Source organism: Ananas comosus, linkage group 13 (assembly GCF_001540865.1).
Source record: "Ananas comosus cultivar F153 linkage group 13, ASM154086v1, whole genome shotgun sequence".
In the NCBI taxonomy this organism is placed as follows: domain Eukaryota; kingdom Viridiplantae; phylum Streptophyta; class Magnoliopsida; order Poales; family Bromeliaceae; genus Ananas; species Ananas comosus.
The window spans coordinates 2107412-2177111 of NC_033633.1; the positions used below are offsets into that span (position 1 = coordinate 2107412).

Consider the following 69700-nt stretch of genomic DNA (forward strand, 5'->3'; position numbering starts at 1 on the left):
GAAATTTAAAAAAAAGAAAAAGAAAATCTAATAAACCATTCAAAACTTTAAAAAAAAATCTAATTTATCTCTCGTTTTTAAAATTAGTCTTTTTGTTTTCAAATTTGTTCTACTGCTGTCCTTGAGAATTTATTGAAGAGATTTGAATTCTCACAGGGTATTTTTAAAAAATTAAAGAATAAATGTATAAGAAATTGTCTAAAACTTTTATATTTTTGCTAAAAATTTAGAAGCTTTTTTTTTTGTATTTAGTACCCTCTCAAAAAAATTTCACAAATACTTTCATAAAACTTATAATTACAAAACTGGCCCTATCCCCGCCATGCAAATACCATGTAAGCGACTGTGGAGAGTTAAGTTGAACATGGTAAATGATTTACTGTATTTAAATACGGTGAATCATGCACAGTATTTGGGCGGGCTGAATAATACCCAAATCCCGTAATGCAGAAAAACTGAAACAGTCCGGCAGTGTAGTTTAGCTTAAATATGATAAATCATTCACCGGATCTAAATACAGTGAATGATTCACCGTATTCAATTTATTCCAAACTACTCTAGCCAATCGTTGACGTGACGTTTATTTATGAAAAAAAATTGTGAGAGAATAAATGCAAAAAAAACCCAAAATTTAGAACAGGGGGACCGATTTTTTTGGTATCCAATTTTTTGGGCCTCATATATTTTTACTCCCCAAAAAAAGACAAAAAAAACCAAGAATTTCCCAACTGTAACAGTATTCCGGATACGGACCGTTGGGTATGACGTCATCGGTGTGGGGGATTTAAATTAAATTAATCGGAACGGAGCATTAATTCCTTGGTCGTCGACATGCACCAACTCCGAGAGAGTACGACCCGGGCGCGGCGCATTAAATGTTCCCGCGGTTTGGTTGGCGCGGTCCACACGCCACGTGGTACACCCGGTCTCTTCCAAACAATTCTGCCTCGGAAGTCGTGCGCCCAATTTTTCCCGTTTCTCCCCCCCGGTGTTCGTAGCTTGTGGGCCGCATTAGGCCCAATAGAATGGGTTTTTTACATTACAGCCCATTTAGAGGAAAGTGTGCACACCTATGTGGGTCGGGCACAAAGGGCGTGTTTGTTTGGATCGAACTTCGGGTCGCACCGGAGATCGCCGGCATTTGGATGGAATCGCGGAGCTCGACTTCCGTGAGGCTTACACGTTCTGAGAGAGCAAATCCGTCTCTCAGGGCCACGAGTTTGCGTATCGTACGAACTCTCGACAAGCACGAAGTCGAGTCTCGCCGTACGGACAGAACCCTAAACCCCAGACCCAAAACATCTCTCAGAGTTCCTTCTCTGGATTCCTACACTAGTCTCCGTTTGGGATTGCAGAAGTAATACATTATGCGTGGTCAAAAAAAATGTGATAGATAACATGTCACGTAGTTTTCACTTGTTCAATGAACGTACAATTTTTATAGTGTCACCAAAAAAAGAAAAAGGAGAAATTTTCTTCTTAACCATTAAATATCCATGCCCTAGGTCATAAGTGGAAACTGCTAATCGCACTTTCACTTATGATGTGAAGAAAATTATGTGCGTTTTCTGCTAGTCTTACGTAAACTTATTTACTTTCGGAAGTAATACTCGGAGAAGCAGCAGCTGAGTATTTTTGATAAACATTTGAGAGTTTTGATCTTCGGCGGTTGACGATTGTAGAAATTCAAAATGAATTTATAGTCTTAAAACAAATGCTATTATTTAAATCTTTAATTATTATTTATTATTATAGTTGAAAGCATATAGATACATTGATATGATTCTTGTGAACCAACTATGTATGGATCTCGAGCCCAACTCGGCCCAAATGTTCGAACTCGGACCAAAGATTGAGCTTGGCTAACAAATTTCAGCCCAAAATGAATGCCCAAAATTTAAACTTTTAGGAGTGTTTGGTTTCTCGAAAAACTGTGAAAATCATTCTCGAGAACATAATTTTCATGAAAAATATTGTTTTTTACAAATTTTATTTTATAGAGAGATAAAAAATCTAAACATTAAAAATATGACTTTTTTTTATAAAATCTAAATCTTTTTAGAAATCTTTTTTTTTTCTAAGAATTAAACTAATAAAAAAAAATCTTTTCGGCCAGCAAACTATTTTCTGAAATATTTTTTTAGAAATCAAACGGCCCTTGAGCAAGTTTAATGATAACGTACTTGAGCGTCGACGATGAGTTTATAGATAGATTGAAGTCCATATAATTTTGTTGGATTGTTATTACAATTGCTTAAGAAAACATAATTTGTAGAGCTTAAAAAATCTACATATATAAATTTAACAACAATTTCATTTTAAGAACCTTTATAAATTGAGTTTTGAATATCTCGGTCTATAGACCCGGTCCACGCAGTAACGTAGTTCTACTTCCTCTCTTAGCATTGCCCACACCACGCGTGTTTAGGGTTTCAATCCAAAGCATCAAGCGAAGACGAAGTAAGAGAGAGAGAGAGAGAGAGAGAGAGAGAGAGAGAGAGGAGACGCGAGAGCGTTAATGGCGTCGGTGTCTTCGGCGAACGGAGGCGTCGCCGCCGATCGGAACAAAGCCATCGTCTTCGCCCTATGCAAACGACTCTCGCTCGATCCAGTGAGTTCCTATAAAAATTGGAAGAAAAAGAGAGTTGTAAACTGAATCCCTCAAATTACTGCTTTGGCTTTGGAGAAATCTCAACTCACTTCTGTTTAATTACGCATTCTGGTCTCAAATTTTGGTTTTCGATGGTAATTGGTTGCATATTGCTGTTTAAAAATGAGAACTTTGTGTTGGGGTGATTCAAATTCGTTGTGTTTTGAGCTCAATTTGGTTGGAATCGATAGTTGAGAGTCATTAATTAGTTAAATAGTATTCTGGTAGATGATAGAGTGCTTCATGTTTGGATAGTTTCTCTCAGAGTTTTTCTTTCGTTTCGTATTATTATTTTTTCAGTATCCCTCATGCTTCGAGGATATGGGCACATGTTTACTTCTTGCTTCAGACCAGTTCTTCTAAGATTCTGCAATTACCATTCTATTCAGCTTAAAGTGCACATTTTGATCCCAAAATTTGGTTTTTGATGGTAATTAGCTACCTCTTCCGGTAAAAATTAGATCTTTGTATTGAGATGATTCAAATTCGTTATAATTTGAGCTCAATCCAGTTGGAATTGATGCTTGGAAGTCGTTGATTGCTTAAATTAGATACTGGGTGATGATAGGGTGCATCTTATTTGGATAGCTTCATTCAGAGTTTTCCCTTTGTTCCATATGATTATTTTTCAGTATATCTCATGCTTCGAGAATAAGGGCATCTTGTTCCAAAGCTTTTCTTCTTAGATTAATCTTAAGGAGTGCATTTTAATCCTAAATTTGGTTTTTGTGAGCTATTCGGTGCTCCTTCTGAACGAAAAATGAGAACTTTATGATGGGGTGTTTAATTTTGTTGTGATTTGTGCTCAATCTGGTTGGAATGTGATGGTGTGCTTCTTGTTTGGATAGCTTCCCTCAGAGCTTTCCCTTCATTTCGTGTCATTATTATTATTTTTTATTTCAGTGATATGGGCACATTTTTACTGGCAATATTCTTCAAACTTTTCTAACTAACTGAACTTTCCTATTCATTCCAGTTTTTAAACTTTGCGCATTAGCATATTTAGTTGGAGAATCTGGTATGAAAACTTTATTTCATATTTCATTTACACCATTATGTAATGCAAGATGGTTGCTTTATTGGATTCAAATAGAAATCTGATTACTAATATGTTAAACTGGTTTTAGCAGAAGAAAATTTTCAGTGAGAGCATCGAAGAGTATGATGTTGCAACTCTCTTCACTAACATTTTGCAGCTATCAGCGACTGAGGCTCCTCTCCCCAATAAAGATGAGGTTAAGAATAGCATGCCGCAACCATTTCTTTGTATCATTTTCTTATTTATTTTCATTGCACACACCTGATACAGATCATTTTTTGTCCTCTTCAGATAATGAAATGGGTAGCTTTTGCAAATAGTTTTCCTGGCAAAGATGACACGTCACTCAAAGCTCTGAATGAAGATTTGGCCCAGAAGGCTGTTTTGCTTGGTGGTGGTCTCAAACCCTCAGTGGCTGACATTGTTGTGTTCGCGGCGCTACATTCTTTTGTGGTATGGATCTATTCCCTTTTGTGAGTATCTTCTGTTTAGTTTTCTGCATATATTGCATGTCTTCTGATGCATGAGTTGCTATTGGGAATTCATAATTTGGTACTTGGCTGTGGTTAAAAATCAGAAATTCATATAGGAAAGCTTGCTAGTGTTAGTTTTCAAGGACAAGTGTTAATTACAAATCAGTATTTGAACAAATCCGAGGATTATATGCTGTACTCTTCTAACTTGTTTGCTGTTGAATTCAAGGATTTAAGTGCCGTGGCACTGGGTCGTGCCAAAAACTTGCCGGCACAGTACGGCACGGTGCATGCCGATGCGTGCCGGTCAAAAAAATTCTTGTGTGCCGACACATAATAGCATGAAATATTTATTTTTCATTAGCAACAAAATATTCTAACTATTTATTATATCTTTTTATCACATCTTTTGAACTTTATTGAGAAAATTACTTACTAATTTAAAGAATAGAGGGTTTTGAGCTGTGCCATCGGCACGGGGTCTGTATCGTGCCGGTATCTTGTTGGCACGGTACGGCACGGTGGATACGGCCCGTGCCGACGGGCACTTAAAACCTTGGTTGAATTGGTTCTTTTCTTTCAAGTACATCACTAATTAATATATCAAAAATTCAATCAAGCTTCGGAGCTACCTTTCTTCGTTACACTTTATCAGTCCTTCAGAACTAAGAAATTACAAACTAAATCTTTCCACTTTTCATTCTAATCATGTACACTGGTGTTTTGCATCAGAGTCATCTTAATGACACAGAAGTGCAAAATTTCCCAAATGTGATGAGGTGGATGGACTACATTCAGGTATTGATTTAATCTTATTATCATTTTCCTTGGCCTCACTTATGTGCTTCTTCTTTTGTCAATATTGCACAACTACTTTGTTCTTTTGATGAGAAAGTCATACAGAGATTGCGGCTTGAAACTTATTTGTCTTTGTAAAGTGAAAATTAACAAAAACATAAGGTATTGATAATGTAGTGTGCCAATTTTTTTTATCTCCAAATATGTAGCAATCAGTACCCTTATTTAAGTATACAGATGCTAATGTAATTCATTTCAATTGCACAGAGAATGCCTTTGTACGTCATTCTATATAACAAATTTTGTAACCAACCTTTTATATATAGCCTTGTTTCATTCTATAATAAATGCTAACACGTATTGTCTTTGTTGGCCTTTTTTTCCCCCCTTTTTTGAAGCATTTTTCATGCTCCACGTGGATATCTGATCTAGCAACTGATTGGATAATGGTTGAGTGTATAAGTAAGAGTTTTCATTGTCATTAAGGTTTAAGAGAAATTAGCTTATTTAGATGGAGGTTGTTTTTATAATTTTGAGTCACTTTTAGCATTGAGCCGTGAATCTACTTCCTATTCTTTAGAATCTATTCATTGCATTAGGTGCTATGTTTTTGACACAGTAGTCAAGGAAAACCAAAATCTTAAATTATGTCCGAGTGGTTCTGTTGAATGGTAGTAAGAAGCTTCAAAAGTTGGTCCAAGCCATATATGTGATTCTATCAATGTTCAATGTTTTCCTACGGGTTTTCACTGTCATACTTCATCTTTTAAGGTGATTTACCTATATAAAGCCAGTAAGCCTGAGCACATTTGAGATGTTTTCTGTTGGTTTGTTTATTTTTCTTAATTATCTTTTAGACTATGTTGCCTATAAACTTCTGAGATCATGTCTTGTGGTGGATGCTCAATCAAACAGCTTAATTTCTTTCAATTACCTAACCGCAATATCTGAAATTCCCAATATTGCTTTGCTTTCAGCACATATGTCATTTCAGTTATTGCTACAATGCCTCCTGTTTATCTTTTATTCCGTTGCTGTACGCTGATTCTCTTTTCATTTGGTGTATCAGTTGAATTATCAGGTTAATTAAATGATGATCTAATTAAGATTTTAGTGGCTACTTGTTATAATTACCATTATCGTTTGATGTAGAATATTGAAGATTTTGGTGGACTGTTAGCAAAGATTCATATCAAGAAGCCTCAACTCGAACCCTATGTGAGCAATCTCCTTAGGATGGTGTTCTGTAGCGTTGCTTTCTTTCAATTGAAGTTGATAGAGGCAACTCCATTTTGTTGCTTTATTCTCTTTGATGGAATGCCATAATTAGTTTCCTGTTGAACTTGCTTCACTCTACAGTGTGCAAAGAAAGTAGATAAGGTAGATGCGACACCAAGTTCAAAAAAGGAAGCTCAAGGCCCGAAGAGTGGTGAAAAGTCAGAAGGAAATGCTGAAGTGAAGAAAGCTTCTGATGAGGTAATTTATTCCTAAAATTATGTTTATGTACCTTGTGTTGACCTTCTTTGCATTCGGAATACTCCTGGAAAATGTACTTGTGGTAATAACTATTAATCATCTAGGTGATCGAGCAGTAAGCAGGTCACCAATTATAAACTATCATTATTATGGGTATAAGACCAAGCTGTTAATAATCAATGTGTTTTCTCACGAAATGAATTATAAGGGGGTTCTGAAATTTTCTTAAGCTAAGCTGAATTTCTACAATTGTCGAAGTTGAGTTTGGTGACAATTGCTTTGTTGGCTGAATTGTTGAAGAAAAAGGCTTCTGCTGGTGATAAAGCAAAAAAGGCACCGGTAAAAGATAATAAAGCCACTGAGGATAAAAAGAAAGCAGCGGAAACGGAGTCTGCGGAGAAGGATGCAGAGTGCAGTGTTTCCATCCTTAATATACAGGTCGGCCTAATTCGCAAGGCATGGAAGCATCCATCTGCTGACAGGTACTTAGCTACTTTAATCGCTCTAATTTTTATATTGGGCGATGTGTAATAGCCTTCTATCTATTTTAATAGTTTATTGGTCGAGGAGATTGATGTGGGAGAGGGCAACATACGGCAGGTCGTTAGTGGTCTCGCAAAGTTTTGCAGCCCTGAGGAACTCACAGTAAGTATTTTACCTCAAATTCGAGAAAACCATGACTGCTTAAATATTAGATTTAAATGCTTGAAATTTTTTTTTAATAACTCAGAATCGCCGCGTTGTGCTGATTACAAACGTGAAGCCTGGAAAGCTGCGAGATGTAATGTCTGCTGGGTTGGTATGTTTCAGCTGTTAATCTTATTCGTTCAAAACTCGACGAATATTTGATGCTTTCGCTTCCAGAAAATATGTGGTAGAAAAATATCTACGTAAATCCGCTGCCATTTAAACTTTTGCAGCGTATTACGGTTTCCATTCTTTTGTACCAATAAAGAGATTTGATGCTTAGTGTTCAGATCACATGCTTTTAGGTCTTATGTGCCTCTAATCAAGACCATTCAGTTGTCGAGCCTTTGATTCCTCCGGAAGGAGCCACCATTGGAGAACGTGTTTCATTTGCAGGGTAAGCCCAGAAAATGCAAATTGCTGAACTCGATTATCTGTCCTTTCTTGGTTACAATTTAGTTGCAACAATTTTCCGAATACTTCTTTCAATGTTGGTGAATGTTTTTATGCTTCTTCCATTATGGAGATCTTCGGTGTTGGTAAAATCAATGTAAAAATACTTGTTATACTTAGATTGTTTTCTAACAAGATGTGTTTTTATATCTGGTATAGAAACTCTTCTTGGGCATTGCTGTTTTATCTTCATTTGTAAATACCACTACTTGATATGCTCATTTTCCAATTTAGGTATGAAGGCAAGCCAGAAGACGTTCTAAACCCGAAGAAAAAGCAGTTGGAGAAGATCACTCCGGTATGCCTAGTTTGCTACTGACATATCCATGGTTATTGTTTAAGTTTTATTATTTTCTTAATCTCTCTCATTATCCAGTATCGAAAGCATATTCGCTTATTTTGTTTAATGCTTCAATTAAGATTTCATCGAAGTACTTGTCTTTTAAAATTTAAAGTCTTTTATGTGAATAGTTTTCATCATCTAGAATGTGTATTAATGATTGACATCTGAATTCGGTTTCTGATAATGTTATCCAGCATCTCTACACTGATGACAAAAGTGTGGCAACATACAAGGGAGTGCCATTCATGACATCTGCTGGGCCATGCATGTCATCCATCCCCAATGGAAGCATAAAGTAATAGGTCTATTTTTTTTATTTTTTTTTTTAAAAGTGAGAGGTCTATTATTACGGCGTGGTGTATTATGCATTGATATGTTATAAATGGCCGCCTGTTGTGGAATGATTCTGTTCTGAGGATGAGCTCTAGATCGAATTTTGCAAGACATGTGCTCCTCTTTTCTAGAGAAAACAGAGTAAAAACCTTGTACTTTTTAGTAATTGTTACTAGCTGTGTCTCATGTACTTATCCATTAATTTTTTAGCTTATTTGGGATTGCTCCTCTAATTTATGAGAAGGAACAGTTAGTTGAAGTTTGTGTGTTTCGCAAAAACTTGTGATTCTGGTAGAGCCTCAAGTGTTAGATGTACATAAAGGTAGAGCCTCAAGTGTTAGGTGTACATAAAGAAGCATTTAAGATGAGCTTTCATTTTGTATTGTTATAAATGCAAATCTCTCAAAGATTATCTTCTTATGAGAAGCTTTAATGTATGAAAAGAACATCTGCTCTCTTCTGTACAGAAGAATCTGGATCTAATGTAACACTGTCACTACACATCTGTTCAACCCTCTTTTAAGTTTCCCTCTCTATGGATAATTAAAAGTTTCTTTTCACTTTTCCTTTCTTACTATGCTAATAAGCATATAATCAAAGCTGTTTAAACTTGAAAAGTCATTAAATCTCTACAACCTATACTAGCAGGTCTTGCAGTTCTTGCAAGTCGGCAAAAATAAAAGCAAATATGCCCATAATATAATCAAATGCTGTTTGGTTAACTCGCAATGGTTAAAAAAACAAACAAATTTACTCCAATAAGCTTAAAAAACACCTTTCATCTCACAACCCTAGCAAAGAAAATTAGTCATATATAGCCGCGGTGCGCATACATATAAATACACAGTAAGATGAACAACACTTAGTATGCTACCACTATCAGAAGGAAGACTCACATTATTATTATTATCTAAAACTCCAAACATAAATCCAGAGCACTAAAAGCACTATACCAGTTCAACTCTTCCCAAAATAGTGGCATAGATAAACTTTGAAATTTACAGGCAAGCTAGCTATATAATTTCCTGAAATACAACAGTCGACGCCCAATGAACATATCTCTGCTGATGCAAATATTAATTCAGCAACCGATAGTTTCAGCAAATTTAGCTACTCGGGGAGTTTTCGCTGCTCAGATATCCCCATGATGAACATGATTAGGAACTTCAGATTGATTGTCCAATGGCATGTACTGAGCCATAATGGCGCGAATCTCCGAATCCATATAGCTCTGTAAGGAAAAAAAAAAACATTATAAAAACAAAAATGTAACAAGGAGTTAGATTACAAGTTGGGAAGCTGAAACTTCTTGACACTTTTACGCTGCGGCAGAAGCAGATGCTTCAAATTGAAGCTTCCGCATTTAGGCCCAAAAGCTCATTTAAGCTTCACGGGGCATGGTTTGTCAAATGCTTGGTTTCAGAAGCTTCTGCTTTTTGGTGAAAAGACACTGCTCGAGAAGCCAGTAAACATGCACTAATATTTGTTAACACAAAATCAAACAGAATAGTGGCTTTACCCGAATCCTGTACTTGTACACCGCATAGCCTCCAATTCCAGCTGCTGCAAGGCCGAGGAATATTACCCATATGAAGCTCCAGCCGACCTCCGTGGTTGGTTTCTTACCTGGATATGTTTCATTACCAAGTATAAAAGTTAGCCTAACTTCATCTAGCTGCCTTTAGGGACATTTACTCGTCAAGCAATTTATAGAAGGCATGTGAAAAATCAAAGAGTATTTATTTGAAAAAAAGAAAAAGAAAAAAACATCTGGAAATAAGAGGCAAGGCATACAGAGATATAAAATATACTCACTTATGCATGTATCATGCTCCTTCATGTACAACAAATCTCCACGACAATTGCACTCGTAGCTTCCCCAAGTGTTTTTGCATTTGCATCCTGAACACTGACATGCAGTTCTCTCTTTGCATTCGTCAATATCTGAAACAAAAAGAAGTCACACAGAATTACAAGTTTTCAAGGGAAAATCTCAACAATCTCAAAGAGTATATAAGATGAAGCCCGTGAGAGTAAATACCTTCACATTTTTTGTTTCCGTCACCTTTAAAGCCAGGAGGGCATTTACATCCCCCATCCTGGATGATCAATATGAAGTCGCTTAGATTTCAGCCAACAAAAATTTCGACGAAAAGAAAAGGTCACTCACCACACAGGCAGAGTAGGTTTGACCATTTCTAGTTTCTTTCCAACATCCTCCATTGTTAATTTCACACCTACCAGATCCTGAAGCTGAAATAAGAAGAAAATATTGTTGAAAAATACAATAGTACTAGTTGAGAAAATAATGATTTAGAACCTATATCCCCAGGCCAGTCCCAAAAAAATGTAGCCACTATTCGAACAAAAAACTGACAAAAAAAGATGATTCGTTATTTAAGCGATATCAAAGTGCTAATCACATTATTTACACGAAGGAATGAAGAGCATTAAAAAATAAAAATAAAAAAAAAAATCAGAATTCAGATTCTGTACGAACATATCATGCAACAACACAACGCAATCTTCAGCCTCACTCATTCGAGATTATTGACTAAGGTACATAATCTGCTTAGACTGGTTAAAATCAAAAGAAATATAAGCTTTATGGATTTACGGTATACCTTCACAATGGGTGTATCCATCTCCTACAAACTTCACACCTTTCACAATTGGGCACTCACAAACTCTCCCACGAAAAGTATCCTACATTAAGATAAGAACAATTCAAAACCAACAGGGAAACCAATACTTTTCTGATAACCGAAAGCATAAAATTGATGAACAAAATCACAAATACCTTGCACGCTGTGACATTAGCGGCCTTATCGTGCCAGCATCCACCATTATTTTCCAAGCACTCATTTGTTTCTATGCCTGAAAAATTAAGATATATAGGAATATAAGCTAGCTCATCCGTAAAGATTCTCAGGACATTAAAAGGTCAGAACATAGCAATATACACTCGTATAAATCAAACCACCTTCACTTAAACAAACAGCTGGCTCAGTAGTCTCCTGAAAACCAGCACAAATTGCTTTGAGCACCGCACCCTTATCAAGCTTCCCTGTAAAAATAACAAGATACGGGGCTCAATAAAATCATAAACCATTTCCCGCTAATCATTATATTCAAAAGCATTTACCTCTGTATTGTCTGTTGTTAATGACAAGAGTCGGTAAGATGGTTACGTCCCCACGCGAGCCCTTGCCAATCTAAGGTAACAAACAAAATAATATAAATCAAAGTTTTCTGAAAGTTCTGAATACGGTCCTGGGCATGATGCAAAAAACTTCTCTACTGAATTAATTATGTTATTAACCTGTGCATCCTGTTCAGCTTTAAGCACAGGGTTTTCTTCATCAGCATCAGGATTCCCAACACATTTATTTATCTTCTTAAGATCGAGACCTGCCAAGGCATAACTCACAACCTAACCATTATTTCACATGTTTCGATAACACAAATTTTGTATAGAGAACCTTCTAGAAAGCATAAATAACACATGCAAGTACAAAATTTACCTAATGACTTGATCACCTCTTCAGCACACTCCTTCGTATATTTTTTCTCCTTCATAGGGCACCTAATCGCGAAATCGGTCACGTAATCCCACCACAACCACGGCTTTCTACTCTCGTTTGCGACTTTAAACACGCAAACCTGGCGCAAGTTTTGAACCACAACATCTTTCCCGTCATACCCCTTACTAAAATCCTGTTCTGGGTCAGGTGCACAGTACCGTCCGTGGTTAATACACTGCGACTTGCACTGCTTGCTTAATATGAAAGCTTCGGGACAATACCACGTAATATAATGCGGAGTGAACTGGGTATAACCCTTCTTCTCAAGTATCTGCGCCGCTCCTTTGAAGCTCTTCACAAATTCAATTTGGCTCTCACATTTGGCGCCGCATTCATCATTACTATTAGTCCAAAACTCATACTCGACACGCTCGTCTGGGTGGGGAAGGGACTCCCTCCAATCCAAGTTTACATTCACCATATCGCCATTGTCCAGAGCTTTCTTAAGGCTGTCACCAAAGCTTTTGCTAACAAGTGCTGAAGGGACGGTAATGTTCTGGAAATAGTCGGCCACGCTACTGTCTTCTTCGGGTGTATCCATGGTTATCAAGGGTTCGACCTTGTTATCGGCGACAAGAATAGCAGCGGCACCCGCATTCTGCGCATTCCATGCCTTTGTCGTGAAGTAACAATCTGTTCATATTAGAAAAAGTGCTGATACCAAGTTACTTGTATAGTTGTATGGATTTAATGTAACATTATTAAATTTGGGTCATGAACTATAATTGATACATAAAAACTATCAATCATCCATTGAAGAGTAAACACCAAAGAAAGAAAAGTAAGTTCTTCATGTCAAGTCGCATCTGATTTATCTTTTTTTCTTCTTTTTTTTTTCCTTTTTCTGGTAAGATATTTCCTTAAATCCTCAAATGAACATTTGGAACATGTGATGTTAGACACTTCCCAGATCCAATAATTAGTATCATAAAAATCTAAGGATGGCACATCTGGTAGTTCGCACCTAACTAAGGGCCCATTATATTGCCTACCAAGTCAATCCCACATAATTAATTTCTTCTCAACTGTCACTCTCTGATCCTTTTGGGTAAGGTATTATTTATGAGAAATTAAGCAGATAATATCTCAAAGAAGTGAACTCTCTTGTAAATAAGAACTTCAACATCAGATATCATTCACAAAGATAATAGATAATGCTATAAGCCAAAAAAAAAAAAAAGGAGAAAGAGAGGGAGAGAAAACCATAATACTAAGTGATCATCTGAGCGAATATTTGTTGCACTTCGAAGTAATAATTGATCATTAGAGCAAATATTTGTAGCACTTCCAAGCGACTCCACTATAGTTAATCATATTAAGTATCCAAAGAAGTATGAAAAGTTTGGTAAAGAATCAAAATTTGGCAAAGAATCACATGTATAAGATGCACAAAATTTTACTCTAATAAGTTCCTTTTTGCAGATTGAGTAACCAAGAGCCATATCAAAACATTATACTAAGTAACTTTTTTGCAAATATATGTAACTTTTTTTTTTATTTAAACAAAACATACGAAAAGATATTTAAAAAAAACAAAAAATGTAAGGGGAAAAAACTGATCTCACCTCCTCTGTCAACAAGAAGAAAGGTGGGGAACGCTCCGGGCTTGGATTTGAAAGAGATATCAAACTCATCAAAGCTCTTACAAGCCTTTCGATTAGATTTTGGGTACACCACAAACCCTAGCATGGTTCCACCATACTGAGGAATCCCAAAATTCCCAATTGCGCACTCATAAATCCCCTTCAAATCCTCAGGGGAAGTCACCTTCAAGCTATTCTTCTCCACAACGAATCTCCCCCAACAGGATCCCCACAGAAACAAAACCCAAATCGAAAACCACAATTTCCCCCTCATTTTAAATCCCAAAACGAAAATTTCCACAAAAGGTAAGCTAATCCAAGGGCATTTAGAGGGAAAAACCCCAAATCCTCCCCCCCCCTCCCCCGTTAAGAACCCCAATTTGGAAAGAGAACTTAACAACTTAATCTTTATCACAAGCCTCAAAACACAAAGATCAAATTTTTCCCCGGATATCTCAAAACTCTAGCACAAATCTCACAAGGTGCGAATTTTTACCCAAATATCTCAAATTTCTCACCGAATGATCAAATTTTGAAGAGAACCCAGATCAAAATGCGCCTCGAAAACCCCAAATTCGAAGCAAATTCGAAGTAATAAGCACCGAAAACACCCAATCTCTCTCTCTCTCTCTCCCTCCACCTCTCCCACTCCAATTTAGGGTTTCAGTGTACGATTTGAGAAGCGTCGTGTTCACAGCGTGGCGTTCTCGGCGCATAGAAACCGACTTCGGGAGCATCCGAACCTCAATCATGCGTTTGCGTGAAATCTCAGCCGTTGGATTTAGTCGATCTATCCCTCTCTCTCCCTCTCTCTCACGTGTTACACGATGGGGGGGCTTCTTCGGTGTAACCGTGATATGTCACGCTTCCTCGTTGATAATGTATTATTGGTGATTTGGTGTCGCGCTTGTGAGTGTGACATGCGGTGACTCCACCGTGACATCCAAAGCATTTTTGTTCTATTATTATTATTGGGAAAACTTCAAAAAAAACCCAGTGGTTTCATACTTTTTTATTTTAGTACTCTATAATTTGAAGTGTATCAAGTTAGTACCCTGTGGTTTCGCACTTTCTCACTTCAGTACCCTGTGGTTTAAAGTGTATCGAGTTAGTACTATATGATTTTATTTTTGTATCATGTTAGTACCCTATGATTTTATTTTTGTATCAAGTTAGTACCATATGATTTTATTTTTCTCTTAATGAAATATTAAACCACAGGGTACTAAAGTGAGAAAGTGCGAAACCACAGATACTAACTTGATACACTTTAAACCACAGAGTACTAAAGTGAAAAAGTGCGAAACTACAAGGTACTAACTTGATACACTTTAAATCACAGAGTACTAAAGTGAAAAAGAGTAAAACCACAAGGTGGGTATTTGAAGTTTCCGCTATTATTATTATTATTATTATTGTCAAAAAAACCCCTTCATGCTTTATCCTCTTTTTAATTATCGGTTTGCTTAAATTACCAAAATACCCCTCATACTTTGTCCTCTATTTCAGTTATTTTCGTACACAACAATTTAGCGGTAAAATTTTTATTAGTTTAATAAGAAAATCAGTGTGGGTAATAATTAAATTTTTAAAGAAAAAAATAACATTTTACTCCTTTTATTTATTTATATTTTAATAAATTTATCTAAAAATGTAAAGTAACTCGATTTTAAATTTGAAATCTTAAATATCAACTAATTCACAAATAGATGATAAAAAATTAATTATATTAAAAATGAACGTATGTAGCAAATCCTATGCACGGTGTTGTAGGAAATTTGCTTTCATGAAAATCACATGCAATAATTTGCTACAGGGCAGTGGTCCAACTGTGCATTAATTATTGTCGACAAAAAATTAATTTATCAAAGATCTGTGACGCAACATTATAAAATTGGGGTAAATTATTTTATTCAGGATTTTTAGAGTACCAGAGTACTTTTAAATGTATTATTTTGGAATTCAAACAAAAGAGGTACAAGCTCTGCATTGATGCAGCAAATTATATATTACTTTTATCGGCAAAATCAATCATCAGTATTATTAAATGCGATCTAAACGGTCTCGAAAATTATATTTTTATAATTTTTCAACATCAATTACGTAGTGATTAAGGAGTCTCAAATTCACTTTACACTAGCTGTTAAATTTATCAACCGTGAGGTTATTTGAATAAAAGATAAATTGTATCGTAAAATTATAAAATTTAAAAATATAAAAAATTCTAATATTATTAAATAATTTTGAATGCGTCAATTGTGAATTTTGGATATTCCATTGGTGGAGTCAATGCGGAAGTAAATAATCTAGTTTACTTCCATGTTTGTGTGCGTGCATGTTTACAAACACTTAGGGCGTGTTTTGTTTTGATCGTAGTCGGAGTTGAAGTAGTTGAGTTATTGTGACCGGAGTTCGCCGGAATTTGGATGGAATTGCAGAGCTGGACTTACATGGGACCTATGCAGCGTACGTGCGCGAATCAGTCTCACGAGATGACGAGTTCGCATACGGTACGAACTTACGACTTCGCTCTCGACGAGAGCAAAGTCATGCTCTGCCGTACTAACAGAAGTGGCCGAGTTCGACGGGGTGTGGTTCCATCTTACCCTTTTTTGTGGAAAGCCCGAACTTGAACTTGAACTCTAACTCGACCCAATAGGCTAGCGCAATTAGCCCACTTGGAATACCTCAACAAATTTGGCCCACTTTGTTCATTTGGGCTGGCTCGTTTGTTTAATAAACGATCTAAACACGGGTTAAAATTTTCGAACTCCGAAGGACCAAAGCTGAACAAGCCAAATATAAGCCGAGATCAGCTTGCTCATGTTTGGCTTAATATAACTCGAATATATTACAAATTTTCACTATTTGAATTTTAGGCTAATTCAAATATTAAAAAATCTATAGTTTTGTAAATTTTAATTATAAATTAAATTTTTATTTTTTTATTTTTTAGTCTAATAATAGAGCTGGCAATATAACTTGCAGTTCGGGTGCTTCAGCTCGTTAATAAATAAACTGAATGTGAGCTAAATATTTTAGTTTGATATTTTAACGAGCCGGCTTATTCATATTCGGTTGGTTCTTTGACGGCCCTATGCATTTAACCAATCCGAATAATGTTGTATTTATGATTAATCGCCAAACCTTACATTGTTAATGTTATCCATCCAAACAATCCCTTCTCTTATTATGGTGACTCATCTCTTATTTAAGTCAAAACATGTAAAATAAGAGGTTTTAGATTCAAAATTTACTAATCATGGTGATTGTCATATGCTACCAACTAATAGAAAATTTAATGAAAAAAATTATTTATGTAGCTAGTATTAATTTGATAAAATTAAAGGGGCTAGCTAGAATCTACAAATGCCCAATTTTTCATGTGTGTCTACTACAATTATTTCTTAAAAAAAAAAGAAAAAAATGTACAAAACTTATCTTATATATAGGCTAATTTGAGTTGACTATCCAATCTTTTAGAATTTTAACAAACATTTCAATTCGTTTGATACCCTATGATTTTAACTTTCTTACTGATGTAAAGAAAAAAATTAACAAATGAGATAACGAGAAAAGAAAAATGAACCACAAAATACTAAAGTGATACACCTTAAACTACAGGACACCAAAGTGAAAAAAATATGAAACTATTGGAATAATATTGGAAATTATTCTAAAATTGTATAATAAAATTAAAATTTGAAAAATTAGATAGGTGATCCAAAATATTTTTAAGTATAGTACATTTTTACTCAAAATATGTTGAAAAGTGAAAAAAATAAAAAGCAACGTGTCAGATCATCAGCCGTTGGATAACTCCCGTAATCCATGATCTGGACACCGCACTACCTACCAACAATAAAACCAGCCTCAACTCTTAAAACCGTCTCTGGTTTTGGTTTTATTATCCTTCACATTCCTACTCGAACTGGGCGATGGTCGCCCGTAACCTCGAGGAGCAAATCTAACACAAATTTACCACGAAGCCCTCTAACTAGGGTTTATCTCTACCGATCTCCTCTCTCGCGTCTCTCTCCCCCCTCTTTTCTAGGGCTTCGATCTCCTCTCTCGCTCTCACGACCCCTCTTGGTCGATCCCGATCGGGGCGATGTCGATGGAGAAGGAGCTCGTGGAGACCTTCGAGGCGGCGAAGAAGGCGGCGGACGCGGCGGCGGACGCGGGCGCCGGAGGCGGCGGAGGGTCGCCGGAGGCGGAGCGGTGCGTCGACGCGCTGAAGCGGCTGAGGAAGATGCGGGTCACCACGGAGGTTCTCGTGGCGACGCAGGTGCAGTCCGATCGTCTCCTCCCCCCCGAATTTCTAATCTTTCGCATGATTTCTTGGGTTGGATTTTGGATCCGTTTCTTTCTACTTTATTGGCAAAAAGAGGGCATCTTTGGCGATTTTTTGTTGGAAAAAATAGGTCGTCTTCGATAATTAGGTCGCGAATACGCATTAGTTGTTGTTGTTGGTGTTGTTGAAGCTTTATCTTTACGGTGGTTGGCTTCGTTGCGTCCGTATAGAGCTTTTGATCTATCTCTCTTTACATTGCTTTCAATCAAAGATATGCTTTTGGACCTTGTGGTTCTGGGACCTTGGATCGTTACAGGTTAAAAAGTTGAATCTGTTGTACTTGCCATTATCTGTTACGTTGCATTGCCGCATCCTGAGATCTTCATGTAAGTAGGAATCGGTATAGCAGATTTGGGATTTGATTACTTCAATTACTCGGGAGAAACATTTGTGGAGGTTTTTGTTAATGTAACATGCCCTTATTAGTGCAAAATTGTGGTCTCATTGAAGCTGGAATTTTTAAAGGATGCTGCTCATCGTGCATTTTCTAGAAGGAATATACTTTTCGGAAAATTTTGCCATAATTTTGTCACTGTTAGATCAAATTGTTCTTTCTGAATGAGAAAAGGATTTGAAAAGATTTTTCGTCAAGTTTTTGATTGCCCGTGCGATGGTATTTTCATGTTTGCATTTGTTTTACTCCCAAGAGATTCGCATTAGAGGAATCGCGACAATAAAACATGCTGCTTTTTGTGAACTTCTTCTTCCATGAACCTATTTTTGGGTAACATTGGTTACTGCACTAAATGCTATTTTGTCATTCCTCACTAGTACATTTCCTTTTGGTATCTCCTTCCCACTTGACACACCTTCTACTTGAATAAAATCATTGGTTCTTGCTAATGCCGTTGATCTTTTGTTAGCCATGTTCAAAGTGTATTTGGTTTTCAGTTTCCTGTAAGTTATCTTCTACTCTAATCCTGTAGTTGGTTAAGTTGGGTTCTGCAACACAAGTTGCAATAAAAGGTTCTATGAACATGTAGAGAAAGACCGGTAATATTGAAAGGAGTGCGTTAGAATTAAGTATGTTTATGTTAGTCCACAGTAGTTGAAATGCTTTCTATTTTCTACTGCTCGCCTTTTTTATCTTATGTTTTTTCAGCATCACAACTACTGCTTATAAGCACGAGGATCTTCAAAAGTTCAAATGCTTTGTCACTAACTAATTGAAATATACTAAGATTTGCAGATATATTTTAAACACTGCTTTTTCATGCCTTATCGTATGCAGATAGTTTGTGACGACATGATTTATTTTCTATTAAAAATCTGTATCCTGTTCGTTTCAGCTTTCATGAGCAGAGTTCTGTATAGGATAGCTTGTGACAACATGATTTGTTTTCTTTTTATAATCTGTATCCCATTTGTTTAAACTTCCATTGTCTAATTTTAACTATTCCTTATTTTTCTTTTTCGCAGACTTTTTTTTGTCCTATGTACATATTCTTTTTTCCCTCTGAAGATCTTTTAACTTTGGTTTTATATCTTACAGGTTGGGAAACGCCTTCGTTATCTCACAAAGCATCCACACTCAGGAATCCAATCAATCGCTTCTGACTTACTGGCTATTTGGAAAAACATCGTTATAGAAGAGACTTCTAGCAGCAAGAAAAATGGCATCTCCGAGAATAAAAAGCCTGTTAAGGTCGAAATCAAGTCTGAGACAGCCATGAAGGTTGACAAGTCAGCAACTTCCTCCATAAAAGTCGAGAGCACCCCAGCTTCAGCAACTCCTAAGGCTGAGAAAAGAGATTCAGATCTTAGCAGTTCAAAGTCGGAGAGCACAAAGAATGAAAGGGTCTTCAAGGAAGAGAATAAGGCTTCTGTTTCAAAGAAGCCATCATCCCTCCCATCTGGACCTCCGAAGTTATCATCACTAATCAAAAGTAACGATCCAGCGCGAGATAAAATCCGTGAGCTCCTTGCCGAAGCCTTTACTAAGGTTTCCGGAGAAACGGCCAAAGATGACAGAGATGAAGTTAGATACATTCTAGATGAGGTTGATGCCTGCGACCCGTTCCGCATTGCTGTGACAGTAGAATCGGCGCTGTTTGAGAAGCTGGGCAAATCAACTGGCACGCACAAGCAGAAGTACCGATCGATAATGTTCAATCTGAGGGCCGAGAATAATACTGATTTCAGAAGGAGGGTTCTTCTTGGGAAAGTAAAGCCCGAAAGACTTGTCGATTTAACTCCTGAAGAAATGGCCAGCGATGCGAGGAAGATGGCGAATAAGCAGATTAAAGAGAAGGCACTGTTCGAGTGTGAAAGGGCTGGGGCCCCGAAGGCGACGACCGACCAGTTTAAGTGCGGGCGGTGCGGGCAGCGGAAGACGACTTACTATCAGCTGCAGACGCGGAGCGCAGACGAGCCGATGACAACCTTCGTGACGTGCGTGAACTGCAACAATCACTGGAAGTTCTGTTGAGCGGGCCGCAATCTGATTCACTAGTCTGATCGAGATCTCGTTATTTTCGTATTCAAAATTAACTATAGCTAGTTTAAATTTCTAATTTATAATGGACCAAATTCGTTCTCTTGCTGAGTTTGTTAGCAATGGCACCATTCTACTGCAAAATGGTTGTTGTATGATCTTTGTCTTGTCACTAGATGGTATCTGTGAAATTCTCTCCAATTCCTTTCATCCTTAGAATTTGTAGTGGTATCCCCCCGGATCAAGTAATCTGAGAGATAATTCCTAATTGGGCACGCATTTGTAGTTTAATCTGAGAGATAATTCCTAATTGGGCACACATTTTCATGGTTTGAGAAGTAAACTAATTGCCTACTGGGCTTCTGTTTTTTCTCGGATTTGAAGAAGTTGCTTTCGCAGGCGAAGTTTCATGTTATAGCATGTTGGAAGTTTGAATGATTTTTATAGGTTTAAAATAGGGAATAACAAAAATCTAGGCTTTGTTTGACATAATCACTGCCCTATTGTTTTGGTAAATTTTGGTAGATTTATAGACTACAAGTGTTATATTTATGTTAAAGGAAATATACGAAAATGACAGTAATGCAAAGTAAGGTCCTAATTCATTACTTTTTTCGACTTTAAAGATTTTATTTTGAAATGTTACGCATTTGTTTTAAATATAGTTTTTTAAATAAAATAAAATAAATACAGAATAATTAAATATAGTCTTTTTAGACTATAAAATGATAAAATAAAAATAAGCTAAATCTCGAGCTAAATAATAATAATAATAATAATAAGTAAAATATCGGGTAGGGACCTAAACGAGGTCCTGTCGTTCTTTCGACACGTGGCATTTGTCGCCCCCACACTTCCCAGGCTGAGGATAATTATTGCCTGCACCAGGTGCATACATACTCTTCTTTCCACAGCGAGGCTAATGATGCAAATTGTACGACTCGGTGCATGAAATTTATGGTACACCAGGTGTACCCAAAACAAATACCGAAGAGGAGAAGCCAAAGAGGGACGAGCAGAATGAGTGAGCAAACGCAACCGAGCAACTGCTTCTTCTTCTTCTTCTTCTTCTTCTTCGTCGTCGTCGTCGACGGAGTCCAACAATGGCGATCACGGCCATGAGGGGCGCATCCCTCGCTCGATCCCCTCTCCTCCTCCCCCACTCCCACGTACTCCCCTCCCCATCTCCTCCTCCTCTCTCTTCAGGATCCATCACTTTATTATTACTATTTTTTTAAAAAAAATTTGCGAAATTTTGGGTGTAAATTTCGTCTTTTGATGCTGTTGAGTTGTTGTGATTTTGATGTGGGGATCCGGATTTGAAGTTGCAGTTGCCTCTAGTGATAGTTTCTGCCTCTTTTGATGCTATTGACTTGTTGGGATTTTGCTGTGGGAATCGAATTTGAAGCTGCAGTTGCCTCGTGTGAATCGTAGGATTCATTACTTTAATTTTTTTTTAATTTTGCTGAATTTAGAGTATAAAATTTCCTCTTTTGATGCTATTGAGTCGTTGGGATTGTGATGTGGGAATTTGAATTTTGAACTTGTTGTTGCCTTTTATGAGTAGTGGATCGTAGGATTTGTCGCTTTAAATTTTTAAGTCATAAAACTCTTAATTATACATTTCTTCTTCTTTTGTGCTATTGAGTTTTTGGGATTGTGATGTGGGAATTTGAATTTTGAACTTGTTGTTGCCTCTTGTGAGTAGGGGTTCGTAGGATCCATCGCTTTAGATTTTTTAAATTTATAAAATTAAGTATAAATTTCCTCTCCTTTTGTGCTATTCAGTTGTTGGGGATTTTGATGTGGGAATTTGAATTTTGAAGTTGCAGTTGCCTCTTGTGAGTAGTAGTAGATCGGTGCGGTTGATGAGGAAGATGACTAATGGAGGGTCGAGTAGGTTGAAGCTACTCGCTCGGTATTCGCAAGCTCAGGATGTTTCTACTCGCAATATCCAAGGTACCGAAAGTAGTATCAAATCTAGTTTTGTAGACCTAATTATATGTTAGATTCTGATTTTACCTATAATTGAGGTAGAGTAGTTCACTGGGATGGAAGTAGGGTTTTTCTAAGTCACTTAATTAGATGACCGGCCTATCCATGATGAATACCATCCCGGAAAAAAAGTGATGAATACCCATTGTGCAATAGTACCTGTGGAGTAATTGTTGAGTATACAATATCAAAACATCGTTCTTTAAAAGCTTAAGTTTTTACAGTAATAGGTTGTTTCACATGACATCTACGCTGGATATCTTGAATTCAAATCCTACCAAGTGTTGAGTTCCGTTTAATTTCCTCCCACTTAGTTTTATATCATGGTTTTGGACCTAAGCCTTGAGCCCAGATACGAGGGAAAGTGTTAAATATAAAATTGTATGAATACCATTCCTTAGTAGCTTAAGCTTTTAGAGTAATCAATTGTTTCACATTGGATATGGTGAGGTGTTGCGCAAACTTCAGCATTAGCCTGGCCTCAACCTGAGTCCGAAGTTAAGGGGTGACTGTTGTAGAATCAATCCCTAGCAACCTTACATAGTTGTATGTTGGGCAAATAGTACAGTATCTATAAGCCAACATTTTCAAATTTAGAGTGTCAAATTGCCTCATCATTTCATCTTGGTCTTGTTGATTTAGTATAACTATACCGCACATCCTAATTTTCATGCACAGTTGCGTATAATGCTTTATTTTGATCCAGACAGGATAAATGAGTTGCCAAAGCTAGTGGAAGACATTCTCCAAACATCACTCAGTACAGGACCTCGGGGTGCACTGAGGATGGCCCAAGGCATCCAAGCTGTTATTGGGGTTGGTTCAGAGTGGCTAAATGATGTGTCAAAGGTACAGAGATATACATTACCCTCTACAAAATAAAGTTTCCAGCAATAGATGAAACATTATCAATGTAAAAATTTTGCTTTCTTTGCATTAGTTAAGTGCTTTTCTGGCAATGCTTATCTGATTTGGTGAACTGAATCATCTAGATGCTCTGTGCAAATGTCAATACCCAATATAAACGATTATAATTGATTATTGAGCTGAGAAGTGCGTGCACTTTTCACTAATCCTAAAGAATAATTTTTTTTCATTTAAATTTTTTTGTACCTTATTGTCTCTCCAAGAAAGTATTTTGAGGGAGGTGCAACGAATATGTCTAGATCTTTTCTTTTATGTTAAGGTCCTTTCTCTGAAAAGGCTGTACAGTTTGTCCGGACTTGGCCCAATGATGAGTTGGACTAAAAACCTCTCAAATAAAGCAAATAAGCTATGCAAGCCAGACAATTTTCTGTATAACTAATATACTTAGGCAAACAGGATATATAGTTCTTAGTACAGAGGAGTCATTTAACCCTTCATGAACCATGATACGTATTATAAACTTATCTCTAGATGCTGCTTGTGGTGTTCAAATTATAGAGAGGAACTTCAGTAGTAGTAAAAGCTTTTATCTTCAATTTCATGCAGACAACAAGCACAAGCACTTCTTCGAGGGTACCAACCGACATGCAGCTTGGATTGCTGTCTCCAATTTATGTGCGGAAATTATTTGAACGCATGGGAGCAACTTACATCAAGTTAGGCCAGGTAAAGAGATGCATGTTATATGTTAACTTTGAATTCCCCTTTTGTAGCTCGAAGACTTTAGCAATGTATTATCTTTTCTGGTATATTTCGTATTCTCTTAAATCGATAAGCTTACTAATCTTCCGCTGCTGGAAAGAGAATATATTGCTCCTCTGATGTTTTCTCAAATTTATAGCTATGTTTTCTTGTGATCGTATTTATGTGCTGAAAAGGTGGCACCCAGTTTACTGACAAATCTTGGTGGTTATAATTTCTCATAATTCGTCAATCAGAATTTCAACTGATTACTCAGAGGTGCAGTTCATAGCATCTGCACCTACATTGTTTCCTGCAGAATATGTAGAGGAATTTCAGAAGTGCTTTGATCGTGCTCCGGCTGTCCCTTTCAATCAGATTGAGGCTATCTTGCGTGAAGAATTGCAGAGGCCATTAGATAGTGTCTATGAGTATATTGATCCAGTTCCCATTGCCTCAGCCTCAATTGCTCAGGTTTGTATGCTGACCTCCCTAATTAAAATATTTATTGTTTAATCCTGCAAATATAGCTATTAATGGATTTGTCCCTTCAATCTTGATTTGATATATTTACCCTTCAAGAAATGCTATCCTTATATTTACGAAAATACCTTATTTATAGTTTCTCTTAATATAAAACCAATTTCCCTCATAAATTGGGTGACACCCAACTTAAGATAAGTGTATTTTGTAGTTTTGGGGGATATATATGGAAATTCAGATGTTAGATGAATGTATTTGTAAGTAGATGAATTGTTAGGGTTTATGTATGTGAAAGACCCTTTTTGTTTTTACTGTGTTTCATATGAGGTTGCACTTTTGAAGATTTCTGTAACTTCGTTCCAGGTTCATGCTGCAAGGCTGAAAAATTCTGGGGAAGATGTGGTTATAAAAGTATTGAAACCTGGTATAGAAGATATACTGGTTGCAGATCTGAACTTTGTTTATATCATTGCTCGCATACTGGAGTTCATAAACCCAGAACTTCGTAGGACATCTATGGTAAGTCGTTTCCATACTTACAAGCTATCGATGAAATAGGTGAAAGGCCAAAAAAGTGGCGTTGTCTGCATTGTCTGTTCAGGAGCCTCTTTAAAATGAAAAAAAAAGAAAAAATGAAAACTCCCATTGAGAACTATTATTTTGCATATTTGTATGTAGATACTCTGCTAGACTACCTCGAGTCATCGAACACTAAGACCCCTGCTCTTTCCTTTGTTCCATCACCACCATTATCTCCAGTCCCATCTGCACATGTTCGTCCTTTGTTCCACCACCCTAATCGTCGCCAACCCCGGCCCCCACTTCACCCTACATTCCACCACATTGATCTCTACCGGCTCCTTTCTTTTCCTCCCTTGTTTCTAATCTGGTTGATTGGTTCAAAATATTTGGGATTTCAGCACGGTGAAGCTCTGGACTTCGGTGCTCAGGAGCTGATGACAACTTCCACTCTCTGTGTCTTTCTCCTTTGCTTTCCTTTTCTATTTTCCTTTTCATGTGTGTTCCCTGTTTCAAGTGTGTTTTCCTGTTTCTTTTCTTCGCATTTTTAGGTGCAGATCTGTTAACCTCAGGTCAATTTGTAGGGGTTTTGGTTCCGCCCTAGCGGCGATTGTTTTTGTTTCGTTCGCTTTGTTGTTACCCAAATAGGGTTTATCCCTGTTTACTCAAAAAAAAAAAAAAAAAAAAGTATGAATTTGACAACATATCGATAACTTCTGGAGCTAGTATTTCTTAATCCATACTGTATTGCACACGCATCTCAATGCTAATTGCATTGCACACCAATCACCTTTTGATTTGCCCCTTTCATATATAATCCTTGTTTTATTGAATTAGTTGATATTTTTTTGTCTCTTCACTGCTATTTCTCCCTCATAGCATCATAACAAAGATGTTAAATAGGAATTACATCTGTCCCTTTCTTAGCATGAATACCATTTGCTTTTCTTCCTTTAAAATTTAGCCCTAAATTTACCTTACTTTATGGATTTAACTTGTTTTATCTAAGAGATTTAATTAAACCTCGCATTTTGTTCTGTGCTTTCTGAAATTTCCTTAAATAGAACAAAACTCATGCTGAAATAGGAAAATTGTTCTTTGTTTTCAAATGCTATATTTCTTTACAGTTAAAACTACTGTCGTAGGTGGCTATTATAGGAGATATAAAAGAATCAATGCTGGAAGAGGTCGACTTCCGAAAAGAGGCTGTCAATATCGAGTCCTTCAGAAGATATTTAGAAAACATGGGACTTGGAAATCAGGCCAAGGCTCCAACAGTATATAGACATTGTAGCACGCGGCGTGTGTTGACAATGGAAAGGCTCTATGGAGTTCCCCTTACTGATCTTGATTCCATAAGAGCTCTTGTTCCCGATCCCGAGTTGTCTCTTGTAACTGCTCTCAATGTCTGGTAAAGGATATAGTCTATCAGCACTGAATTTCCTCTCAATACTGAAGTTTGTCATGTGACCTTTCTTCAATTCTGTAGTTGATGCTGCTGTTATTGTTTTCTATCTAAGCTCAGTCCTAGTTGTGGTGCTGATGATACGACAATTGTGCAGGTTTGGAAGCTTGATTGCATGTGAGACATTCCATGCTGATGTACATGCAGGGAACTTGTGGTTACTACGTGATGGCCGTATTGGATTCCTTGATTTCGGTATGTTTTAGGCCAATCCAACTCCAGAATGTTAGAGTTATACCCAACTCTGCATTATGTGTCCGCATTCGATATTTATACCAGTGAAAAACGATCTTTCTTAAATTTATATCCTTAAACCTGAATTTCCATATACGCCTTTTTCTAATATGCAACCAGTGTCTTCCTTTAAGCGGATACTAGCCAACTTTATAAAAGGATAATTTTTAAGTTACTGCATTTCAAGGTGTTTGTATGCAAATTCAGAGCATAACACTCTGATTTCTAAGACTTTTTCCAAAAAGCTTGCTTACTACTATTCATCAATATTATTGATATATGTATTTGCATGTTTAGTTTCCACTACAAATTTTTTGATTGAAGTTGAAGTGTAGATCTTAAACATGTAGATGATGATGAATAAAGTATTTTTGTGGTCCATGCATTTCTTTTTTTCTCTTTCCCCTTGCCATGTTTTCTTCTTTGCAAGTAAACATTACTAACAAGCCAAAATCTACCATAATTGGCTGTACTCATGATAAAGTGCCACAAATTACTTGAAATTGAAACGCAAGGTACTCAGGCAGTAATTTTGCAGGAATTGTCGGACGAATCTCTCCGAAGACATGGGCTGCTATGGAGATCTTTTTGGAATCTTTTGCAACTGAGAATTACGAATCCATGGCTTCTGCCTTAGTAGATATGGGTGCGACTGGAAAGAATGTTGATGTTAAGGCTTTTGCAAGAGATTTAGAAAAAATATTTTCATCTATACAGGTATAGCTGTCCCACAGTGATTGATCATTTGAAGCATAGAGACTATCTGTATCCGAGCAGCTGCACTATATTTTTCAGTATATTTGTTTTTTACTCATTTTGTATTTTTGTTTCCTGTTTAGTTTGTCTATAAGATAGCTATCTTCTTATCCCTAAAAAAAATGCTTATTGAGGTGGTAGTTGCAGTTTTTCATGCGGCTTTGGTCCTTATAGGTGACATTCATCATTTCTTGTAGGAGTTGGATACAGAAATTTTTGTTGCGACATCAAGAGGGCCGAATGCCACAGCGGTATCTGCTAACGTAGTTATGGATGAGAGGCAAATGAATGCTCTATTTCTCGATCTGGTGAGCTTTTTTTTTTTTTCACTTTTTTTCTGTGGCACTTACGTCTTCCTTGGTCTATTTTTGATTATATATATATATATATCAGTTTTGAATTAAACTTAAATAACGAACATTTTGGTTTAATCCCCTTGCAGGTTAGGGTTAGCGAATCATACGGGCTGAAATTTCCTCGAGAGTTTGCGCTTTTAATGAAGCAACTTTTGTATTTTGACCGGTACACACGATTGCTTGCTCCGACCATGAACATGCTTCAGGATCAGAGGATTACCATCGTCTCCAATAGGAGGATGAGGAACATGAATCAGATCCCTTGAAGTTTCGAAATCCCGTCCATACATCAATGTTATTTACTCTCAAAGCTACAAGTATTCTCATATCTGTATATAAGTTGATGAGTTTATCAAGCACCCAGGATTCATGAGACACTTTCATGTTACTGCAATATCTAATTTTTCTGATATCAAATGAAAAAGTATTTGCAGTATAATCATGTAATCAGATATATTGTCAAGGATTTTATGCTTCTAATTGGTCTTTGGTCCTGTGCATAGTATTCTCGGTTAATTATGCGCTCGCTATTTTGCTCTTGGCCGCATTTTTGGTGGCCATAGGATTTGTTTGTCTCAGTTGAAACTTTTGCCTAGAACTATTCGAAGCACTTAAAAACTTTTTGAATATCTGCTTCATTCATTAAGCAAATAAACTAGGTTGCATGAGTGAGGCATCGAGATCTCGAGGGGAACCGACAGCAAAGAAACCTGAAAAAAGAAAATTAAAAGGAGTGAAAAAAGAAAAAAAAAAAAAAAAGGAGAACATAAAAATTCTTCATTAAACATTCCCAACAGCTTCTTTCAGTCTAAAGCAGGAGATTTGAGTTAAGAGTTTTTTTTTTTAAAGAGTTTTAAAGCTCATTTTAGCTTTCTGCTAAAGCAATCGCTCTATAATTTTAGCAATCGCTCTATAATTTTATTTGTGAGATATTTAGCTGCTGCTGCTTCTCAAATCTGAGAAGCCATTTCAAAAGTTCATATTTAAGGTCTCCAGGAGTTAGTTTGAGGGCAATATGTAATCTGCAGTAGTTGAACACTTCATGGAATATCCAGCTTAAGGTAGTGCTCTGCACAAGGCACTAAATCTAGGCTGGCACAAGAGGGAAATGTTGACCCCTTATTCAACTTTTAATTATTTTATTTTGAATAGTTTTTAAATTAAATTAGGAATTTCTTAAAATTAACAGCTCCATTAGTTATCAGTCATGAATAGTTTCATGTTGGATTCAATAAAATCACTGATTTGATAAATAGAAATAACTTAAATCAAAAGGTTCTGAAGTTAAAAAAGGAAGGTGTCAATCAGAAGAAAAATAGCTGAGAAGATCCCTTTACATTTTTACCTGACATAAAATATATATATACCCTCTATACCTCCAAATTATTCAGGTTTCAGATGCTAAAGTAAATTATCTCAAAATTGCTAAAACCAATGCCTTAATCTCAGACTAATGAAGGGAGTTTTTTATCCTTCATCTAGTGTTCATACATATGGGCTTCTCATGTTCCCATTGTTCAGTAGCAGAATAAAAATAGTACTATTATTATTGCTATGTGGTCTAATTTACAAACATATCTCTGGGGTATTCAGATTCTGAAAAGGACAGGAATCTTACAACCAACTGATATGCTTCTCCAGAGCAAGTTTCATTAATGTAAATGACAAGAAGATCCATCATTTTCTTTGCTGTAAATTCTCTTACTTTTTTAGGCAACTATTAGACCCACATGGCCTTCTTAATAATTAAACAGAAAATATAAATAAGCTTTGCTTTGTTGCTTTGTACTCTTTGATGCAGTTCACCATACACAACAATAAATTGGAGAAATAAAATATTGCTCCATGTGAAGTTGAGACAAAAACTATTAAAACAACTAAGAGTGGCTCAAAAAATAACTCAAAATGTTAACTTAAAACCTTGTCCATTTTTACCATGTGGGAGAGATTCCTCAAATATGGTGCTTAATGGAGATTTTGGCTACTTTACAAAAAAAAAAAAACAGCTGGGAAAGTAATTATTCTACTGGATTCAATTAAATGGAATGTTATGTCCACTTTGAAGCAAATTGGCATTGATTGTACTACTCATTTGAGTCTCAAATATATCATATCCAATTACAACAGCTATTTAATTATATGATATAACCGTTATTCTCCAAAAGATTAATTATGTAGGAGCTTGACAAGACTCGAATTCAGAACTTATTGCTCTAATACCATGTTTAATTATATGAAACAATTATTGTTCTCCAAAAGTCTTAAACTACCAGTGTTTTTAACATTTTGTAGTCAACAATAGCAACATTCAAGATGAGAACAAAGAAATTTGTAGGAAAAACAAAAACCAAATATACAAGAATGAAGAGTGAAATAAAAAAAAAAAAAAAATTGTAGCCCACACTTTTTTTTCCCTGTCAAATGTTTTAGCTGTTCAAGGTTGACCATTTACATATCTTTTTTTTGAACAATTGACAAAAAAAATAGGAGAGAATCATTTATTATATCTGCAGCACAACACACTTGTATACAACAGCATAAACAATATATGCCCTATAATATATTCACAACACAAAATAGGTTATCAAAACATGGAAAATTCTTATCACATTAATGAAGAGAAAAAAAGAAAAAGAAAAAGAAAAAGAAAGATGTTTCTCACCCTTTACTGAGTGAATCATAAGCAAAATAGAAGGAGCTCTTCTCTAGTGCTCATGTAGAATATTCATTTCCCTGCGCCTCGGTCCAATTCTCTAACATGGCTCTTCGTGAAACTCTGTACGAATTAGGTATCATCGATTCGAAGCTCTCGTAGCCGTCATCAAAATTCCTGCTCTGGTACAGCAGCTCGCTCGCCGAAGTGTACCCCATGAGCCGATGGAGAGGCGAACCCGATTCATTTTCGCCCACTCGCTCTTCAGCATAGCTTCTTGCAAAGGAAATTTGATATTCTTTGGAAATGCTAACTGGATTCTTCCCTCGAGGATGATCCCCGGAATTAGAAGCACCAGCTTCAGCTTCAGCTTCTATAGTCTCATCAAACTTGCTTTGTGGATGAGCCGCTTCTTCGACAGGAGTCTGGGTACCAATAAAAGCTCTAGCAGGGAACGGCAGCTTAAGCACTTCGGAGCAGGAACCGCAGCGCAGCTTATTCAATCTCTTTCTCGATATAAGAAAATCGGTCGGCATGTGAAGCAGATTAAAACAAATATAGCAGACTACGAAAGGAGCGCCACCCTCGATAGGCCGACAGTGGTTCTTTACGGCCGGTCTTTTCTCCTTGCTACTCGATTTCTGAGACTCGGAATCAAAAACGCTCGGACTAGTAATGGATATTGAGGATTTGGACGAGGAATCGCGCACACTAGTTCGATTATCTTCGAAATGACAACACGAACACGAAAACTGGGGCGTAAATGGGATTTGATTGTACGGAATTTGCAGGTTGCTGGTACGTATGTTTTGCTCGTAATAAGTTCCGTGGGTGCAAGAAACTGAGTTCGGACTAAAACATTGACGCTGCTGATGATTCGAACCGGAATAATTCATGCCGTCTCTGTGGTGATATTTTTGATGGTCTTCTCTTTGAATGGCTTTCTTGCTAAGTTGATCTCTCAATACATCCATCTTCCTCAGCCGCGCCAATCGTTCGGTTTCAATGTTCTTGAACTTGGATGATGCATTTTGCGGCAAATCCCATTGGAAAGTCGGGCCCCTCTCCGAGCCCATCAAGTTCTTCTGCATGGGGTGAAAATCTTCGGAGTCGAGCGAGGCTCCTCTTCTCGTATCAAAGCTCTGCACACTAGCGGAATAATAGTCCTCATGAGAGGATTGCACGGAGAGGTTCCTCTTTTCATATTTCAAAGCATCTCCTTCCTTTTCGTTATTACTATTATTAGCGACAAACGCCCTTTGTCTAAAAGTTCGCCTCGACTTGGAGAGATAACCCTCGCGGGTATTACGACTGCTGCTCCCATCTTCAGAAGAAAAGATGCTTTCATTGTAAGTGCTCGAGCTTCTACTAGCAGCAGATTTCACGCTCTCATCATCGCGATTGTCATGCATTCTATTAACGATATCCTCGTCAGAACCAACACTACGATCGCTGGTCGATTTGTGATTGCTTGGCGGTCGCCGAGAGGATTTAAGAGAATCATCTCGAAAGTCCTTATCTGATCGGCGGTCCGCTTCGGCATCGCCACTCATCTTTTCGTATTTCGAAGCAGCCCTTTCATCTTCTATTTTATCACTAGCAACCGACGACGCCTTTTGTCGAAAAGTACGTCTCGATTTCAAGTGGTGTTTACTATGGGTGTGATTACTGGATCCGTCTTCAGAAGAAGAGAGACTTCCATCGTAAGCATTTGAGCTTCGAGTTGCAGCAGATCGTATGCTCTCATCAAGGCCATCACTACAAGCTCTATCACCAACATCCTCGTCAAATTCATCGGCCGATTTCATGTCGCTGTGACGTTTCCCACGGTGTCTTATAGACCCCTCCTCTTCTTTAATCAAAGAGCATCGCGAACTTGGTCGAGAGTGCTCACCTTGCTCGCCAGAGCCTCTCTCTTCAATTACATTCCCACCCAGTTTCGAGGATTCGCCACCTACTTTATCAACAATATCATCATTTGCGGCTATGCTACGATTGACGTAGTGAGTTGATTCTTCTAATTCATCGGTCAATTTAACACTTCCCATTTCTTCAACCAAAGAGCGATGAGAATCATCTCGAGCGTCTCGACTACTATTGAAACCAAGTTCGTTGGGGCCGGAACCTCTTTCTACAACTCCACCATGTTTCGAAGTTTCTCCCTCGTCATGAAGATCATAGTCGTTCTTCAAATTAGGAGAGCTGTTTTCTAGTGCGATTTTCTCTTCCTCACGTTCGACCTTCGAGAATTGTTGATTTGAGGTAAAAGGTTCCATTCGTTCTGCCGACGAGACTGATACGGCTTCTGCGGAAATATTTCTTGAGTGCTTCAAGGGATGATCGGTTTCGGCTGATGCCGAATTGGAATTTTCCCCTCCGACATTTTGATTCTTTGCTGCGAAGTAGAGAGTAATCATGAGAATGATCTTTTAACAACAAAAGAAAAGAGATAAACTGAGTAAGTATTATTATACCCCGAAGAACCGCATCACATCCGCCACATTTATACACAGGAATGTTAGGATATTCGACAAGAATCTGGAGGCATTTCGGGCATCTCACGAACCGTATTTTAGTCGACAGGCTCGCCATTGTTGTTTCGGTACCTCAACTACGCAAATCGAATATCTAAGCAGAAGCAAAATGGAGTCGATATTACCTTCCGACGACAACGGCAGCGACCAATCTTTAACCCCTTTCTTCACCTTTTACAAAAATTTTGAATCCAATTCTTGCTTCCTACATGATGAGAATTACAAATTACGCACTTCTTACGCTTTAAATCGCTAAGATGCCTCATCTAGTTATAGTTTACCGACTAACCATAAACTTATATAGAGTTAATTTCATATTCAGAAGTAAAAAGCCCGAGAATGTTGATATATAATCATTTTCCGAAATAGTGATAGAAACACTGCGACAAGGATAACATTTCACGGATTGACACCAACCAAGTAATAATAGCAATTCTGTGGCAACTTGTTTATAAGGTAAATTGAAACGGGGGATCTTAGAACACTATTAGGGTGCGTTTGGTTCTCGCTATCTTTTAAAGATTCCTAGTAATCCAATGGGAATAAAAAAATATGATGGTGTTTGGCTAAACGCACTAAGTAATCTAGTTGGTAATATTGGATTCACTTGGGAATAAGATTCACCCCAAAGTACTAATCTCATTCCCTTGAGGGAGGGTGGGTATCCTCATATTAATGGATTGAGATAATCATAATATGTCTAATCTCTTTCTTTCTTCCTACCCGCCGGCTAATTAATATTATTTTTCTTTACACTCTAACCTTCTTTCTCTCTCTAAACTTATTTTCCTCTCTAAAATTCAACTTTTTTTTCTCTCTCTAAACTAAGCTTTCTCTCTCTCTTTTTCTAAAATTTCAACTCTCTCACTCCCTCTAATTTCGACTATATTTTTCTTTCTATTTTTTTAATTATGCTCTCTCTCTCTAACTTATACTCTCTCTCCCTTTTTTCTAAAAAGATGTTGAAACTTTTGGTAACATTATCTAAAATTAATTAAATAAATAAATTAATTAATTGTATATTTTTTGCAATATTAAATAACATGGCTAATTAATATTACCGTGCGAACCAAACACAGGAATTCCACATTCTTAGTAATAGGATGAATAGGAATAAGATTCTCGGATATCTTTTATTCCTAGTAATCTTTCATAATGCGAACCAAACGCACCCTTAAATGCAAATCGAAGAACATTCGGCTACCAATTCTGTGCAGTAAGTAAAACAGGAGCCATTTGGATCTAGAAAGAAGGTGGTTAAGGTATGTAGCTATTAATTCTATCTCATACTCTTATCCTATTTGTAGATCAGCAATAAAACAAGTCCACAAGTACCTCAAAATGGCAACTTTTGCATTTATCTCCAAGATCACATGCAGAATCTTAAGAAAGTAAGTTAAAGGGGAGTTTAATACAATCTAATTAACATTAAACCAAAGGAAAACATTTTGGAATTTACTTTCACAATGCCCAAAATTGGTTAATCAGTAACCCAAAATCTAAAATTTAACCCAAAAGCTCCAATAGCAACTAAAATGTGGGATTAATTGAGAAAAAAAGAAAGAAAAAAGAAAGAGAGAGATGCAAGCAACTACAACATACCCAACAAGAAAAATGGAGTAAAACAAAAAGGTTTGATTTTGAACGATTCAAAACATTGAATGCTTCAAAACCAACAACTCTGACAATTCATCAACACCACATTGATTCATATTCACGCTGATAACAAAATTAAGCAATCCATAACAACAACAAAAAAAAAAAAAGGGAAAAACCCCTCTAAATTCACCATTTTGGAAAAAAAATCTCACCTTTGGACAATAACAGCATCTGGGAGCTTTCAAAATCCCACCTTTTTGGGCTCCCCTCGTAGTTCCCAACCCAAAAAGCTCAGAGAACACAAGGAAACCGCTCCAAAGAGGAAACCCATAAATTATTATGCAAACAAAGGGTATACGGAAGCAAAACAACAAAGGAATAATTGGTTGGTGTGCAATAAAAAATAAAAATGGAAAAATAGTATCTTTATTATTGCACAGCTAAGAGAAACCAATCAAATACCCAACAAAGAGTAGAATCTGAGAGGTGAGCACGAACTCAAAAAGGAACCATTTTGATGCTCAAAAAGGGAGCTTTTTAACCAAATCTACAAAAGGGGTCAATGGAGAGAAAACAAGAGATTTTGGGGAAATGGAGTTACCTCTCTCTCTCTCTCTCTCTCTCTCTCTCTCTCTTGTTTTTATGTTTGTGGAGGAGGAGAGAGGAGGCGACTTCGTGGAAAAGCAGAAGCGTTGATGTCCACTTCCCAAAGTCTCAATAAAAAGTAAAAACTACTTCAATTTCCAAGTCACAATTGAAGAGGATGATTTGTAGCAAAATGCCCCCAAAAAAATAAAATTTGTAAACTTCAATTTACCCCCTCTGGTTTGTGCTTAAATAGTCTCGCATTCACTGACTGACCGTTCCTAGCACAAGAGGCAAAGGACTCGGTGGTTGGTATCTGAGATCTCAAGTTCGAATCCTGATTGATTCATATTTCTAGCTAAGTTTATTTTTAAATAAAGCAAAACTAGTCTCGCAGTTTTATTCTTGATTAACTTCAATTTGTACCCTGCGCAGCAGCTGCGCTATAACGCAACTTCACTTTACCACCTCGTAGTTTAAAAAATTATATTTAATTATTTTTATTTCACAAGATCATATAATATCCTGTTTAATAATAAATTCTTGTTGTGAAATAAAAATAAAATCACATAATTCTTAAGTGTAACTTTCTAAAAAGTTATACTACTCTATTGTCTTCTTTTTTTTTTTTGGTTTCACCTTAAGCACTTATAGATAAATAGAGTTAAATAAGGTAGCAAAATTATAATTTTTAAAAATGACATATCACTATCTTTTATTATCTTATTTAACTCTGTTAAATATTATGTCCTTGTGGAAAAAGTAAATATAATATTATAAGATAGTTAAATATAACTTTTGAATAACACCATGACGTAGCGAAAACGCGCTAAGTAATTTGGCCATATGAGAATAAACAAAATTTATCTAAGTACAGCATATTTTGAAAGAGACACTTCAACTTTTTTTTTTTTGAATTAATATATTGGCGACCTATATATATATAGTTTAATCTTATTTAAGCAATTATGATTAGTTAAGTTAAAAGTTTTACATTTAACTACTCTATTAGTTATTTGTTATTAATTATTTTAATTTCATATATACAAAGCTATTAAATTTAATAACTTTGATAAAATAATCGGTAAATTATGAAAAATTTAACTTATTTTGCCCCTTAACTAAAACTACTTAACTTTAAGAAGCTATAAGTTGAAAAAAAAAATATCAAACAAATGAAATAAGGTTGAGGAGGTCAATGAATTTTCAGGCAAAAATAAACTGAGCTTTAAGTTTATTTATTTATTATTATTATTATTATTACCTTTTATTGACGGTTAAATTTTAATTTGCTATCTTTGGTTTAACTCATTTTTACTTTGGATCAAAAATTTGCACTTAACTGTTATGTAATTTTTATATTTTTTTCAAAAAATAAATTATCAAATAGGATATCAAAGTAAAACGTTTTATAATCACAGAATAATTCATATAACTTTTTAAATTTTAAGGTGACGAAGTTAAAAAAAAGCTGAACCACAAAATAGTTAAGTGTAACTTTTGAACCACATAATGGCAAAGTGAAAATGAGCTTAAACATAAAAAGGCAAATTGAAGTTTACCGTTTATTAAATAAGTAAACAAAATATTAAATTTTAAAATAATACTACTAAATGAAGCTATTAATATTTAGGAATCCCCAATTCAAATTGTAGAACAATAATTCAAACTACATAAAAAAAAAAAATTAAGGGATCTCATTCAAAATTCCCCAAAGTCGAGGGTCTCTCAGCACTTTTTTCCCCCCAAAAGTTTTACTACTACGTGGCGTTTTTAATGCAAAAGTTGGGGTTGAATCATTTGTTTTCGTGCAAATTTAGGATGCTATGGTACAATCCTAAGTCATAAAAGTGTCTAGAGACTATAAATTCAGCGACAGTGAGAATTACATCCAATAGGTCAAAGAAGTACTTCCGTGTGTTAATTATTTGTTGTACTTTTTTACTATTCTCTCTCTTTTTTTTTTTTTTTCCTGTACAGTAAATTGAGCTTTTGCTTTAGCAAAAAGTTAAATATTTTTTGAATATAACTTAAAAACTCCTATATTGTAATTTAAGAAAGTTTCTCGAGCTGTATTATAGTTTAGGATTTATTTCATACAGATCTCTACAAATATAGTAAATGATAAATATATTTTTATAAAATTTATTTTTTATATGTTGTTCTTATGAAAATTCTAATGTTTTCTAACGGTTCTGTAACGATAACAAATCAGAGGAATATATTTGAAAACATTAGAACTTTTCTAGAAATAACATATGAAAGTTATCGACCGTTCCTAGAGCAAGTGGCAAAGGGCTTGGTGGTTGATACCCGAGACCTAAGTTCGAATCCTAGTTGATTCACATTTCCAGCTAAGTTTATTTTTAAATAAAATAAACGAAGCGGGTAGCATGCTATTTTTCTCTCTCAAAAAAAAAAACAAAAGTTGAACTTTGTAGGAATATATTTATCATTCACTATGTTTGTAGAGACCTGCACGAAGCTAATTTTATAGTTTATTAAATTGTCATAAACAAATAGTTACGAGTAGAACGTCTTATTTTTCCAACTCAATAGTTTATCGTATTTAAAAAAGCTACCAAATTATACACAATAATAATGAGAGAATAATAGGCAAACATTTTTAAACGAATATAATTTTTCGCTCGAATATCCTTTTTCAGCGTGCAATTCAAATTCAGAAAATACTTTTGGAGAACTACGTGTCGAATCACAAAGCTTTTTCAGCCGAATTTAGAGCCCAAATTTAACAATTTAGGCCTCCCATTATAATTTAGTATTTCTGTCATATAAGAATTTACAATAATTTTACTACTTCACTTACTCATTTTACAACTACCCAACTTAAGTTGAATAATTATTATTTGAATATTTTCAATAAAAAAAAATTATTGTACTATACAAATACAAACCGCGAATCAATTACAGGCACTTATTAGTGTATAGATCCCAAATACAAGAAACTTATTTTGACATCTTACCGAGCCTCAAGTGGCTTTTCTTAGGAAGTTCATAGTAATGTTATGATTTTTTACACATTTTACAACACTTAATTAATATGCAGGTAAAATGATAGTTATAATGATTAGTGAAAAGAGACAAATTAAAATTTGACTCACTAGTATATATGTAAACTTTTTTTTTTTTTTGCAAAATCTAAATAATAAAACCGTTGCGTGACAACTATATATATTACATCTCTATAAAAATTCAACATATTAGATAGCGACTTTTGAACATTTCCTTTCAAAAATAAAAATATATAATAAAAATTGAACTTAGAGTTTTCAGCGGCTTGGGCGCATGTGGCAGACGCGCCGAACAAACAAAATTTCTTCTGTCCTCCTAAAATATCATAATTAATATAATTTAAAATATTTTAAATAGAAATAAAATTGGTGCATAGATTGTATATGAAAAAGTAACAAGTGGAACAATAAATTATTTTTAAATATTTTGTGTACTATAAGGTGGCCAGTGTGAGTGCAAAGTGTGACACCTCAGAATTGCATGAGAGTTTACAACTGACACTGTCATGTCTGGCCTTCAATGGAGGACAGCTGTGCTGTACAGCCACCCTTTACCTAAACCTAAGTGCAGCCGGCAGCAGCAATTTGGAAGGTGCAGCTGATGATGATTAATGAGAAGATTAGAAGAAGAAGAAGAAGAAGAAGAAGAAATATGTGTAAAGGGGGAAGCAAAAGGAGAAATTTGGTCATTTAATTCATGCTAATTTGGAATTTAGTCTTCGCTCGTGATTGCAAAAAAGCATACGCTACGTGCGATAGAAAAGTGCGATACTGAAATATTTTATTTATTTCAATAAAAAAATAATATGACGCGTATAATTTTTTAGATCTTATTGAGAAACAGTCAAGTATATTCATGCATGTTTGCAATAAGTTTTATTAAAAAAATTTAAAATAACTATTATTCTCTAATAGTTTAAGCTATTAGAAATTGTCTGGCCTTAAAAAAAAATTTTGATAGGTCCAAAAAATAAACTTGAATTATATAAACAAAAAATTAAATAATAATGGGAGCCTGACGGAACTCAATCTCAGAATCTTCTACTTTTGTATTATATTAAATTATATAAAATAAATAATATTCTTTAATAGTTTAAGATAAAAAAAATTATGTTTTTTAATATTTATATTCAATACTTTTTCTCATATTTAAGTTCAAAATATTTTGATAGACTCAAAACGATGAATATTAATTAACTAGAAAAAAAATAAATTATTAAAAAATAATATTTTTTAATAATTATATATATTCAACATCTCTTCGCATATTTGGGTTCGAAACGTTTTGATAGACCCAAAACGCAAACTTAAATTAATTAAATAGAAAAAATTAGATAATAATAGAAGTTTGACGAAATTTATTCGTAGAATCTTTGATAATGTTGCCATGTTAAATTATGTAAAATAGTCGTTATTTTTCAATAATTTAAGCAACTTAAAATATATATATATATATATATATATTTAATGATTTATACTCAACAATTTTATAATTTATATATATTTTTTTCTTAAAAAAAACAATTGAATTTATTCAACTTGGAGAAGGGAAACGTGCGTGGCGAGAGTGTGCGGTGGCGCCTTTTCGCTTTTTAGATCACGTGATTAGCCCTAAGATCGAGGTGGTTCCGATTTCACGTGAATCACCACCGTTGGTTTTCCTTCACGCGAATCACACCGTTGGCTTCATGATCTTTTTTTTTTTTTTTCGTGATGCATGTTTAAAATTCTAGCCGCTGCATTAAATACAAGTACATATACAAGTACAAGTACAAGTACAAATACAAATACAAATACAAATACAAATTATGATCTCTTAATGTAATATGAAAAATCACTCTGCCTCACTCGATCACAGCTTAAGGTTTTGAATTAGATCCAAATCCTTCTAATAAATAAATATAAACGTAGGCCGAGCTCATTTTATTGGTTCCCGATATCAAAATAATAAAATAAAAATATAATTTAAAAGTAGAATCAAGAAAAGTGAAATTTAATAGGCTAGATAGTGTTTTTTGAAATCAATAAAAGTATTTTGGTCGATCATGAATAAATTTGAATACGAATATGAATAATTTTGTATTTAGGAGATTCGAGTACTTTACAGGGTGTGGGTGACATGCATATGCCATTTGTTTAATTATATTGGGCACCCCTAATTCATATGTTTTCATTTGCTACAAATAAATAATTATTCATGGAAAATGGAATTTTGATGTAAGAGAATATCTATTATTGGGCTTGTTAAATGCTATTTATGGGCCAGTAATGGGCTGCTCATTTGGGATGTGGCCCATTAATCTCAATCATTCACTACTCCTGTAATGAAAACTAGTGTTGAAAAAATCTTTTTCATCTTTTATTATAATATTCTTTAAAATAATTCAAAAGTTTAATTTCAGTTTTAGAAAAGATCCGAGGAAGAAAGTAAATAATAAATACTGTAAAGAAAAATGATTAGAAAAAATCTGTGGATCGAGGCGCACTGAGCACTGCCCTAGAAATAAAATTGCCTCTCTACGTGCGAGGCTTTCCGGCAATTACTTCCAGCGATACAACCACCACGTTTCACCCCGTCGGCACGCTTTCAAGGTGATCCAAGACGAACCCAATAGGTTTCAGACCCAGCAAAGAAAGCTGGGTGAAAATCGGCGCAAAATATCAATGACGAGAAAATAGGAAAAGACGAGATAGGGTTTAGCTTTTAGGTATTCTCGGGTTCTTGTTGAACTCACGCAATCTACTCCAATATATATAACTAAGGCGAGAATCTTACTTCAACGCGTTAATTTCGTATAAAATGAGATATGCCTAAGATTATACGGGATACAGATTAGGATTAGGATTATAATAAAATTGAAAAAATAAAAATAAAAATAAAATAAAATAGGTGTATGGACCGCACACGCCACCGCCCGCCTAGCCCGGACCGGCTCATGCTCGTGCCGTGCGTGTGTGTTTAAACGAGAGTATAACTCTCATTTTCTCCCAAGCAACTAGCTTGAGAATAAAGGAATATATATACACAAACAACACCCTTTTAGTTTCGAATATGATACTAAATCTCACACGTGAAAACTTTAGTTGGGCTCCTAAGCAAGGCCTATTAATTATTGGGTTGCCCAAGAAGCCTAACAAGTTCTAAATCACAAAAATCAAGTAGAATCCAACATTATTGGTGTTGTTAAATGTTATTTATGGGCCTGTAATGGGCTGCTCATTTGGGATCTGGTCCATAGTGTAGAATATTTAAGTTCGAAAGCTTAATCTCAATCCTTCACTACTCCTGTAATAAAAACTAGTGTTGTAATCCGTGCGATACAGCGAATAAATAATTAGAAAAAAATAGAAAATGGCGATAAAAGAAAAGAAAATAGCGATGGAAGAAGCAACACTAAGGATGGGATTTATCTTACAGATGGAGAAAGGTAACAGTTGAAGGAAGTGAAAGAGGAACAGTTCGGCCCAATGTAAAGGTGTGATCCGATTCGGTTTAAGCAAACAAAAAGAAAAATCTGGTTTGATTCAAGCAAAAAAAAGAAAAAAAATATGTAGATGACTTGACACTATAACAAAAACGGTCTATAGCGATACTTTTAAATGTCGGTACAAGTCAAAAAAAAGTGTTGCTGGCTAAATTACCGACACTTTTAAAAAGTGTTGCTACATGTGGGGTCGCTAGGTATATAGTAACAGTTAAAGAGTGTCGCTATAACCTAAAAAAGTGCTACTAATTTACCAACACTTATTTAAGCATTTAGCAACCGCCGAAACTCTACCTCGTTGGCTGCGGTGGCGGAGGAGGACAAGAGGGAAAGGATTTTCGTCTAGAATTTCAGTGGATTGAGAGAGAGAAGAAAGGGAGATAGTAATTTTTTTTTTTTTTTCTTTTCTGTTTGTAATCGGGCCGAATTGGCTGGGTGGGATGGGTTGAGTAGAGTAATATTTTATTTTTAGTTGGATTGGGCTTTATACTTAGCCATTAGTAAATTTTTTTTTAAGTTTTGGTATAAATTGGACACTTACATAAAAGTGTCCCAAATATATGTTCTTATAACCTAATTCTGTTGTAGTGTGAGTCGGTTCGGAAGAACCTATTCTAAACAATGATTGATTCGATTCAAACAAAAAATGAGAAAATTCTAGTTCGGTTCAAGTAAAGAAACCGAAAAATATGCGGAGAAGTAGTGAAAATGACATGTTTTTTTCAATAAACATTCGTAGTATTTAATTTATTTGTGCAACTTTTACGTGAACCAAACTCAAACAACTGTTCAGTTTTAGTAAAATTCAAAATTAGAATCTCTTATTTTAATGCCACTAAAATAATTATTTGTCACTAAAAACTTAATACAACATCTATCACATCGTGTTTCTTTTCGCTCTTTCTCTGGTACCAACTAAACTAACGTGTACACGTTTTCCTTCTTAGGGCCCATTTTTAATTGCACCATACATGCATTGTACGAACGTTATCTTGTACACTTCATTATTTGGTCCCTGTTGCAAGGATTATCATGTAATTTTCGTAAAATTACATTTAACTAATTGACAAGTACCCTATTTTGGATTCTTGCAAAGGGAGAAGAAACAATGCGAAGGTGTTTGATGTGGAGTTGATAATGTGGAGTTGATAAGATCTATGGGCCAAGCAAATAAGTGTTTCGGTGAAAACAAGGGGATTTATGTCGGCCACGTCTCAATAGTTCTATATCAGATGAAATTATTTAAACTATCTTTTCACCCTAATTTGTGTACACTTGTGGGTACATTAATTAAATGGTAGTATACCGATTATTGTAAGTTTACGCCAGTATTGAAAGTAGGGGTGGAACTGGGCCCGGGCCTAAACAAGGCCCGGCTTGATGGGCGATGTTTGGTCTGGGCTTTGGGTATTAAAAATTTAATTTCGGGTTCGAGCCGGGCTTCAAAATTTAGGCCCAAAAAAATTTTGGGCCTATTTGGGCATGTCCAAGCCCGGCCCGAGCCCGAGCCCGACCCAAAAGCCCGATATATTAATTATTAAAATAAAATATTTAATTATATATATATATATATATATATATATATAGAGTTGGACTGGGCTACTATTAGTAGCAAAATTTCATTGTTGCTACCAGTTTTTTAGCCTTTGGATCAACTCTTTTTATTATTTCTGGCCATTGGATTAAATACTATAACCTAGTGGGGACCACTCAACCCTCGGGGGACCACTCAACTCTAACCGACTAATATCATCCTGACCCTACAATTTTTCATCTAATGGTTAAAAACTTGATAGCAAAAATAGCGTTTTACTATTAATAGTATTCCAGCCTAATTCTATATATATATATATACTATAATATATATATAAAAGAATAAATTATATAATATATCTATATTGTTATTAATGGTATATACTTATATATATATGAGGATATATTTATATTAACAAAATATTTAGTTCCATATTAGGATATATTAAATAGTATTATTATTTATAATTAATAAATTTATATATCTATGTAAATATATGGTACATATTATTATACAAATAAAAGTATTTATGTATTATATGATAAATGTATAAAATGGGCCTTCACAAAGCTCGATGGATATTGGGCATTTGCTTGGGCTTGGGCCGGGCTTTAATTTTCAAACAAAATTGGGTAAAAACCCGACCCGAAGCCAACATTTTCTTTGGGTGGCCGGCTTGGGCATAGTATTACCCAACCCAAGCCCGGCCCAATTCCATCCCTAATGGAAAGAGAAAAAGCATGAGGACGAAAAGAGAGATATATGAAGAATACAATTCTTCGACAAAAAAAAAAATGTTATTGGTCTACTCTAAAAAATTCAATTATATTAACTGAACGATACATATATACAGAAGTAATAGAAGTTATACCCGAATCCCACTATGATAGAATATAATAAAATCTAATATATCTCTAAATCTAAACATATCAAAAATAACAAAAAAAAATCGGATCAAAATTAAAATATACAATACTTTCGAAAAATAACCTAAAAATACAAATTTGAATACAAATTTGAATACCTAAATAATTGAATTTAGATTACAAACTCGGTCATAACGGTTTGTCATTGGAGGCATAGGTCTGAAAAAATATTTTTGAATTGGTATTGCACACTGAAAACAAAGAATGGAGCGAGTATATAGTTATGGCTATTTAAATTAAAGAATTTTTCGTACCGATTATAAAAATTATCGAACTCAATGAAACTTATGAGCTAATTTAGTTAAGTCATGCTTTTTCATAAATTTTAATGCTAAATTAATCTAATCAACCAAGCACTTCTCTTACAAGTAACATTTACTCATACTTGTGACATGTTTTTAACTTTTCAAATGCTTACCGACCGTTTCAAGAGCAAGTGGCAAAAAGTTTGATGATTGGTATTCGAGATTTTAAATTTAAATTTTAGTTAATTTATATTTCTAAATAAAATAAATGAAACTGACAACTTTTCAAATGCTTGCTTTATACTTATTGCTGCTTGGTTACCAGTCCATCACTTTCATTTCACTTATTGAGGAAACAAATGAAAGTACTCCTCTTAAAAGTAATATTTACTCATACATGTGACGTGCTTTTGACTTTTCAAATGCTTGCTTTGTACTTGCCGCTTGGTTATGACTTATGAGCTCATCACTTTCGTTTCACTTAACCTACGTTTGAATCGAGTTATGTAATATTATAAAACAGAAACGAAGCCAAAAATTAAGATTCGAAGGGGTCAAGATTTAGATTTGATAGAAAAAAAAATTTGATCTCAAATAGTAAAAAAAAAAAAAAAAATTGTCAGATTCACTGATCAATTATTACTCGCAACAATAACAACAATATGCTCAAAGAGGAACAAGAGTACTGTAAAAGTTGAATGGAAAGGATCAAGAAATTAAAAAAAAAAAAAATCGAGACACAAATTTTATTTTAAAATTTATAGTATTTCAATTTTTATTATAAAGAACTTTTATATAATTTTAAAAAATTTACGCGGGGACCATGGGGCCCCTCAACAGCTCCGCCCCTGTTATAGAGTATTTTGATATATTCAGTTATTTTAGATTTCTAAATAAGATTACTATTGGTACTGTATTAGTGCGTTTGATTTAATACAGTAATATAATACTAGATTGCAGAGTTTATATCATTAATATATATTTGATTCAGTTTATAAACTTCAATAATCTTGACAATAAAGTATACTCTATTTCAAAATTGATTAGCCATATTTAGCAAATTTTTTTTTACTGTTTAAAAATAATACTTTTTTACTAAATTTTATTTTAAATAATTTAAATTTTTAAAATTTTAAATTTGGACAAAAATATATAATTTAATATTTTAATTTAAAATATAAATATGAAATTTATAAATTTAAAATCTAAAGTTTAAATATAAATTTAAATTTAAAAGTAAAATTTAAAATTTAAAATTTTATATTTAAATTTAAAATTTAAAAATTTTAATTTTAAAATTTAATTTTAAATTTTAAAAATTTAAAAATTAAAAATTTAAATTTAAAAATTAAAAAATAAAAAATAAAAAATTTAAATTTAAAAGTTGACAATTCAAAATTTTAAATTAAAATTTTTAAAATAACGTATTGAAAGGTTTAAGGAGTTGGAGGGGTACACTTATAATTTTATATAACATGCAAAATTATCCTCCTTCAGTACTCCAAGATAAATACCCCTGGGTGCATGTAATCCTATATTATTTGTAATGCTACATTACTAATCAGATTATATACTGGATGAACCAAACGCAGTAATCTTAACAGAATTATCTGTAATTCTGTCAGGATAACCTAAATCAATCTAAATCAAAGGCACCCTAAAAGTAATATTTAGTCATACATGTTATATATTTTAAACTTAATTTTCAAATGCTTGCTTTGTATTTGCCGCTTGGTTATGAGCCCATCACTTTCATTTCACTTATTAGACTTATTAGAGGAAACAAGAGAAAGTACACTTATCTTAAAAGTAATATTTACTCATACATGTGACATGTTTTTAACTTTTCAAATGCTTGCTTTGTATTTGCTCGCTTGGTTACGAGCCCATCACTTCCATTTCACTTATTCAAGGAAACAAGAGAAATTAAGTTGTAGATAGAGATTTACTATAACTATGCATGGGTTTTTTTTTTTTTTTTTTTTTGTACAGCCATAATTTTAATTAATAAACTCATGCAAAGAAAATTAGAAGCAGACGATTAAATAATATCGCTTACTAATCGAATTATAATTTTAGATTAATTACAGGAATTGTAATGAAATAAAAAAGAGTTCGGAGGCACGATTAGAATGAAATGTTTATAGAATAGTTTGTTAGTGCGTCATTTTTCACCTTGCGATATACGCCAGTTATCTTGCACGCAATTTATTTTCTGCAATTGTTGAATTAGTATATATTTATACATCACATGTGATTCTAAGTTAAGAAAAATAATATTAAAAGGTTTATTTTTATTATGAGCATATCAAATTCATTGAATCTAATCAAATTTTATATATATATATATATAGAGTTGAGCTAGAATACTCTCGAGAGTAAACGAGCCCGTTTACTCTCGAGTTGTTTTCGATGATAGAGCTTCCAAATTGACGATCGGCTCCGTTGAACATGATTTATACCACTTGAAGTGTTTAGAAATCAAATTTCAAATCTTTTCGACATCATTTGCCTAATGATCAAAGGGTTTCAAAATTTATAATTTTAATGGTGGATAAGAGACGTTTTCTCGTTTAACGGTGTAAAGATATCCAAATCAATTGAATTTTTGTTAGAAAATTCTTTAAACTATTTAAAACAAGATCTATACTCTTGATCTTGATTACAAGACTCATATCATCATTTTTTAAAGAATATTCATTTTCAGCCATTCATTTTTCTGTTCACTAGATGGATATAAAACCAATATCGGAAAAGTGCAGTGAAATCTGATTTCATAGGTTTAAATGGTTTAGATCATATTTAACGGAGCGATCGTCAATTTGGAAGCTCTATCATCGAAAACAACTCGAGAGTAAACAGGCTCGTTTACTCTCAAGAGTATTCTAGCTCAACTCTATATATATATATATATATATATATATATATATATATATATATATATATATATATATATATTTCAGATTTTAACTGTTGGATGAAAAGATTGTACGGTTAGGACGATATGACCCTCTAGAGTTTAGCGATGGATCTCTTAGCACCCAGTTGGTTCGGGGTTAAGGAGTGGAATAACCCCTTAACCCTGAAGTTATTTCCAAACACTCAATTTGGGGGGTGGGGTTAGCTAATCCCACCCCACCCCACTACTCCAACCAAATAAAATACTATTTACCCACTATCCTTCTAATTTCACCTATTCCAACCAAACACTATTTTATCTATATCTGGACTAAACCCAATTCTCAACCAAACATAAAATTATTTTAACCCCACCTTAACCCTGAGCTTAACCCTATCCCTAAAATAATAAATTTTTACTTAACTCCGAATCAAACGGTGGCTTAAGATTTACTAATAGTTGGTGAAATAGTATTAATTCAACAATAAAAATAATAAAAGGAATAAATCTAACAGCTAAAAACTGAATAACAAAAGGGCCTATATATATATATATATATATAACGACTCTGGCCTCGAACGTTAGAACCTGGGATGCACACTTAGACGGTGCAATGTTTCTTGCCAAGATGCTATGGCCGGCATAGTAGGAGTTAGGAGTTAGGAGTTCACAATATTAAGAATATATGTATATATATATATATATATAAAGCTATGTTGGTATACTATCAGTAGCACGGAGGTCTCCTTGCTAACAAGTTATTTTCAATGATACGGCTTCCAAATCTACAAACGGCGTCATTAAACTTAATCTACATTATTGAAAGTATTTGAAAATTAAATTTTATAATTTTTCGGCATTATTTACCTATCAAACGAGTAGTCTAAAAATGAACGGTTGAAAATAAAAATCTTATAAAAAATGAGGATAAAAAATTTGAATTTAAAATCAGAGGTACTGATCTTACTCTAAATAATGAAAAGAATTTTCTATAAAAATTTCATCAGATTTGTATTATTTTATACTGTTAAATTCACAAATGCATCACATCTATTATTAAAATTGTCAATTTTGAGACCTTTTTTTATCACTAGCCAAATAATATCGAAAAATCAAAAAATTTAGTTTCCAAATACTTTTAATAGTGTAAATCAAGTGTAACGAAGCCGATCATCAATTTGGAAGCCGCATCATTGAAAACAACTTGGTAGCACGGATGCCTCCGTCTTACCGATAGTATACCGGCCTAGAGAGAGAGAGAGAGAGAGAGAGAGTTGGGATAGAATACTATTGATAGCAAAAGGCCCTTTTTGCTATCAAATTTTTAGCCTTTGGATTAGTTTCTTTTATCATTTCTAACCATTAGATTGAATATTATAACTTAGTGGAGACCACTTAACCCTATGGGGACCACTCAACCCTAAGAGACTAATGTCATCCTAACTCTACAATTTTTTATTCAACGGTTAAAAACTCGATAACAAAAAGAATTTTTTGCTATAAATAGTATTCCAGCCTAGCTCTATATATGTAGTTGTGTATAATGGGGGACGAGTGTGGTGATCACTTTGTGCTGGTGCATGGGCCAAGCCACGGCGCCTGGTGCTGGTTCAAGCTGCGGTGGCTCCTCGAAAGCTCCGGCTGAAAGGTGTCGTGCATCGACCTCGCGGGGGCCGGCATAGACCTCACCGACCCCGACACCATCCGATCCTTCGATGACTACAACCGCCCGCTGCTCGAGCTCCTCTCGGCCCTGCCGGACGACGAAAAAGTATACAAACATACATACATACACAGTCAATCTTTCTCTCTTTCTCTCTCGACTCATATACGCTGGTGTTTGGCTCCGCTTCTGCTTCTACTTCTGCCTGTCTTTCGGTATAGAAAGTTTAGGATTTTTACTGCGGCCGAAAATCGACAATTTTTATTTTTTTTTACTTAAATTTGATAGTTTTTGTGTTTTTTTACTTAAATTTGATAGTGTGTGTGTGTGTATTTTCAATTTTCAAGCTCTCCGAAACATATCTTAGAAAATAATTTTTTGGCTAGAAAAGTATTTTCCGCATGTTTGGTAGAATTTTTCTGGGGGGAGAAAATAGATTTCAGGAAAAGAAGTATTTTCGATTTTCGGATTTTTATGTTTGGAAAATGAAAACTGTGAAAATTGATGTTTTCTATGAATTTTTTTTTTTGTTTAACCAGAAATCAGTTTTCAACATATTTTTGAGAAATCAAATACCCCTTTCGCAAATAAAGAAATATTAGTTAGTTTTTCTGTAATTAGGCCATAAATATTAGTCGTGTAAACGACCACCGCGAAGTCGACTTGTTCCATCATATCTAAGTGTTGATTGTGTTAATTTTGGATTTTTTTTTTTTCATAAAAATATTTTCGGCAAATTGAACACATAGCGTGCGAACAGATTGATCAGTATCGCCAGAATCCACAGATAAATACTTATATATTTCTATTATTACTAAACTTGGTTTATGATTGAGTTGCAATTACGCCAATCTAAATGCACCTACTATAAATTAAATTGAATGATATTTTTTTGATTTTTTTTTGTTATTTTATCTAACATGTAAAAAGCAGTACTAAAAATTTATTCTTTTTCGATAATAAATACTGTTGGCATTATAACTATTAGTTGCAATAATAATATTTTGGAACAGAAAAGATTCATTACAAATCGCAAATCGCTGTTATAAATCTTATAGTAATAAATGACTAAATAATATGATTCGCATTATCACAATAGTCCAAACTGATATAACGAAATCTACAATTTAAGCTTCAATGCGATTAAATTGATGTAATAGAATAAAATTGTCGTAGCAAAAGGACTGGAAAATAAACATGAAAAATCTGAGAACTATTCCCAATGGTTAGTTCCTTTCTTCAATTAAATAGAAAAATATTTCATGGAAGAAAATTTTGAGGAAGCTCATATAATGAAATGGTACATAAATGTGATAACTCCATTCTACGGGGGTATTTATGTAAGCGTAAAAATGCGTTATTGGGCTTATTTTTGATAAAATGATTAGTTTGGAAAATGTAGTATCAAAACTAATTCTAAATTTCTTTCGTTCTGTGAAGTTGTGAATTCGATCATCTCCTTCATGATAATAACAAATTAAAATTTCATGGTATTCGAATTGATTAAATCTCTCTATCGATCTTTATTTTGTTTCGTGAACAGGAAATTCCCGATATATGGGAATTAGGCGACATTTACGTGCTTAATTATAGTTCAAGAGTTGATCATCCACCAACGAGCACGATAATGCGAAAAGAATTCCAGCGCAAATTAATGTACCAATTTACCCCAGGAGAGGTATACATCACCATCTCTATTATTTTTTGTCTTTCTTGTTTTTCTACTCTTTTTTTTTTTTTTGGGCAAAACAACAAGCAATTTTTGAGCTTTCATTTTATATTTAGTCCTCTCAAAAATTCTTTTTTTCATAAATAACTTTACAAAATTTATAATTGCAAATTGACCCTATCCCCGCCACACAAGTGGCATGCGAGCATCACATTAGCATGGCTGGTACTCCGAATTAAGTTGAATATACTGAATCATTCACTGTATTTATTGTATTATACAATTCTGTAATTTGTATAAGTTTAAATTGAATATGATAAATCATTCACCGTGTTCAATTTATCCCACGTTCATGTGGTGCTTGCGTGGCGGGATAGAGTCAATTTTGCAAATATAAATTTTATGAGACTATTTATGAAAAACAATGTGAGGAGTTAAATGCAAAAAAAAAACCCTCAATTTTTCACTGTTAGAAAAAAAAAAAAAAAAAAAGCATCTTCCATTTATGTCTGTGAAAAGACCCAATTTTTTTTTTCTGGCTATAAAATAATTTGTAATATCAAAATCAGTTCTGCGAATATAATACCGTTATGCTTGTATAAACACATGCTCAATTGTTGTTGTCAAAATTTTGGTCCTAGGACTCAACACTAGCCTCGATGCTACTCCGCCCGGTTCCGACCGTGCTTGGCGACGCAAGGTTCAGAGAAGGAGAAAAAGAAGAGGAGAGATGGAAGCAGGTGAAGCCAGTTTTCATAAAGACGGTGCATGATCACACGTTAAAACCACAGCAGCAAGACGCGATGATACGCCGGTGGCCGCCCGCCGAGGATTTCACGGTGGACACCGATCATAGCCCGTTCTTCGCGGCCCCTAACGAACTATTCGAACTGATGGTTAAAGCATCGCTTATATAGTAATCGTAATCTATGAAGGGAGATGCCACAAAATAGATCACGAACTTATTGAATCTAGTTCGCTATTCACATAATGAATTTGGCTAGATTCAATATATTTGATCTACAGGTATTGAAATCGAGTATATAAGCTTAGTACTTTTTCTATGGATTGCTGTTTATGTAACATAAAATTTGCATGGACTAAAAAGTTTATAACTTTGTTGTATTTTTTTCATCAAAGCATGCATCTTAGATTAGTTTTTTTTCTAAAATCTTTGTAGTAGGTTTTAACTTCAGAGTGAACAAAATAATCGAAATCGTCACTTTTGCTTAAAATTCAGTTCGTAACTCTCACTTCATCTTACACATACATATAACATTTTTAATATAAAAAGTGATTAAATTAAAAATAAATTGGCCTATTAGCTCAGTTGGTTAGAGCGTCGTGCTAATAACGCGAAGGTCGCAGGTTCGAGACCTGCATGGGCCAAATATTATTTAACATATTTTTTCATTAAACTTGTAAACTAATTTGACAAGTTAATCCTTTTTGTTTTTTGAGATTATGCACAAAAACAATGTACCTTCACAATTTAGAGAGCAAACAAGATTTTATACATGTTTCATCTTCTTTGTCAAAAACATCATTCTCAATCTATTTAACAATTAACATTTGCAAAAAAAAAGAAAGAAGATAGAAAGTATAGGTTCAATCAAACCTTTTTGATTAGATCTTTGTAATCAAAAACTTGTTTCATCTTCTTTGTCAAAAACATGATTCTTAATCTATTTAACAATTAACATTTGCAAAAAAAAAAAAAAAAAAAGAAGATAAAAAGTATTGGTTCAAAGCTTTTTGATTAGATCTTTGTAATTAAATACTACAAAGACTACGCGAGACACAAAACTCAACAATCTCATTTTTCTCATGGATGAAAATATGTAGAACATTCGTTTTTCTTTAGAAGCTTAAGACGCTGAAGAATGATAATTTGACACTTCAAATATAATAGGTACTACTTGAAGCATTCTCAGATCAAAACATAATAAAGCAAAAAGTATACAAACAATCTCCTTATCTGTTTCCTAATTAACCTGTTGAGAAAGAGAAGCAAGCTACTGAACATGATTTTGTACATCCAAGCAATAAACATCATATGAACAGTTCTTTTGCCACAAGAAAAAAGGAGTTGACTACTCATAAGATTTGTTGTCTTTGTACAAGAGAATCCAAAACTTACTAATGTCTGCCTGCGAAGGAATTCGCAGGAAAGATGAGATACATTCCCATACAGCACATTATTACAACTGCTATGTTAGGAAAGAAAAATGATTGATTCACCCTCTATCTAAACATTAGGAGCCAACAATTTTCTCCTAAGAAATAGAGTGATTAGTCGAGCAATTATCAACGTGTAAAAGGAAACAAGGAGATTAAAAGCTTCATTACAATAAGGCTGAAGTCGAATGAACAGAGAAGATGCGTCTGCAATATATACAAAAGAGAAGGTAAAGGATGCTTGTTCCAGTAAAATTGAGTGAGGTGTTCCCCAATACCAAAGCTGCTACTTCTATGCCATTTCTTAATCTATGAATATCCAGTTCTGGTCATTATATACAAGAGCCGAGCAAAATCGTTGTCGATCATTTTTTCAGTAGTGCGGCCCTAAGAACCTCTGCATGTCCTGAACTAAATCTCCAACCAAGGGCAAAGTAGTCAAAAAGGCAATTTAGATTCATATCCGTGAAACTGACTACATTATTTGGAAAGCAGCAAAGCTTGAGCTTTTCTGATGATCTTCTCTGCTAAATCAGCCATAAATGGAAGCACTAGGTTGCTCTGGTCCAGATCCATAGAAAATGAAGGTGAACACGGGAAGCTGTTAACAACTACCCCACAGTTGAACATCTAATTAGAGACCCATCATTAACTGGATGGCCATTATTGGGAATCTCACCATTACCAGGAGTAGCACCATTTACCACTTCAACACCTTTTTCATCAATGCCAGATGCTTCATTACAACAATCTGAAGAGGTTTGGGCGTCCATTACATCATCGTGATTATCTGAACTCCGCTTGGCTTTTAAACAGTCAGCAGTCAACTGCATGGTGTGAGTAGTTTCCTCAGAAGGCAAAGAATTATCACCATCTAACTCCATAAAATCACCAACTTCACTAGTTGGAGAAATATCTCTATTAGCATTGTTAGAATCAAGAATAGAAGTAAGATCAGCAACACGATCTTCCCCAACTATTCCAACTTCAACTGTCGGACCCGCAGCACTAACATTTTCTGGAATAATATTATCAACCTTGATATTGGACGACACCTTATCGCTCTGTTCAGTATCAACATTTTTGACACTATCTTCATTTATTTTCTTGTCATCTCCCTCATGCAAACCAGTTTGCATCTCAGCAGTCTCAACAACCATAGGTTCAAGCTGAGTATCTGAAGTGCCACTAGTTCCCTTGTCACTAGAAGGAGCATCAGTACACTGTTCTGCAGCAACACCATCTGTAGACTCTTCCACAGTAACACCATCCATACACTGTTCCACAGCAACACCATCTGTACACTGTTCTGCAGCAACACCATTTGAAGCTGCAGTGACCTGGCTGCGGTGCGAATCAATATCCATGGGTCTCTCAGTCTCAGAATCCTTGTGACAACCATCACTAACTTGTTCAGAAGCGACCACATCATCAGCAACCTGATCAGCAACAGCGCTTTCTGAATCTTTGCTTCTGTCAAGAGAGTTTTCTGATTCATTCTCTGTGCTTTTGCCTTCAACAGCGGTATTGCTGTCCATTTGTAGCTTAGTCAACGACAACTCTGTTGAAGTTTCAATAACTTGATGAATCTCATTTCTATCAGAGGCAGATGATCTGAGCTCATTACCAGTTGGCTGCTCCCTGTGAATTGATGCAGTTGAGGCGGAACAGCCATTGCTAATGTCATCATGAAACGTATTTAATTGTGTCCTACCACAAACAGCCAGAGCAACTGCATAATCACGAAGTAACGAATCGTACGGTGGGCAGTGAAGAATATTCATCAAAATCTGATTATATTGTAACAGACTTGTCGATGGTGCTGCCAATCCCCTGTCGCGATAAACCTTAGTCGACTTAATCACATGTTTGCAAATGTTTCCCATCATGGACCAGTTACAGTCACACAATGCAAACTCAGAACCCGGATTTCGTACAATATGTGTCTTTTCTCTATTTCTTTTACAAACGACTTTGGCGCATTTGCCTTCTATAGTAACGTCTGAGTCTGGAATTTGCAATCCCTCGCGCCACGAAGTTACACCACTCTTCCACTCATCTTTCCAATAACGGGAAAAATTATCCTTGCCAGAATATTCATCTAGCCAATAGAAAGAGTGTACCTTGGTGCCCAACTTATCAACCAACCAGTCTGCGCGCTGGTAGAGACTTGTATCTTTCTCATTTAATAAACGAAGTTTCAGTAAGTGATGATAACTCTCAATGGCTGCCGCAACCTCTGTGCTAGCAACTGGAAGGGTTTTCAAGGCAGTAATCCATGCTCCTAAAGAAAGGTAAGTTCATGAATAGGATGGTTATATAGCCAAAGATTAAAGGACCAAAAGGTGCAGTCACATATGTACATCCCTGCAAAATCATCTATTTATAAATGTACCAGTGTAAAATCTGAAGTTTCAAATATATCTCTTCAAGGACAGTTTCTTAAATGAATACCTTCATGGGGAAAAAGCTGGCTTCGGATTAGAAATATGTGCATATTAAGTTTGAAAGGTATATTTGAAATTTCACTTTGTGCAGGTATATACACGTCAAATTGCAACGAATATTCTCCATGGATATAAACATGTAAATGTTTCTATAAGATATTAGCAATGTAGACAAGGACAAACCAATTCTGGGAATCCATACAGCCGTAAAGTAGTCCAGGAAGTCTGGCCAATCAACAAACTCTTCAAGGAAAGACTTGAATGAGTCCAAATTACCGCTTCCTCTACATATATTGGATACTGCTCCTCCTAGTTGTCGGGCCATTGCAGCACAAACATCTAATTCTGAGCACTTCTCAATCAGATTTTTGTGCCACAAATGACGGACACGCCAAAAGCTAATCAATATTGAGCACTGGAACACATCCCTGTTTAACATCGGAATATCAGACAATACAAAATCACCACAATAAGAGTTAAATTTAGGCCCCAAAGATTGACCCTGATTTCCATTAAGTCCTCAAAGTTTCAAAATTTAACAACGTAGTCCATGAAGTCTCTTCCATGAAAAAATTAAGCCTGTTAGTTAATGCCTCAATATCATGGTTAAATTGAAACCTCAAAAAAGAAAAAAGCGATTGCAGCAAAGATCTAATGATGATGCTGACATGGCATCCCGTTTTCAGATAGTAGACTAATGGAAGGACATGATGGTTGCATGGAGCAAAATTTAGCGACTAAATTGTTGAAACTAAAATGATTAAAAGTGATTAAATCGTCGTCAACCTAAAGGGCCAATTTACTAACTACCGCCCATAATACACAGACTTCACAAGGATAGTATCAAAACCAACCTGATGGTAAGCAGATCTGCTAAAGGATCATCAACAATGAAACCACCTAACTGCCATGTTGGATCCTTTGAATGAACTCGGTCATAAAGGGCTCCCATCCATCTATGCATCTCGCCGTTTGCAAAATTTGGTGTTATGACCCAGGCAACAGGAATCGCATTGTTTTGTGAGTCGAAAACAAGGAGGCTATATATTGGATACTACAAAATTGTTACCGAAAAGAACATAAAGTCAGAATTCAACAAACTAAGACAAAACTAACAATCTAATTCTCATGGCAAACAATATTAAACCTGACACACCTTTAATTTGTTAGTGCCAAACTTTGAATCAGAAGCCATCAGGCTGCGATTACCAAACTGAATCATCTGCTGAAGCTGCCATTCTGTCTGGATGCCCAAAACAAAAGTGTCTGAATCAGAGAAGTCTTCATAAAAGAATATGTGGTTCTGGTAATTCTCGACCCACATGCCAATACTAATAGCATCATCAGCATCCAGCTCAAAGGAGGACCGTCTGATCTTCCTCTCCAACCGCCTAACATATCTGTGTGTGAGAAGATCATCGCGGTTGGACGGGCCCCCCTGCCTCTCCACCATTTCTGTGTGTCTCTGCATAATAGTTTCTACAGGAACTCCAACATAGAGTAAAGACATTATTTGGAGGCGAAGCTCATCGGATATGTAAGGCGCAAACATTGCGCGAGTCCCAATTGCCTTCTGGTCCATAGGGCCATGGCAGGGTAAACCTTTTTTATCTACATGCTTATCATGATTATATATTATAAGTGCGACAGATGGTTCAGCTATCAAGCGCTTTACAATAAAATGGCAAACGCAGCCTCTCTTAGTATTAGGGCGGCCAGCAGGAGTCTTCCTCTTGGCAGTGTAATTCCTGCTAGGACGGACTACGCCACCTTTTCTATGGTCATCTGGGCCAAATGAACACCAGTACCTGCATTTGACAGAGCAAATTAAAATTTCTGTGATGAAACTGTATCTAAAATGCTTCAAGCTGTATCTTTTTAGGTTCAATTCAATATAATTAACAAATGAATTGCTCATAATAAAACTGCATTTAAGCAAGTTGGCACAAGACTAGCGACAGAACCAACTAATAATTAGTATCTCTACATATTTTAAAATATACACAGTTCTCTTCACATACAGTACATGTGACTACCTAAATGCCTCAAAACTGGCAGTTAAAAAAATTGAAAAACAGTTAACTAGTCAAGAAGTTTTTTTCTTTTAGAAATTAATCACATTGAATTCTGAGCTGCCAAAAGTGCTTATGTCGGCAAAGGGGAACAAACACTGGGAATTACTCACAAAATATATTCAAGGGGAACAAACACTGGGAATTACTCACAAAATATATTCAAGTATCCCATCTACTTTTGGTTTGTAGGCCATCTCCCGAGGGCGCCTTCTTCGTGCTTCAACATGGAATCTAGTTGGACATTCCTTATTGTTGGATTCGCCTCTTACAAAATCGTTAACTCTAGTGAAGGGAATGAGTGCAAGCCTATCCATTGATTCTCTCCAGCCTTCCACTCTGGACCACGTGATATCAGCAGCTGAGAACTCCAAGGTCGGTGGGTTCTGCACTGGCAGTGTCAAAATCTCATCCCATCTAGCCATCTGCATGTAAGAGATATGGTAAGTACAAACGCACTCAGCAATATCGTAATGTTCAAATTTACTAGGTGCTTGTTTTGGCCCGTTACTACTTCCTTTAGAATCAGCCACCTCTAGCAGAGCTTTTGACAAACAAAGAAGTCCGGAGCTTCTGTTGCAACACAAAGCTAAAAGAGATTCTAAGCCCCAAAGGCAGAAGCTCCTATTCGGAGCTTCTGAATATGCTGCAGAGACTAGAGAGAAGTTGTTAGAGGGATATATAGTACAGAAGCTTGCATTCGTTGCGGAAGCTAACATGAGCTTAAAAGCCTCCCTTTACCAGATAGCTAGAGATCCCCAAAAGCATAAGCTCAAAGTTAAAGCTTCTACTTACACCTTTACTAGGAAGTTATATAGAAGATCTACCAAAAACCAGAACACCATCAACATCAACCCCACTCAATATCAACTAACTCGATACAGCATAAGACAAACTAGTAACCAGTAACCACTTCCAACAAGAACTCATTTTTTACCATCAACAACAAAGCAAGGAAATAACTTGCATTCTAAAACAGTTCAACTAAGACATCAAACAGTTATAAATGGGGTTTAACACCAACAGAGAGGGCTAGGATTGAGAGCCACACATTTGCACCACATCAAACAGTTAGGGTTCTGAACCAAAATGAAGATGATCGAAAACCCTAAACTAATTCTTCAAACCCCGTTATGTGGGAAACTAACTCAATATGCCATACGACAAACCAGAAACCACTTCAAGCAAGAACTCATTGGTTAACATCAACAGCATCAAAGCGAAGCAATCACTAGCATTCTAAAAGAGTCTAATTAAGACATCTGCAGAAAAAAATGACAACTATTCTGTAGTATCACTTCGAAATGGTGTTCTTAACCTTATTGGAGAGGGTTAGGGTTAAAGCCTCAACCTTGCACCGCATCAAACAGTTAGGGTTCTTACCCAAAATGAAGAGGATTAAAACCCTAACACACACTCATCCGATTACGAACCCCACCTATTTGATGAATTTGATGACCAATTACGGTTTCTCAATCTCAACTTGGAGGGATTTATGACAGGTACCTTTCAGGGGACAAAGGTCGAGCAATTGGGGTGCAACCCTACCCGACCTTGCGCCGCAGCTATGGCGATGCTACCAAGCGAGGGGGGGGAGAGAGAGAGAGATAAAGAGAGAGCAAAAGAGCAGGGTGGGGGAGAGAGGAGAGTGGGGGGAGGGGGGAGGTGGTGCGAATCGAACCCTAATGGCGTCGTGAATCCTCGTTGCTGCAAAAGCTCGGCGAGGAGGGAGAGAGAAGGGGGATTTGGGTGCGAATTTGGGAAATTTTGGGAATTAGTTTTCTTTTTTTCCCCGAAAAGATGTTCTACGGATGTGGTCGCATGCGGGAGGGATAAATCCACCGTCGAATTAGACAACATTCGATCTCATCCGTCCGATTTCGAGAGTATCTCGCCTTCGTATGCGCCGCTGTTCGTACCAAGTGAGATTGCCCGTAACACTAATAAGCCCAACAATTTTGGATTGGGATGGGCCTAATAGTTTACTGGGCTTTTGGGCCGAACTTTATTGGGCCTGTAATTTTTTTTCCATTATCTCCAGCTTTGTTTTTTTTTTTTCCCTTGTCATTGCATCACATTTATATAAGGAAAACTTCAAATACTCCTCTTGTGGTTTCACTCTTTCTCACTTTAATATCCTGTGGTTTAAAGTGTATCAAGTTAGTACCCCGTGGTTTCGCACTTTCTCACTTTAGTACCTTGTGGTTTAAAGTGTATCAAGTTAGTACCATGTGGTTTCGCACTTTTTCACTTTAGTACCCTGCCCTGTAGTTTCAAACTTTCTCACTTTAGTGTATCAAGTTCTTACCCTGTGATTTTGCACTTTCTCACTTTAGTACCCTACCCTGTAGTTTCGCACTTTCTCACTTTAGTATCCTATGGTTTAATATTTCATTAAGAAAAAAATAAAACCACAAGGTACTAACTTGATACAAAAATAAAATCACAGGGTACTAATTTGATACAAAAATAAAACCACAGAGTACTAACTTGATACACTTTAAACCACAGGGTACTAAAATGAGAAAGTGTGAAACCACAGGGTACTAACTTGATACACTTTAAACCACAGGTACTAAAATAAAAAAGTGCGAAACCACGGGGGAGTTTTTGAAGTTTTCCCTTTATATAAATTAGAGAGCTTCCAAATCAGGCAATTTTTCGCATATCTTTTGGCTCAAAGAAATCTGCTTACGCCCCGGATTAGCGGCGCTACATCGATAGAAGATCATTTGAAACTGCTTGCAATACTTTCTCGTGTATTATTGTATCTTTACTTTTACCTATTCCTGCTTCGTACTTGCTTTCACGTACTCTTTACAATTTCTAGTTGGAAGGCCTTTTTTCCGGAGTCCCTTACTCTTGATGTACCGAATTTTGCGCACGAAGTTTCATGGAAATTCGAACTCAAAAACTGTGCCATTTAGCATCTTCTCCTTAACTAGAAATTATTACCACACAAACAAATGTCTCCTATATTCAATATTATTACAACAAACAAATCTTATACAATGTGACCTGTAACTCTATTTCAAACTTTGCTAAATAATCACACACACACACACACACACACACACACACACACACACACACAGATACTTCACAAGACATCCAAATGATACAAAAGAAACTTAACACTCTTCAGCAGCAGAAGTTCCTAGAATGGACTGAGAGCTTGTCTAGTGTCGAAGGAGACTTGGCGAGAACGACAGCATACCCATCGTCCATGTGCTCCACCCCCTCCGGGAAGAGTTGCCAAAGAAGGCATCCGCCGCCGACCCCGGCTCGCTCTATGGAGCTCAGGAAAGTTACATACACGGTCTCGATGAAGGCTTCTCGGAACTCGGTATTAAACCTCTCGCCCTTTAAAGAAACTCCAAACTCCCCGAACACGATCGGCATCCCGAGTGTTTTCTCAGCATCATCCATGTGACTCTGCATCCAAGTCCTTGCGAATTCGAGGTGATCTTCTGAGACGCAGTGCGACAGCCTTTGCAAGGAAAGGAAACCAAATAAGACAACTTCACTTGGCTTCTGGTTTTCAGTTCGGTTTGGTTTTCAAAATCTGTGGAGTTTGCATTTTGGTTCAGTTTGGTCGAGAAATTTTCCTCACTTGGACCACACAATAATGTATCCTGGCTTCGTACTAGTAAGTGGATCGGTATAAGATAGTCAATCAACTAAAGAAACCAAATTTAGAGTAGAAATCCAAACCGACAAGCAAGCTGAATAAGCCAAACTAGATTTCAGTTTGGTTTGTTGGTTCTCGAAAAGCAAAAACATTTCAATTTGAAAAGAAGTCCCAAAACCGAACTCAACCTAGAAATGGTAACGCAATTTTACAGAGGAATAAGGAAGCTTACCAACTATCAGAGTAAATATGAACAGAAGCTATATCGATACCCGAAGTTTGATGGTTTCTTATAAAATCTGTTCCTGTTTGGCCCGAGAAGTCGGATGGATTCAAATCCATACGTTCAGGAGTAGAGGGACCATAGAATCCCTCAACGCCGACCATTAACAAGTGTATCGGATCAATGGACTTAACATAAGAGGCCATCTCTTCTATCCATGCCTAAAAGATAAAACAAGATTTCAAAACATTGGAGGTATAAACGATAGATTTTGGCAAATAGATTTTTAGCCCATCAGAAGCTTCTGCAAAACTGTTATTTAAGTTGAATATTTCGCTTTTGGAGACCAGGTACTCATTTTGGCTTCGCACTACAGTCAAAAAGTTTCAAACCCTTTGTTTATCATACACTTGGATTCTACTTCGCAAGCGGAATAACAGGCTCCACACTCAGACTCATAAGAGAAATAGACCTGTAATGTATCACCAGAGGGATCCGAGGGGCACCGTGGTTCATTGATGAGCTCCCATGCGAAAATAGTCGGATCATCCGTATACGCCACATTCGTTATCGTGTTTACTCTCGTCAAAATAGCCTAAACATAAGACCAACAACAGTCAAACTTACAAAATCCGCAAATCGAATCCTAGTTTACGTAAAGGAGAAGTTCCTAATCCTACCTTGACATAAGCTTTATAGTATTCTTTGATGGTCGGGTCCGAAAAGAAGTCGTCGCCGTCGCAAGTGAGTTCCAAACCTGCTTCTCTTCCCCACTTAACATACTGAGCCTTTCCGCCGTAATCCTCCCAGTTGTTACAGAGAGAGAGAATTAATCTCATCTTGTGGCTCCTTGCCTCACTAACTACAAAGTCCAGTGCCTGTTTTTTGTTGTTTTTTTTCTAAGTTCCCAGTAATTTAAGATCTAACCTTTACTACTTCGATTTCAAAACAAATTTCTTCATGAAATAGTTACAGATAGAATATTATATTAGATTGCAAAATATTCCTTCAAAAAAATTCATAAATACCCATGAGTTTTGTAGAGATGTAGTAACATTGTAACTATGTTGCATGGTGGCCCACTCAACTAGTCAACTTTGGACCATTTTTTTAAAATAGCCCTCCACTTTTATTTATTTTTTATTTACATCCCTCAACTTGAAATAGTTCCATTGGGTGTCACCCATAAGCATCTAACAAAATCCGCGATTCCATCAATTAAAATATCCATGGAAAATTTTGGAAAAAAAAAATTCAAAAGTTAAAGAGGGTGTCAACGAAAAACACAAGAGTCAAGGGTATATTTCAAAACTCGAAATAGTTGACGGGCCGCTGGACATTTTATCCAATGCAACCAATGTAAGGTTTAAAAAATCTTCTTTTTTTTTTTAAACTTCAAATGTCCATCTCAACATACCAACTCCTTGAGGCATAATCTCAAACACCTGGTGTTACAATCTGAAAACTACCGTTTTTATGATTTCAACAAGGGAGACAAAAAGCAAAGAAAAATCTAAAAAGGAAAAAGCTTAAAAACAAGTGTTTTAATTTTGTTTTGAACTTTCAACTCATTGAGACATAATCTCAAACACCTGTGGTGGGCCTTTCAATCTAAAAACTCCCCTTTTGTGATCTCAACTAGAGAAATGGAATAGTGAAAGGAACGAACCTTAAACACCTCGTCATCGTAATCAAAGGGGCCCCTTTGAAGCGCCCTCCACCCGCCATCGTTAAACGCCCAAGTTCGGCAAACGTTGAGCCCCACGCTCTTGGCCTCGGCGAACACGTCGCCGATTTTACCCTTCGTCTCCGGATCCACGGCGAAAACCATGAGCCAGTACGTGTTGAACCCATTAACGAAGAAAGGTCGCTCCTTTACCACCAGCTGGGTCCCCTTCCTCTCCACCATTCCCCACTCCTCGTCCCCCATTTCGATCCAACTCCTGGTCCTGTGATCAATTTAAACCATAGGGTACTAAAATAAAAAAGTGCAAAACCATAAGAATGGTATTTGAAGTTCTCCCAAGAAAAAAAAAAAAAAAAAAAAAAAAAAACCAGTTCCCGATTTGAGAAAAGGAGCAAAAAATTGGAGAAATTGGGGGGTTTTGCGATGCAGGTACCTAGCGTTGGTGCTCGAATTGGGGAGGGAGATCATGGAGAGAGGTGGAGCGAGAGAGAGGAGTTGGAACAGAGGAGGGAGGAGGAGAGTGGAGTTTGTTTTGGGAGCGGAGATAGAAGCCATGGATTCTGAGTTATTATAATATGAATTGATTTGCTTTGGGGCATCCTAGAAATTGGAATTAAATCCAAGGGGGAGTTTTTCTTGGGATTTTGTTCTTTTTGTACCTCCAAAACCAAAATTTTTGATAGAAAAATATAGATTTCAAATATCATTCGCATCGTTTCACACTTTTTTACTTTAGTACCTTATAATTTAAAGTATATCAATTTATCATCCAATTATTTTATTTTTATCTTTTTATGTTAATTGAGAAGCTGACGAAAAGATAGAAATAAAATCGTAGGACACTAATTTGATACACGTTAAACCATAGGATACTAAAGTGAGAAAATGCGAAAATACAGGAAAAATATTTGAAGTTTATTTTTATTTTTTTATTTATTAACAAATTTATATATCCAATAAAAAATTTTTTCAAAAATTTTATAACAATCTCTCTTGTAATGAACGAAGATTTTTTATATAGTACCAATATTATATCATCTATATCTTAATAAATTATTTAATTTTTAAAAAGAGTATAATATAAATTTTAAAAAAAATTTATGTGTAAATGAATGAATTCTAAAGACCAAATATGATAGATAGAAAACACCAAATCACTTATATGGCTGTTATATTATAGATTTTTTTTTTGTAATAAGACGGCCAAATTCACCATTCACTTTGCACTACACTTCTAAAATCTTAAAATGGTGGGGAACGGCTAATTTAACATTTTATTGAGAGATTACTACCATATATATTTTTGTATGTGTGTGTAAGGTAATTAGTCTTTTATGTCACAAAGGCTAATATCAATATATCAATAATCTCGTATACAGTTAATTAAAAATTTAATAATTGGCACTCGAGATTTCAAAATTTGAAATCTAGTCATTTCAAATTTTTAGCCAAACTCACTTTTCTAAAAATTAAATAAAACAAATAATTTCCAACCTTTCTTTTTTTAAAAAAACAAACATATCCATAGCCTATAATATCAATACTATGGACTAACCAACTCATGCCACGTATACAAACACGTGGCACTTTCGGGGCTTTTGCGATTTATTAAGGCTAGCCTACTCATGCCACGTGTAAAAATTTATGGCACTTTGGGGGCTTATGCAATTTATTAAAGCTTTTTTTTTTTGAATGTTGTGGGATAATATATATCAAAATTATATTATTCATGCCGACAAGTGACAAGAGACTCGTGATTGGTATCCGATATTTCAAGTTTAAATTTTAATTAATTTATATTTTCAGTTAAAATTTATTTTTAAATGAAATAAATGAAGCGGATAGTATGCTATCTATCTCTTAAAAAAAAAATTTACATTACTCATTTGGTATAATAATTTTTAATATAACTATAAATATTAAATAATTTTTAAAAATTTGAATTTTGACGGAAAACTAAATTACAGTAAATCAAATAATTCCTTTCATTTATTATTTTTCTCGGAAACAATTAATATATAGCAAAGACGTGTGAAGTTGTGAACCCCGCGAGTAGTTGCGTCCGTCTCTATTTTTTTTTTTATTATTATTATTTTTTGGATAAAAGTTGCACTACTCATTTAGACATTTTGATGCTTTAAACTTCTAACGTGTTTTAAATATTTCATTTTATTTCTTCTTCTCATTTATTGACACAACTAACTACATGATGATTAACAACGTGTTCCATTTCACAAATTTGTGCTAATATAAAAATAGCTTAAACTAGTTTTTTTACACAATCCATTGGATGTAACAAAACCAAGAGATCTCTATCTCTTGATTATTGGATTTGATTGGGATCCACGGAATAATTCAATTATCTCCATTTGTTAAACATTATATAATTTTGTTATTTGTGTTATGTTCATATTCCATCTGATTTCATTCTTGCCATGTCTCGTTCCGTCGTGCGATATTGGTATGAGAGGGGTTTTTTTTTATTTTTTTATTTTTTTCACTATGATTCGTTATCGTGTCATATTTGTGTTGACTCATATGACTGTACAAATACAGTATAACAACAAAATTGCCACCCCTATTTTTAGGTATTGTTGTCACCAAATGAAATGTTGACCGTCGGATAGGAGTGATGGATGGCGATCGGAGAGTGATGACGCATCCCGGATTGTTAGCATGAGGCGATAGCCGATGGACAATCTCGGCTGTCTGATTGTGTTATTGTTTGGCAAGAGAGAATTATCCCGGGGAATGTGAGATTTCTCGAGAATTTTGAAGACTCGGGTTCGGCGTACAAGTTTTATAAACACTGCATAATAGGTAGAGAAACGGAACCCCTTTTTTAGCACACGTCTCCCAATTCTCTAGCGATCTTGGAATAGTCTTTTATTTCGCAAGTTGGAACAAATATCGCATAGGAATCTAATTGTAATTAAAATCTAACTAACTTTGTGATAAAAATAAAAACAAACAAACATACAGATAAACGCAAATAAATCAACTCACAGATAATCGCTAAATCCCAAAATTGTGAAAAAAGAATATCAACATATTAATCCGGAAGCGTGCGAGGCACTGCCCTAAGGTGTATTCCCGTCCTTACGTGCGGGATTAACCGGAAATAACACCCCAAGGTACGACCGGAATTCCTCATTCTGCGAGCACGATCGTGAAGGAGGTTGACGAAGATTCTCAACACCCAGTGGATAAGGGGAATGTTCAAAAAATGAAAGATAAAAGAATAAAAGGATAGAGATTAACCAATGATCAAAAATCTTTTCTACCTGCTCTGTTTTTTCCAGAGGAGGAAAAGAGAAAGGGGATTTAACGCTTTTTCTCTTACGAGAGAGAAGCGGAACCCGCCCAACGTAATGCGAAAAAAACGGAACGGAAAATATTCCGTTAGTTTCTTTCTCATTAAGAAAGATAATAAAATAATTAAATAAAATAAAATAAATAAAGTAGTAAATAAATAAAATAATAAATAATAAATAATAAATAATAAAACATCAAAGTGCAAATAAAATAAATTCAAACTCAAAATTTTGAGTTTTCACCAACATAAGTTTGGTAGGTTTAGCGGCAGTAGTCTCGACAGTATTTTCTTCATTGTTTCGACCACTTTGCTAGATCAGGTTTAGACTTAAGCTTTCAGAGTGCTTTAACTTTTCACAACTGGATTCTAACTTCACAAGTGACCAAGCTTAGCATGTTTTAGAATAATCAAGTTACAACAAGAAATCCGAGCAGAAAGGTTGAGTTCCTACTTATGTAACTGCCCATGTTACAAGCGGAAAAACAAATTCGTAATTGTCTTTATTTATTTATTTATTTATTTTTTGAGAGATAGGTAGCATGCTATCTGCTTCGTTTATTTTATTTAAAATTAAATTTAGTTAGAAATATGAATCAACTAAGATTCAAACTTAGAACCTCGAGTACCAACCATCAAGTCTTTTGCCACTTGCGCTAGGAACGGTCGGTCGTAATTGTTAGAATCACCTGAAATGGAATTAGAGTGAACTTGATTTCGTCCTTACCAAACACGCCCTAAGATTTGTACAAGCCCATTTCTAGGCCCAACTTCGCAGGTCACGTGACGGGCCATAAAAGCCCATTACTAGGCCCAAACAAATGACACGTGCGCTGCGACCCGCATAAATAAGCACTTCTTATTTTCTCTGCGGATCTAATCCCAAAAAACGCCCGTACCATGGCGGCTTCGCTCTCCCACTTCCCCTCCTCCGCTTCGCCCCCGCGATTCTCCTTCGCGAAGCTCTTCTCCCCCCTCTCCCGCTCCAAACCCCAACCCCGCCACCTCCACCTCCTCCCCCAAAACCCTAGCCGTAACCCTAAATCCGTCCTCAATTGCGCTAGAGCAGCTTCGAACCTCCCCACGCTCTCCGCTTCCGCCGCCGAGGCCGAGCCCCCTTCTCTCGGCGACGTCACCAGGCCCGATTTCCCCATACTTCATCAGGTATAGTTCGCCACCCTCGTGATCCTTTACGACGATTACAATCTCTTTGTTTGATGTGTTTTCGTAGTGGTTATTTGTGGAAACCGTGCAAAAGTGCTTCTTTGATAATCTGGGTTGAGTTTGAGGCTTAAGCGTTATGTTTGGTGCTATAAATTAGCTGTTCTTATTGATGCAGAGTTCTCTGCAATAATAGTGTATGGGAGGTGAAGTAGTATGGACGTCAATTGTACTGTATCGTGTTTTGAAATTGATACCTGAACTTTTAAAATTTTGATTTTACTACCGAGCATTGTAGGATAATTGATTTAAGTGTTTGTGTATCATAAATTGACAATATTTTTTGTGTTGGTAAAAATATATAAGACTTACCTGAAGTATGACCCATCTTGAAGATTTTAATTTTACTACCCAACTTTTTAATTAATTTGATTCGAGTCGTTCGATGAATCCTAAACCTCAAAATTTGAACCCGTTGTTTACTTTTACAGGCTTGATTAGTATATTTCACGTAATTCATGCGGCCATCAACTCCACTAAAACAAGTAATAGCCTAAATTGTTTAATGGAAGAACCATCAAATAACTTAAATAGTTAAATCAAATAAATTAACAAGTTGGGCACCAAAATCAAAATTTCAATACGTTGGGTAGTTGAATTTGAATGGACTTTAAGTTCAGGTAAGTTCTATATATTTTTACCTTTTTAGGTTATCCAACGAAATTTGTTTAATATAACAGAGTATTACTTTATTTCCTGAAATGTTCTATGCTTAATTAAAGAAAAGCTGTTCGATTCCATCAAACTTGATAAAATTTCTCACTACCTTACTGAAAGTAAAAGAAGTGACAGATTGGATAGTAAAGTCAATATTTGTAAAGGTTCAGGCATTCATTTCTAAGTGTCTTATGGCTCAGATAAGGTCTATATATTTTGGGTTTTTGTTTGCTATTTTACTTGCTGGTTTTAAGATTTCTTGGATAACATCATATTGTATAGATTAGTAGTTGGTTAGTGAGAATTAAGGGATAATTTTGGTAATTGCAGGTAGTTAATGGCTTCAATTTAGTTTACTTCGATAATGCTGCGACGTCTCAGAAACCTTCTAGTGTTTTGAAAGTTTTGGACGAGTATTATCAGTCCTATAACTCAAATGTTCACCGTGGCATCCATTATCTGAGGTACTGTTTACATTTTCTACTGCCTCAATAAGTGATAATTGGATAACTACCCATTTTTTTGGCATGCTAATATAGTAATATTTATGTTAGCTACTCGATGATAAGAGTAAATAATTCATATTTTGATTTTTGCTTCTTGATATTGAATTCCTCAAGAATCCTGCAGGAAGTCGCTCCACTTAATCTTTTTTTTTGGGCATAAAATACAAAGTATAGCCTTTCCATTTAACCTTTTGAAGCTTAAAATTACATTTATGTTGCATTGAAGATGACTTTTTTGTTCATTGATCCAGTGAGAAATGGATGTTATCAGTTACTGAAAAAGGTGAATATGAGATACATTTATTTGCAGCTTGGAATGCCAAACTGAAGATTTAGGTAGCTTTTTGGGACTACTAAGCACAAGTGTCCTGAAATAGTAAGTCTGAACATTAGCTTTGAGATAAGTTTGAACTTGTGGGTAAAGTGAATGGTGTCTATAGATGCTCTCAGGAAAGCATGCTGCTGGTAAGTAGGCGATTCTTTTAGATAACAAGGCCAAGAATTGGAAGATTGCGTGCTTCTTAGATCAATTGTGTCCACCATCATTTACTGTTTTGCTGAGGATATTTTAATAACTTCTTATGAGTGTCTTGAGTGTGATTTAGTAACTTCTTTTTCTTGATGACGCATGGAAAGAAATTCAGTTTATTTCTGCCTTTACTTTTCTATTCGTTAACAATTACTAAGAGTGGGAGTTGGATTATAACTAGTTTTGATGCTTATCAAGATGTAGAACTATCCCTGGAATCTATTTTTGAGTATATCATTTGATCATGGGTGATAATACTTTTTAAATATTTTTTAGACCAACATGGAGGTGATAAACAACCTTTAAGGAACTGTTTACTCCACTAAATGTAATTCTGTATTGGATATAAGTATGACAGGGAAACAGTTTGACTATCGGTATGAAGCTGTCTCTACTTTTAAAATATAGTGAGTTCCTTGTGTATTTGTGTTGTAGCAAGTAGTTTCTCAGCCTGCAGCTCAACATTCTGATCTTACTTTTTGCTTTTGAGATCAGTGCAAAGGCTACAGATGCATATGAAGGTGCTAGAAATAAAGTTGCAGCTTTTATTAATGCTTCCGAACGTAGAGAGATTGTATTTACTCGTAATGCTACTGAAGCTATCAATTTAGTAGCCTATTCTTGGGGTCTATCCAACTTAAAATCTGGGGATGAGGTGCGTTTTCTGTTTCTTATCTTCTTTTGTATGGATCAAGTTTGGAAGTTATTCTGGCGATTTTAGTATAATAATTTGCAGTTCTTTGAGTAGTATTCAATATTTGAATTTTTCTTCTTAAGTTTCAATTCCTG

The 69700-nt window shown here is 35.4% G+C and overlaps 9 protein-coding genes and 1 non-coding gene across 19 annotated transcripts in view; 6 read left to right on the forward strand and 4 right to left on the reverse strand.

Annotated features, from left to right (window-relative positions):
• Window positions 2421–8511, forward strand: LOC109719558 (probable methionine--tRNA ligase). 2 transcript variants are annotated; one of them, XM_020246318.1, is made up of 12 exons: window positions 2421–2611; window positions 3778–3885; window positions 3981–4142; window positions 4895–4960; window positions 6113–6178; window positions 6320–6436; window positions 6737–6918; window positions 6991–7081; window positions 7167–7235; window positions 7429–7520; window positions 7811–7874; window positions 8114–8511. In XM_020246318.1, exons 1-12 carry the CDS (start codon window positions 2519–2521, stop codon window positions 8216–8218), a joined length of 1215 nt encoding a protein of 404 aa, XP_020101907.1. In that variant the 5' UTR covers window positions 2421–2518; the 3' UTR covers window positions 8219–8511. The 2 variants fall into 2 exon arrangements, with proteins under 2 accessions (XP_020101907.1, XP_020101908.1); XM_020246319.1 differs by having other exon boundaries at window positions 3781–3885.
• On the reverse strand, window positions 9034–14152 carry LOC109719163 (vacuolar-sorting receptor 1-like). The gene is made up of 12 exons (XM_020245706.1): window positions 13402–14152; window positions 11777–12469; window positions 11575–11663; window positions 11398–11467; window positions 11236–11319; window positions 11053–11129; window positions 10877–10958; window positions 10423–10505; window positions 10294–10351; window positions 10068–10196; window positions 9772–9878; window positions 9034–9483 (listed from the first exon to the last, which is right to left on the reverse strand). The coding sequence occupies exons 1-12, from the start codon at window positions 13691–13693 to the stop codon at window positions 9385–9387; spliced, it is 1863 nt and encodes a 620-aa protein (XP_020101295.1). The 5' UTR covers window positions 13694–14152; the 3' UTR covers window positions 9034–9384.
• Window positions 17328–20482, forward strand: LOC109719164 (transcription elongation factor TFIIS-like). The gene is made up of 2 exons (XM_020245707.1): window positions 17328–17707; window positions 19266–20482. The coding sequence occupies exons 1-2, from the start codon at window positions 17531–17533 to the stop codon at window positions 20199–20201; spliced, it is 1113 nt and encodes a 370-aa protein (XP_020101296.1). The 5' UTR covers window positions 17328–17530; the 3' UTR covers window positions 20202–20482.
• On the forward strand, window positions 21218–28117 carry LOC109719531 (uncharacterized aarF domain-containing protein kinase At5g05200, chloroplastic). Of its 2 annotated transcripts, none has more exons than XM_020246275.1 (11): window positions 21218–21376; window positions 22040–22166; window positions 22909–23051; window positions 23676–23795; window positions 24096–24284; window positions 24657–24812; window positions 25958–26223; window positions 26375–26472; window positions 27050–27228; window positions 27465–27575; window positions 27710–28117. In XM_020246275.1, exons 1-11 carry the CDS (start codon window positions 21311–21313, stop codon window positions 27887–27889), a joined length of 1635 nt encoding a protein of 544 aa, XP_020101864.1. In that variant the 5' UTR covers window positions 21218–21310; the 3' UTR covers window positions 27890–28117. The 2 variants fall into 2 exon arrangements, with proteins under 2 accessions (XP_020101864.1, XP_020101863.1); XM_020246274.1 differs by having other exon boundaries at window positions 21222–21376; window positions 22034–22166.
• Window positions 30095–35097, reverse strand: LOC109719458. Of its 2 annotated transcripts, none has more exons than XM_020246158.1 (3): window positions 34622–35097; window positions 32751–33015; window positions 30095–32671 (listed from the first exon to the last, which is right to left on the reverse strand). In XM_020246158.1, the coding sequence occupies exons 2-3, from the start codon at window positions 32866–32868 to the stop codon at window positions 30336–30338; spliced, it is 2454 nt and encodes an 817-aa protein (XP_020101747.1). In that variant the 5' UTR covers window positions 32869–33015; window positions 34622–35097; the 3' UTR covers window positions 30095–30335. The 2 variants fall into 2 exon arrangements, with proteins under 2 accessions (XP_020101747.1, XP_020101748.1); XM_020246159.1 differs by having other exon boundaries at window positions 32936–33015; window positions 34622–35096.
• On the forward strand, window positions 48659–51542 carry LOC109719688 (methylesterase 17). Its single transcript, XM_020246470.1, is given in 3 exon segments — window positions 48659–48886; window positions 50322–50456; window positions 51089–51542. Coding segments are annotated over 3 exon segments (639 nt in total). The 3' UTR covers window positions 51365–51542.
• On the forward strand, window positions 51763–51836 carry TRNAI-AAU. Its single transcript has one exon. It is a non-coding gene; the product is annotated as a tRNA-Ile (tRNA).
• Window positions 52515–58918, reverse strand: LOC109719351. 7 transcript variants are annotated; one of them, XM_020245961.1, is made up of 7 exons: window positions 58651–58905; window positions 57662–57799; window positions 57298–57569; window positions 56229–56880; window positions 55927–56126; window positions 55256–55500; window positions 52515–54909 (listed from the first exon to the last, which is right to left on the reverse strand). In XM_020245961.1, exons 3-7 carry the CDS (start codon window positions 57567–57569, stop codon window positions 53237–53239), a joined length of 3042 nt encoding a protein of 1013 aa, XP_020101550.1. In that variant the 5' UTR covers window positions 57662–57799; window positions 58651–58905; the 3' UTR covers window positions 52515–53236. The 7 variants fall into 7 exon arrangements, with proteins under 7 accessions (XP_020101550.1, XP_020101547.1, XP_020101551.1 ...); XM_020245958.1 differs by having other exon boundaries at window positions 57659–57799; XM_020245962.1 differs by having other exon boundaries at window positions 57659–57790; window positions 58826–58900.
• LOC109719027 (mannan endo-1,4-beta-mannosidase 8-like) lies at window positions 60052–63346 on the reverse strand. Its single transcript, XM_020245518.1, has 6 exons — window positions 63119–63346; window positions 62668–62947; window positions 61679–61876; window positions 61471–61593; window positions 61008–61219; window positions 60052–60634 (listed from the first exon to the last, which is right to left on the reverse strand). Exons 1-6 carry the CDS (start codon window positions 63238–63240, stop codon window positions 60286–60288), a joined length of 1284 nt encoding a protein of 427 aa, XP_020101107.1. The 5' UTR covers window positions 63241–63346; the 3' UTR covers window positions 60052–60285.
• Window positions 66871–69700, forward strand: part of LOC109719564 (cysteine desulfurase 1, chloroplastic) — a 6566-nt gene continuing 3736 nt past the window's right edge. The window contains exons 1-3 of the mRNA XM_020246324.1: window positions 66871–67162; window positions 68207–68340; window positions 69407–69566. Coding sequence (XP_020101913.1) covers window positions 66899–67162; window positions 68207–68340; window positions 69407–69566 — 558 coding nt within the window. The 5' untranslated portion in view covers window positions 66871–66898. The remainder of the gene's footprint in view (window positions 67163–68206; window positions 68341–69406; window positions 69567–69700) is intronic.

Excerpts from the sequence above, each read along its gene's own strand:
- LOC109719351 (XM_020245956.1), bottom strand. The coding sequence starts at position 57,863 with ATGTTAGCTTCCGCAACGAATGCAAGCTTCTGTACTATATATCCCTCT. Across the intron at positions 56,127-56,228 it reads TTGGCACTAACAAATTAAAG|TATCCAATATATAGCCTCCT; the intron begins GTGTGTCAGGTT and ends ACAATTTTGTAG. Across the intron at positions 55,501-55,926 it reads GCAGATCTGCTTACCATCAG|GGATGTGTTCCAGTGCTCAA; the intron begins GTTGGTTTTGAT and ends GATGTTAAACAG.
- LOC109719458 (XM_020246158.1), bottom strand. The coding sequence starts at position 32,868 with ATGGCGAGCCTGTCGACTAAAATACGGTTCGTGAGATGCCCGAAATGC. Across the intron at positions 32,672-32,750 it reads ATGTGATGCGGTTCTTCGGG|CAAAGAATCAAAATGTCGGA; the intron begins GTATAATAATAC and ends TCTACTTCGCAG.
- LOC109719027 (XM_020245518.1), bottom strand. The coding sequence starts at position 63,240 with ATGGCTTCTATCTCCGCTCCCAAAACAAACTCCACTCTCCTCCTCCCT. Across the intron at positions 62,948-63,118 it reads AATTCGAGCACCAACGCTAG|GACCAGGAGTTGGATCGAAA; the intron begins GTACCTGCATCG and ends AATTGATCACAG. Across the intron at positions 61,220-61,470 it reads CCTCTGGTGATACATTACAG|GCATGGATAGAAGAGATGGC; the intron begins GTCTATTTCTCT and ends TTTATCTTTTAG.
- LOC109719558 (XM_020246318.1), top strand. The coding sequence starts at position 2,519 with ATGGCGTCGGTGTCTTCGGCGAACGGAGGCGTCGCCGCCGATCGGAAC. Across the intron at positions 6,919-6,990 it reads AAGCATCCATCTGCTGACAG|TTTATTGGTCGAGGAGATTG; the intron begins GTACTTAGCTAC and ends CTATTTTAATAG. Across the intron at positions 7,236-7,428 it reads ATGTAATGTCTGCTGGGTTG|GTCTTATGTGCCTCTAATCA; the intron begins GTATGTTTCAGC and ends ACATGCTTTTAG.
- LOC109719531 (XM_020246274.1), top strand. The coding sequence starts at position 21,311 with ATGGCGATCACGGCCATGAGGGGCGCATCCCTCGCTCGATCCCCTCTC. Across the intron at positions 23,052-23,675 it reads GGCTAAATGATGTGTCAAAG|ACAACAAGCACAAGCACTTC; the intron begins GTACAGAGATAT and ends AATTTCATGCAG. Across the intron at positions 24,285-24,656 it reads CCTCAGCCTCAATTGCTCAG|GTTCATGCTGCAAGGCTGAA; the intron begins GTTTGTATGCTG and ends ACTTCGTTCCAG.
- LOC109719163 (XM_020245706.1), bottom strand. The coding sequence starts at position 13,693 with ATGAGGGGGAAATTGTGGTTTTCGATTTGGGTTTTGTTTCTGTGGGGA. Across the intron at positions 12,470-13,401 it reads TCTTCTTGTTGACAGAGGAG|ATTGTTACTTCACGACAAAG; the intron begins GTGAGATCAGTT and ends TAATATGAACAG. Across the intron at positions 11,130-11,235 it reads AGCTGTTTGTTTAAGTGAAG|GCATAGAAACAAATGAGTGC; the intron begins GTGGTTTGATTT and ends TTAATTTTTCAG.
- LOC109719164 (XM_020245707.1), top strand. The coding sequence starts at position 17,531 with ATGTCGATGGAGAAGGAGCTCGTGGAGACCTTCGAGGCGGCGAAGAAG. Across the intron at positions 17,708-19,265 it reads AGGTTCTCGTGGCGACGCAG|GTTGGGAAACGCCTTCGTTA; the intron begins GTGCAGTCCGAT and ends TATATCTTACAG.